Here is a 72,089-nt window from a genome sequence, read left to right on the forward strand (position 1 = left end):
TTTAAATACATCTATGGAGTCATACAAGAAGGTCAAGATCAGTGTAGAGAATTGATCCCCGCAACTAAATTAACTAAAGTAACTAAATTGAACCTTAAGGTGATAAGTGGATTCATAGAAATACATGCTCAGTAGTGGACTCAGTGAGAGTATATCACTCTGTGTATTGCAATAAGGAGTTGATTCTGAAGTCGGGGGTTATATACCAACTCTATCATTTACTAGCCATGATCTGGGAACTACTATTTAACCTCTGGGTCACTCACTTTCCTCTTCTTCAAGTGGATTACTAGTAGCATTTACTTATGAAGTAGTATGAGGATAAAATTTGATGGGTGAGATACGTATACACATAGTGCCTAACAGTTGCTGTTGTTTTGCTTCCGTAATTCTTGCTTTAAAGAAGGCGACTATAATGACATAGCCATGACTATTGTTTGGGTATAGGCATTTCCAGTCCTGGGGCATATTAGTTTGTTTTTTAATTTTTTATTTTATTTTATTTTATTTTTCCCACTGGCTACCGCTATAGAATTGCCTAAGCCTGGAAAACGCAGCTCCTGTGAAAGGCAGGTGGAGAATTGTCCTTGACAGTTTCCTAAACTTCATCTGTTATTGATGATCCTGAAAACTGTGACCCTGATCGCCTGGCGAGGACCAGTGTATCTGCCATTTGATCCGCAAACATTGATTTTTTTCCTTAGCTATTAAAGGTTCCAGGCCTTGACCAACATTTTTTTCTTTTTCTGTTCTGGATTCGCTTCATATATATATACATCTACCTCTCTCTCTCTCTCTCTCTCTCTCTCTCTCTATATATATATATATATATATATATATATATATACCTCTATCTCTATCTCTATCTATATATCTATATCTATATCCATATCCATATCTATATCCATATAGGTATCTATCTAATCTATCTATGTCTATATATCTACCTATATCTATATCTATCTATGTCTATCTATATATGTCTATATGTCTATCTCTCTATATGTCTGTCTATATCTATCTATCTATGTCTATATATCTACCTATCTATATCTATATCTATATCTATATCTATATCTATATCTATATCTATCTATATCTCAGCTATATCTATATCTATCTATAACCTATCTATACCCATATCTATATCTAGTATTTAACTTCTCTCTGGTATTCTGTAATTTCAGGAAGGGTGCATTGATTTTTTTAAATAGCTGTACTTTTGTTTTAAATTACATCCTTCCCTTCACTACCACATGCAGGTATGGTATTGTTTGCTGGAGTCGTTGCCTGTCTTCTTTTAAATTTTTCTCTCTCTTCTTTCACAGCCATGGATTCGTCTAACATTCTGCTCTAGGTTTTGTCTACTGAGTTGTATGGAATCTATGGTCTTTGAACCATGTGAACCTTTTCAATCCTTACATTTGAGAAAAAAATTAATGAGGCTCAAGAGACATTTATACACATGAAATTAATTATCACAGCAATATCTTAAAAGTCTGAACTTGTTAGGAAGTAGCATCAGCATCCTGAAACAAAACACAATTTAAATATGAAGCTGATAAACTGGATGCGGAAGGAAAAGAGACAACGTTTTCGGCCTTATAAAGAAGAGAATTGGAACTTAACCCATTTACTAAGCCAGCCTAGGGTCCTATTCTTTCTTGGAAAAAGATGAAACAGAAAAGAAATAGTAAAAACTGTCCACTAACAAAATGAGACAACATGGAATCTTGTCCAGCCCATCCTGGGTGCTGGATGGAGATTTCTCTTTCTGATACTGAATATGTTCAAGCATTTCTAATCTCTGTTCCTGTTGGGCATCTCTCTCATCCCCTTCTTCAGGGCTGCATTGTTAGCAGCTTCAGTTCTGTCTCAGTTGCTTCCAGTCATGCATATATACAATTTAGAGTTTAGGTTTTTATTATCTGCTAACATAGCTCTAAAAATATCATTCGCCTTGTCTTTCTGAACATGTTCCACGGACGAAAGGTGGGGAGCAGTAAAACTAAGCTGCTGACATGTACCTACCAAACTAAGACACCAAACAAGCATCTTCAGTGATAAGGCACCCAGTATACCCAGAAATCAAATTCTTCCCTAATCTTACTTGCATTTTCTTCCGGACATCTTAGCACTCTCTCCTTTTTCAGACTGTGTGTGTGTGTGTGTGTGTGTGTGTGTGTGTGTTTTGGCCTGGCTTTGTTGTCCCCCAACCACATTTTGAGGGTCTTTTAGCTCCATATTTGGAAGACAGGCCAGCACCTTGGATTAGCTTACAACATCACAACCTATGCCAGAAGCCCAGGGTCCCACTTGTCAAAGAAAAGATTTGAGGGACTAAATCTTTAAAAAGTGATCAAAATGTTGTTGCTTGGAATATCAAAGATCAACTCATGCCAGATGTACCTCATTTCACTTATTAATAATGGTAGTGGAATATCATTTACTGATGCTCCCTGACCTCTTAAATCTGGGAAAACAAATGACAAGAGTTGTGCAGTGTGGTGAGCTACATTGGAAATAAACAGGAAAAAAAGTTTGGGAACCCCTGCCACAGAATAAAAGAATCTGCAGGTCAGCGAGAAGTTTGCATATTAGTTATACAAGAGATTGTTATAATTAATTGGTATATTCAAAGTGTTTTGAATAAGTGACTTAGGATCATGCTTTAAAACTTTTAACTTTGACTTCACCATTTTTATTCCTATGAACAAACAATTCTTAAAGGAAAAAAAAATACATTGTTTATAAGAAATTGGAGGTTAGGGTGAGGTAGTTTCACAAAAACAAATTTTTTTAAAAAGTCTCTGAGAATAAAACCTAGGAAATAATTTGCACTGCGAATAAAGCAAGTTATAATATAGATATGTAAATTATGCCACTCAGTATACATTTGCTAACACTAAGACACTGGCAAGTTCACTGCCTCATAGAATTTCATGCTAATGAGCGAGAATGAAAAATGTTCAAATAAACAAGATAATATACAGAAAGTACAAGTAATAATATCTACTCTGCCCATCATATTCCTCAAAATTTATTTTATAAACTGAGGACATTTTACATTTTCACATTAATAGAGCTATCAGTTATTTTCCTTCCTGTTTTTAATTTTGGTCTTTTCAGTGGCTAAATGAGTTGACCTTATTTGACAACACTTCGAATGAAAGAAACTTTATTTCTAGCTTATATCCAAAGTAGTTATTTTTCATTCTGATAGATAGTTGTTGGTTTATTTTCCTTCTCTTCTCTCCTCTCCTCTCCTCTTCTCTTCTCTTCTCTTCTCTTCTCTTCTCTTCTCTTCTTCTCTCCTCTCCTCTCCTCTCCTCTCCTCTCCTCTCCTCTTCTCTTTTTCTTTTTTTAAGATTAGTTTTAGGTGTTCAAACCCTGTTTCTTGAATCTGTTTGCTAGGTACAACCATCTTATCTCTTGTATACCTAATTCAAGATAAGCAAAGACCCAATTGCCCGAGGTTTTCTCTGGAAAAACCCTGAATTGACCCTTGGAAACTACATCTAATTTTATAAGTTCCAGCTTTTCTGAGAGAAGGAGACAGAGTTGTATGCAGCTAACTCAGAATATTTTCAAACTGATCACATGCAAATGTAGAAATGGGATTCAGAGTGATTTATTCTTTGACAAGGAACTTGGCAATCCAAGAAGGAAGTCAGGAATACAGGGTTACGTATTTCTTTCACCTTCTAGAGGCATGGAAGGCCCAATTTTACATGATTTCCAGTTCCATATAAAAGAACAAGTGTAAATCTAAAGTTTGATGTCTTTAACAAGGTAGTAATTGTAAAAAGACTTGTAAATAACATAAAGGATACCCATATATGAAGACCTCTTGCTCTCTTGTAGACTCCAGAATGATTCCTAAGAGACATGGAGCTGGAAATCTATTACAATGGGCAGTTTCTCCCTTCAATTTCAGCTCACTTGATACACACACACACACACACACACACACACCAGGCATGAACACCTGCTGAAAAAAAATGTTATACAGAGGCATGAAAGAAAAACAAAGTAATGAAAGAATAGATTTGCATGCTGAGAGAAGAAAAGCAGACCTTTTTAATTTTTAAAATTACTTTTTAAAAATGTTTATTTATTTTTGAGAGAGAGAGAGAGAGAGAGAGAGAGAGACATAGTGCAAGAGGGAGAGGGGCAGAGAGAGAGGGAGACAGAATCCGAAGCAGGCTCCAGGCTTTGAGCTGTCACAGAGCCCAACGCTGGGCTTGAACCCAGGAACCATGAGATCATGACCTGAGCTGAAGTCATACATAACCCACTGAGCAACCCAGGTGCCCCCCCCCCCAATTTTTTAATGTTTGTTTAGTTTTGAGAGAGAGACAGACCACACGCAGGGGACGGGCAGAAAAAAGAGGGAAGCACAGAATTCAAAGCAAGCCCCAGGTTCTCAGCTGACAGAAGAGAGCCGGATGCAGGGGCTGAACTCACCAACTGTGAGATCATGACTCCAGGCAAAGTCAGATGCTCAACCAACTGAGCCACCCAGACACCCTTATTTTTTTTATATGTTTTTTAGTGTTTATTTATTTTTGAGAGACAAAGAGACAGAGTGTGAGTGGGGGAAGGACAGAGAGGGAGATACAGAACCCAAAGCTGGCTATATATAGGCTCCTAGCTATCAGCACAGAGCCTAGGAGGGGCTCAAACTCAGGAATCTTGAGATCATGCTTTGAGCCGAAGTCACTTAACCGACTGAGCCACCCAGGTGCCCCTGAAAAGCAGATCTCTTTTAAATTTTTTATTATTATACTTAATATTTTAAATGAACTTTTAGTGTTTTCTTGTAAAATCAGTAAATATTTGTTACAGAAATTTAAATAATGCAGAAAACCTCACAGAAGAAGCTAAAGTCAGGCTTTAATCAAAACATGAAGTGTTAAGAGATTTGTCTCCTGTGTGTGAATGTGCCCATGTATAAACACATGGATATGAATGTATCCTAGAAATTGCCAAATTTGCCAATACATTAGAGGCATTTTTCATGTTCATAATTAAATATCCCCTGCATTTACATTCATGTCTACCAATTTATCTTACAGATGATCCTATTTTTAGCAGTTTTATATTGCCAAAGTTTAAATCTTTCTAATAGCTGCCCTATCTAAATAATTATGTAGTAATTATGTTTGTATATTTATGTACACCATAAAAGAGAAAATTCCTAAATGTAGAATAAGTGGAAATAATAATCTTTTTAAAATTGTGCTTAAGGTAAACCGCCAAATTTATTTCAAGGAACCTAGAAATATTACCCAATTTTGCACTAACAGCGGCAGCATAGGGAACGGATGATTTCTCCTTGCACTTGCTATTCTTGGAATTTATGACCGTTTTCATTTCTACAAATTGGATTGATAAAATATCTCTTGAAATCTGTACATCTCTTTATAAATTGTCTCTGAATATCTGCGCCCAAATGTATTGGCTTCTTCGTCTTTTGCTTTTTGATTTCTAATTCTCTTTCCTATTAGGTGAATTAAGCAAGATATGCAAATATGAAGGAAATGCTCCATTTGTTCTCGCTTTCACATTCTGTCTCTAAATATGCTGTTTTTTTTTAATGTGTACATTGAAATATTAACATGGCCAAATGTTGCAAAATTTTCTGTTAAGCACTGTGCCAAAAGTTTCCCTTGTTATATGAGATAAATGTATACCTATATTTTTTGGTTAATTTTCCAATAATGGTATCATTCTTTTTTCAAAAAGTTTTTAAGTTTTTATTTTAGTCACCAGGTGCTCATCATGACAAGAACACTCCTTACTCCTTGTCACTTGTTATCCCCACCCCCACCCACCCCCCTCTGGTAACCATCAGTTTGTTCTCTATAGCTAAGAATCTGTTTCTTGGTTTCTCGCTCTCTTTTTTTCTCCTTCCTCATTTGTTTTGTTTCTTAAATTCCACATATGAGTGAAATCATAGAGTATTTGTTTTTTTCTCTGACTGACTTATTTCACTTGGCATTATACTCTCTAGCTCCATCCATGTTGTTGTAAATGGCAAGATTTCATTACTTTTATGGCTGAGTAATACTCCATTGTATACACATAACACATCTTCTTTACCCATTCATCAGCTGGTGGACAGTTGGAGTGCCTCCATTTCTTGGCTATTGTAAACAACGCAGCCATAAACAGGGGTGCATGTATCTCTTTGAATTAGTGTTTTGATATTTTTGTGGTAAAAACCCCGTAGTGTGATTGTTGGTTCATAGGGTATTCTGTTTTTAACTTTTTTGAGGAAACTCCATACTGTTTTCCATAGTGACTGTACCAGTTTGCATTTCCATCAACAGTGCAAGAGTCTCTACATTCTCACCAATATTTGTTGTTTCCTGTGTTTCTGATTTTAGCCATTCTGATAGGTGTGACGTGATAGCTCATTGTAGTTTAGATTTGCATTTCCCTGATGATAAGTGATGATGAACACCTTTTTATGTCTTTTGGCCATCTTTCTGTCTTCTTTGGACAAATCTCTGTGCATCTTCTGCCTGGTTTTTCACTAGATTATTTGTTCTTTGGGTATTGGGTTTGATACATGCTTTATATACTTTGGATAGTAATCCTTTATTGGATATATCATTTTCCAATATCTCCTCCCATTCTGTATGTTGCCTTTTACTTTTGTTGATTGTTTCCTTTGCTGTGCAGAGTGTTTTTATTTTGAGGAAGTCCCAGTAGTTTATTTTTTGCTGTTTCCCTTGCCTCAGGGGACCTTTCTAGAAAAAAGTTGCTCTGATCAATGTCAGAGAATACAGTATTGTTCTTTTACATTTAAAATATTTGTGGGTACCTTGGTAGCTCAATTGGTTGAGTATCTGACTCTTTATTCCAGCTCAGGTCATGATCTCATGGTAGTGGAATCGGGCCCCATGTCAGGCTCTGCACTGAACATAGAGCCTGTTTGGGATTCTGTCTTGCCCGCTCTCTCTGCCCCTACTCCTCTCTCTCTCATTCTCTCAAAATAAATAAATAAATGTTTAAAAATATACTTATATATTCTTCAAAACGTAATATAGTTTAATATGCTTTTATATTTAGATCATACAAATCCCTCCTCACTGCTGTTTGCTTTTATAATTTTCTTGACGATATCATTTGGCCTAGTTACAGAAAGACATTGGGATTTTTAATTAGAATATATTGAATTTAGATATTAATCTGTGGAGAACTCATATATTGTAGAAGCATCCTAGAACAATTTATCAAAATGATTTACAAATCAGAAAATACGTATCAAATACCATCAAAGACCCTTTGACATCTGTACAGACGATCTGTTTTTTGCTTTTACTTTGGCCTACCCTTATAATGAATACCATTACTTTAGACAATGTAATATTTGGAAAAAGTAATATATAAAGTACTTCTTAATAGCATCAATCATCTTAAGAAAAGATGTAGATGTCTTGTTTCACTACTAACAAAGTCTAGGTTTTAGCTTTTTTTTTTTCAATATTTGCCTGAACGTGAGGCCTCTCCAATCAATCTTTAACCCCCACAATTAAACAATATATTATTATATTCGTATTATAAATAATACTAAGGGCCATTCTTTTGGAATCCACATGACAATTTTATGTGCTCATTATTAACCGCATTGTAGGGCAAATCAAGTTTATATTATTTCCCACTTACTTAATTGGACTTTAACCACATTGACTTTATCAGTCTTACCATCTTCCTTCTTCAACTAGAATTGGAATTGTTGGAATACTAATGGTTTTTGCTCTTCCCTTCACATTTCTGTTTTCAGTGATCTTATGTAATCTCAAGGTTTCATATACTTATGTCTTTGTAGTTTATTTCCCAAACCCTGAACTTCACCCTGAATCTCAGGATGAGGCACACAATGCTATTTTAAGAAACTGTCGGTTATGCCTAGCACATGTTTGGTTTAGGGATTTTGAAAACTTTATATTCTTAACGTTGATCTCTGAGTCTTCCCATATTATATTTTAGCATGCTTGTTATTGGGAATGTATTAACTTAATGAAAAAATGTATTTGTTTTGTGCTCTGTAGACATTTAGGTACTTATATAAGGTACTTACCTGTTATATATACTAGTATATATTTAATAAATAAGTAACTTTCCAGGAATTATGGGTCAGTAAAATTTACTTAAGAGAAGGATAAGTTAAGAAAATAACATTTAATTATGGAATAAAGTATTATCAAAACCATTTTTTCCAAATAACTTTCTAATGTCAAATTTAAAAATCTTCTTTAATATTTAATTAAAATGTATTAAGTTGCCCATCTTGTTTTACCCACTTGAATCCATGATTGATTTGAAAGAGATGTGGCTGGAGAAAAGGTTACAAAGGGCGTTTTGAGCAATGCTAAGGCGATGAACCATTATTTTGAAAGACTTAAGAAGTCGTGAAAATTATTTAGTATCAGGATGATACAATAGATTTGCATTTTACAAAGTCTCTCCCCTCCCACAGTAAATTGGAAAGTGGACTAATATAAAAAATAAAGATCTTTTCAGGCGAGAGTTAGAATTGGTCTATACATTGGCATTGGGCAGGTAAGGAGAATGATAATTTCAGAAATAATAATATATACCATTTAATAGGGGTAACTTTGAGTGTTTTACCTGCATTGTCTCATTTAGTCCACCTGAATGAGTGCTGTTACTAGTATTCCCAACTCCTAGATGAGCAGAGGGAGGCAGAAACATTTAGGTCACATTTCCCAAACCACACAATTATTGGCTAGTAGATACAGTATTAGAATCTGATCAACTTATCCCTGAGGCACGGCCCTGATGGCCATGCAATGATATTTCCATATATATCTAAGCTGGCAGAGTTAAAGAATATGCAAAGAATAAGTGTAAGAGTGGAAAATGTTTAATCATTGAGAAATATTAATTGTGCATTTTTGTCATGTCAACACAGTCTAGAATTGCAAGCTTATGCTTCTTAAGAGATGGCGGAACAAATCTTCAAAATAATGGAATTTAGTAAGAGAAGATGCATTACATTTTCACTGTTTATTTATTTATTTTTGAGAGAAAGAGAGCACAGTGGGGGAGGGGAAGACACACACACACACACACACACACACACACAGAATCTGAAACAGGCTCTAGGCTCTAAGCTGTCACTGCAGAGCCTGAGGCGGGTTTGAACCCACAAACCATAAGATCATGACCTGAGCCGAAGTTGGACGCTTAACCGACTGAGCCACCCAGGTGCTCCACGTTATATTTTCAATTGTGGATCTTAGGTTATTCAGGGGAAGAGGCCATCAGGCTATTACCAACACTACTCTGAAATAGGAGAGGCTCATCCAGACTATGTAATCTAGGGAAGTGTTATCATATAAAGTGACAGCTTAATTTGTGGGCATGGATGAATTTCCATGAGAAAGAATTTAGTCTTATATTTAAAAAGAGTCATGTCAAAAAGAGTCATGTAAAGGGAATTGCAGGAAAGTAACCCATTAGGTATAACATTATGAAATGAACTGAAAGATATTGATAAATACGTTAGACAAGGAATCAAGAAGGATGTGCAAAAGAATGGTTGAGAGGAATATTCCAAGACCAGAACTAAAAAGTATACATTAAAAATGGAAAATAAGAAATATGTCCCCGCCTTAGCAAGATACGTTCAAAGGAAAACAAAAACAAAAACAAAAAAATAAAGTCATTTAATCAGTATAAGAAAGAAATAATAAGAGAAGTCAAATTGTCCCTATTTGCAGATAACATGATTCTATCACAGAAAACCCTAAAAACTCCCTAGAAAAACTGTTAGCACTAATAAATGAAAATGAAAGATGCAGAATACAAAATCAACATTCAATTATCAGTTGTATTCTGTGCACCGACAACAAACAATTTGAAAGGAAATCAAGAAAATAATTCCATTTATGATAGCACCAAAAAAAAAATAAAATACTGAGTAACAAACTTAACTATGGACATGAAAAGTACAAAACTATGTCTTGAAAATTACAAACTGTTGATGAAAAGGATTAAGGAAGACACAAATAAGTGACAAACATCCACATTTATAGATTGGAAGGCTTAATACTGTTGAAATATTCATATTGCTCAAAATGATCTACAGATTCAGTACAATATCAGTCAAAAACCCAACAGCAATTTTTGCCAGGAATAGAAAAAAGCAGTTCACAATTGGTATGGAACCACAAAAGACCACGAAGAGTCACAACAATCTTGAGGGGGAAAAAACAAAAACAAAAACAAAAACAAAAAAACAGCTGAAGGGATTAACTTCTTGGATACAACATAAAAGGCATGGAGGACAAAACCAAAAATAAACAAGTAGGACTATATTGATTTTTTACATTTTTTTTTTAAATATTTATTTTAGAGCGAAAGAGAGCAAGTGGGGGGAGGAACAGAGGGTAACAGAGGATCCAAAGTGGAATCTGTACCGACAGCACAGAGATTGATGCATGGCTCAAACTCACAAACCATGAGATCATGAACTGAGACAAAGTTGGACACTTAACCAAATGAGCCACCACCCAGGCACCCCAGGACTACATTAAACTAAAAACTTCTGCGTATCAAAAGAAACAACAGAGGGAAAGGCAACATGGGAATGGGAAAAAATATTGGTGAACTATATATCTAACAAAGGGCAATCTCCAACATATATTAGGAACCCCTACAACTCAATAGCAACACCCTAATGAAAAACTGAATAAGGACTTGAATAGACATTTCTCCAAATAAGACATACAAGTAGTCAACAGTTACATGGAAAAAAAAAAAAGAAAAGAAAAGAAAGAAAAGAAAAGAAAAAAAGCTCTTCACTAATCAAGGAAATACAAATCAAAATTACAATGATTTCATGTAATATCTGTCAGGATAGCTGTTAAACAACAAACAAACAAACAAACAAACAACCCAGCCACCAAATGTTTGCTGGAATAACTAGAATCCATGTTCTCTAGATTGGAACCCTTTAATTGCACAATTCTCTAAATTGTACACTGTTAATGGGGATGCAAAATGGTGCAGCTGCTATAGAAAACAGTATGGAGATTCTTCAAAAACTTAAAAATAGAACAACCACATAATTCAGTAATCTTTCGTAGTATTTATCCGGCAGAATTGAAATCAGGATCTCAGATGTGTTAGCACTCCCATATTTACTGCAGCACTATTCACATGGGCCCAGATGTGGAAACAACCTAAATGTCTAATGACAGACCACAGATGAATAAAGAAAGTGTGATCTATTATCTGTCCGTCTATCTATCTGTCTAGTCATCATCCATTTCTACTTATTTATATTTACACATATATACACAGAATACAATTCAACCTTTAAAAAGGAAAAGACATTTTGCATTATATGGCAACAAAACAGAATCTTGAAGACGTTATGGTAAGTGAAATAAACCAGTTACAATAAAACAAATAGAGCATAATTCCACTTACAGGAAATATCTAAAATAGTCACATTCATAGAAATCAAACAGTGGAATGGTGGTTCCCAGGGGCTGGGGGACAAGGAAATGGGAAGTTACTTATCACAGATATAAAGATTCAGTAAAGCAATCTGAATAAACTCTAGGGATCTGTATGACGTTGTACCAATAGTTGATAATAATGTATTGTACCCTTAAAAATGTAATAGGATAGATATCATGTTAAGTGTTATTACCAAAATAAAGAACGAATAGAGTAAAATGAATTAAAGTAAAATAAAGTGAAATGAAATAAATTATACTGACAAAAAAATGTGAAAGCAAGAGTCTATGTAAAAGCGGCTAACAAATATTACTCCCCAGATTTAACAGAAGAATGTTATATATAGATAAGTTTAAGGCTATGGATTACTGGGGATGACTTATTTCATGTAAGGACTAGATGTGAAAAACAAGGAAATTGTTGAGTTATTGGAAATAAGATGCAAATAGAAAGGGAGTGATATGCTTAAGAGTTATTTTAGGAACAAAAGCAGGTTGCCTGGAGATTTATTGTATTTATTATGTTCAAAAATTTGAAAGACATAGTTAAATATATTTAACAAAATCCAGAAAAAAAAGAAGAAGGAAAAAAAAAATGACACTGGAGATAGGAAACCATCTTAAATTTCCTTTCCAGTAATTGTGAAAGAAAGAAACAAGTTAGGGAAATGGGTTGGAGGGACTAGTATCACGGAGAGAGTTCTGGATTTATTTATGTCTACGTTTTGTTTGTTTTAAAAGAAAAGAAAATATTAAGAGTTGGCTTTGCTAGTTGATTTTATGAACTGGAGCCTGTGACATTTCAAGTACCTGCAACTAAAGTCATTTTATTGTCCTTTCTTGCTGATAAATTATCATTTGTAGCACATTTCTCAGATTCGTAATATGTGCTGGGTTGGTTTTTAACTGCTCCCAATCCATTTAATGTTAGAATGTCACACACACAAGCAACAACAACAAAAGCAAGCAAACAAGCAAAAAGCTACCGCACAGTATTTTGCATACAAATTTATATACCAAATTGCTTATTATTTGATTTGTTCATTTATTCTACAAATACCCATTGGGTTCCTAGTGTGCCTACACTATTCTAGCTGCCACGAATACTGTTCTAAGTAAAAAACCCAAAATTCTTCTCTCTTGCTTTTATATTCAAGTGGGAGAACAGACATGGAAGAAATAGATGGGTAGAGATAAGATAGAGAGATAAGTAATTACAGGCAACATGAAGAAAACTTAAGAGGGTCAGTAGGTACAGAGTGATGGGGGGGAGGGTGTGGTTTGTTGAGGGTTGGAGAGCAGGTGACCACAGGCGCCAGGGCTGGCTATTGTAAACAAAAGGTCACCAAGGGCAAGGATCAGAGGGGATCCCAGAGAAAGCCGGGATGAATGTGAGGTGAGTGTGCAAGAACAGTGAGTAGTTACAAGCATAGGGACTGAAGGGTGAGCCAGGGACCACTCAGGCCAGGCAAGGCTTCACTGCCAGTACTAGAGAATTTGTCTTTTATTCTGGATGTGATGGAATCCAAAAATAGTGTAAATCAGGGGAAAGACTTTATAATGATATATCTTATGGGATTCTGTGGATTCTATGGATGTAAATTAGATGCCTGATTATTTAACAGGTATAGTTTTATGTTCTTGTAAACAAATGAGAATGTTAACAAGGAGTATTTTCAGCACAAATAACGATTTAAAACCTGATTTATTTTTTTGTTAGCTTATGGAAATTGAAATAGAGTTGGTATTAATTTGGGGGGAAATATGGAGCCTCCTACTTCTTCTATTTACCACATTGCTTCCACATCAGCTCTTTGAATCATCTAAGAGATTGGTGTCGACTCTTAACGAAATTAGATCATCCACAGCACAACTAAAGCTCAGTCAGTTTTTTGAATACTGTCACTGGAAGTGGTTTAAAAAAATATGTTCAAAGAAGAAGAGTTATTTTGCTATCTTTATTTCCTATAGTCTTCAGAAGACTCTACATAACTAAAAAATAACACAAAACTTACAAGAAATTCAAAAGAATATTGGATTTAGCAAGATGAAAGTCTCCCTTAGTCTCCAAAAGCTTGAAAAGTTTTCCTTAGTTTTTACTTTTATTGTGACTATATTAGGACACAGAATCACCAAGTACCGATGTTTTATCCTAGTATAAAATTTCTTTTTTGTTGTTGTTGTTGTGACCAACAGTCTTTGCAAAGCATTTTATGACATACAGTGCAAGTGTTTCCATATCAAAATAAATGGTATTGCATCATGGATACTTTTTCTTTTGATGTATTATAAGGAACTTCTTACGATGTTCCAATGAATAGCAGATGAGTTATTTCTCATAACAAATAGGTGAGGGTATATTCTCTCCTGGAACTAAACATATTAGTTCTATTATCTATTAATCTTAATGAGTTATATTTACAATGTAGACTTTTGAAATATATTAGTCAATGTGAAATAATATGCAACAAAAATTTGTGTTTGGCGAGAAAAGTATTTGGGTTAATATAAGAGACAAGCAATGAGAATGGACTCTTGTAGTTATTTTATGCCAGAATGTGTGTGTGTGTGTGTGTGTGTGTGTGTGCGCGTGTGTGCGTGTGTGCGTGCGCGTGACTATTTTAAAAAGCTGAAGTTAGAACTGAATTATTTTCTTTAAAGAACAGCAGAAACCACATTAATAATTTATCCTTGTCTCCAATTCTGTTCCAACATACCACTCACATGAATAGCTTTGAACAGATTTGGGACTTAACAGACGCTATAGTCCACTTTAACTTCTTAGAAAGATGTAACTTTTTTTTCCCCCCACTAAAATCATCTGATGCACTTTTCATGTCATAGACAAATTCTTACTGATGGGATGTAGAAGTGCCTGTTTGCACTAACTTATTTTCCCTACTGTCTTATCAGATCACCTGCAATTCTCTTTATTCAAAAAGATTTTTATCAAAGCATTGCACCTTTAGAAGTCTCCTTTAATGAAAGGTTAATGTAAAAACTCAAGTCATTGTTTAATCTGTTATATGATATTCCATATAAAAATGAAAAGCCAAAAAAAACCCCACAAAATAAATGAAAAGCAAAAATTAAGAATTGACCCCTCAACACACATAGTGGAACTCAGAAAAACTGCACTGTTGTATGAGAAGAAGAAAGGTTGGATCATGAAGATAACAGGAGGGGGAGGAACGATGGTGGGGAGGAGTGGATGCAAGTGAGACACTGCAATTACATTCTTAGTCAATGAAGGACCAATATTATGGTTTTTATATTTCCTATTCATACGGTGCATAGTCACTCTGAGTAAGGATAGCATTTGGTGTATTTGTGGGCATATGTGTTACAGTATTGGAGCCAGAATTTGCTTGTCCTGTATCCTCGATCTTGTCCATCTGAAGAAATGTTTGGCCATACAACTATTTGTCCTTCATCTTTGAACTGTTGAAAATGAACTGGTCGGGGCGCCTGGATGGCTTGGTCGGTTAAGCGTCCGACTTGGGCTCAGGTCATGATCTCACGGTCCGTGGGTTCGAGCCCCGCGTCGGGCTCTGTGCTGACAGCTCAGAGCCTGGAGCCTGTTTCAGACTCTGTGTCTCCCTCTCTCTCTGCCCCTCCCCTGTTCATGCTCTGTCTCTCTCTGTCTCAAAAATAAATAAACGTTAAAAAAATTAAAAAAAAAAAAAAGAAAAGAAAATGAACTGGTCGAGGCCAAGTCTTCAAAATGGGATTTATGGACCCCTAAGTATAGATGAAAACTTCTCAAGGACAAAGCTCATTTTAGAACAAGGTTTTTTGATCTCAGCCCTATTGGAATATTGGGCTGCATTATTCTTTGTTCAAGGGTGCTGTCTTGCACACTGGATATTTAACAAAAGCCTGGTCTCTACCCGCTAGACTCCACCCCAAACTCTTACAAAAAAAAAAAAGGTCTCCCTCTATTTCCAAATGTCCACTGGGAGGGAGACAAATTTTCTCCTCTCTGGAACCACTGTTTTAGGAAAACCAACATCTAGGTGTACCACATCCCCCATGAACTCTTTACTAGAACAGCTATGGCCAAAAACTTGGGTTGGTAGCAAAGAATCCTTTAACAAGTCAATACAAACCCACAGTTTAGCTTCATGACTCATATACCATTTCTGAAAATTCTGAAGCTTGATGTTAGGAACTGTGTATTTTCATCTGTGTCAAGACACTCCGAATTGCAAAATGAGTAGCAGGAATAATGACAGCTTTTATTTACTGAAGTCACTTTTTTAATTTGGTCTTACTAAGAAAAAAAGAAGGGAGGAAGGAAGGGAAATAAGACATTGTTTCTCTGAGATCAAAGCAGAAAAACTGATATTGAATACGTTGAAGTTGATGGCACATTGTTTGATCAAGAAGATAAATATTAACAGGAGCCAGACATAATCTATCTAGTTATTTTTAAAGTTGTATTTTAGAAGTGATTTTTTTTAAATCGCAATGAGGCAAACAATCTTTCAAAATTCTTTCAGGAAGATCTTAAGGCAAAATTTAAGGATGATTTGAATTTTGCCTATGAGGAATCTTAGCTGTTTTGAATATGGAACAAATATACAGAAGAGTTTTAAAAAAATCATGCTGTCAGATTAGATGATACAGTTCACAAATTTAATCAGCAAATTTCATTATGTGCATCCTTCATATATCTTATTCACAAGAATTTTTTTTCTCTAAACTTATATATTCTTAGATTATATAAAATACTTACCAGTTAATATAACATTACTCTGAGTATGAAAATTATTGCCAGAATCTATTTGGTAGAACATTTAAATTTGAATGTCAAATTTAGAGATGGGTTAGAAATCACTGTTCTTGTGGCGTGCCTGGGTGGCTCAGATGGTTAAGCGTCTGACTCTTGATTTTGGCTCAGGTGGTGATCTCACAGTTTGTGAGTTTGAGCCCTGTGTTGGGCTCTGCTCTGACAGTGTGGAGCCTGCTTGGGATTCTCTCTCTCTCACTCTTTCTCAAAAATAAGTAATTTTTAAAAAGAAATTACTGGGGCGCCTGGGTGGCTCAGTCAGTTGAGCATCTGACTTCAGTTCAGGTCATGATCTCGCGGTCTGTGAGTTCGAGCCCCGCATCGGGCTCTGTGCTGACAGCTCAGAGCCTGGAGACTGCTTCAGATTCTGTGTCTCCCTCTCTCTCTGCCCCTCCCCCACTCATGCTCTGTCTCACTCTCTCTCTCTCTGTCAAAAATAAATAAAAAACATTAAAAAAAAAAGAAATTACTATTTTTTTGGGGGGGCAATTTCTCAAGTATGTGTTTTTAAATGTTGAAGGATATACCCTACTGTTTTCTTATATATGCAACCACTGTTTGAAACTGCTTTCAAAGTATTGCAAAACGTAATGAGTTATGCTTCCCAGACTTCCCAAGAACAAGACATATTTAAAATTGATTTTGAATTTCTTTGTTACATTTTAACACAATGTTTTCTTCTTAAGCAAAATCATCAATTAGTAAGCTTATTTTTCATTTTTGGATCTGCTAAGAAATGAGATGGAAAAGCAAGGACAAATAGATTTTTCTATAAAAAAATGTGGCTTCACAGTGTAGTCATTTTTTTAAAATTTTGTAATGACTATGACTATTATTTTTGTTAACTGTGATGGAAATAAGACAAACAGGGTAAGATTGATGATTTGGTATAGCTATCAGAATTCAGAAGTCTGTAAAGTTTATGTACCAGTGTTCAGTACTTTAAAACTTAATTTTTCCTTTGCATATGTGATTTGCAAAAATATATGTTTTCCTTTTTTCAAAACATGTGATAATATCCTGAAGTTGATTAAAAGAAAGAGAAAAGATTGCGTGTGTGTGTGTGTGTGTGTGCATGCATGAGCAATAATACAGATAAAACCTTGTCTTCCAGCTATCAATTTTGCATTTATCAAACATGAATCCTTGGTTTGGATATGTGCCTAAAATTAAAGAGTACTATGTTGAAAACACTATCAGTAGACATAATCTTTAAATAAAGGTTATTCATTCTCTAAAGAAAGAATATATACTCTTAAAAATAGATTCAAACATTAACAGTTGTGGGCTAGCATACCTTATGAGCACTGAAGGCAAAAAGAAATTTCATTGTTAATTTTATCATAAAAAGAATAGCCAGCATTTTGAGCTTTGGAACAGAGAGTTTTCCATCCATATTGATGTGTAAGTTACCTATACTGAGAAAATTTAGTAATATGCTAAAAATGGGAATTCCTATCATTTTATCCCTTGGAATACTTATTTTCTGCTAATTAGGCAGAAAAGTGTACAGTAATTAAATGTAGCATTAATTTTTTTTTTTAATATTTGTTTATTCTTGAGAAAGAGAGACAGAGCATGAGAAGGGGAGAGGCAGAGAGAGACAATCTGAAGCAGGCTTCAGACTCCCAGCTGTCAGCACACAGCCCAACGTGGGGCTCGAACCCACGGACCGTGAGATCATGACCTGAGGTGAAGTCAGACACCCAACCGACTGAGCCACCCCGGCGCCCCAAATATGTAGTATTTTTAAAGAGGACTATATATTTAGGGTACAAAAGAAATTAGAATTTATTATAAATCATAACCCTGAATTTGTAATAAAAAAAAGAAGGAAGAATCGTGTGTGCATGTGTATGTGTATTGTATCTTAAAAATCTCAAAAACAACTTTGTGATGATAAACTTTTACTAGAAATAAACTTTTCTCTCTTAGCTAAAATGATTACCCTTTTGAAATCAGGCTTAAGACTTATATTTCTCTTTGTTCTGTCATGAGGAAAGCTTCTCCTTTTTGGGGAGAAGGAAATAATATACTATAATTCCTGGAAGGAAATTGTATCTGATAGAACTTGACTATTAATCATAATTTGAGGATTTTCTAGCAGCAGGAGCTGAATAATTCTGACTGCTAGTCCACTGTTAATGGAAAGCAGACATTCTGGAACAATAAGCCTGTGTGAAATCCTGATGTTAGTTATACAGTATTACCATCCACATTTTCCTTTGTGACACAAAGCATTGATCCTTTTGGGGTCTGCTAATTGCCCAGCTGGATCTTTTGGTTTCTGCATAACTGAATTTAATCATAAATCAGATCTGTGTTTGCTCTCAAGGGACTTTCAGTCTGGTTAGTAACTCAGAAAGGTCAACACCAGATCTTGGTTAAGAGTTGTAAGAATTACGACAAAATAGGTTTTAAAAAAATCACAGAAAGAAGAAATTACTTTTAGCTTACATGGAAGAAAAGAATTACACAGAAAAGAAGACCCAGTGTGGAGTAGGCTGACTCTGAGCTGGATTTAGGGACAAAAGAAGTAGTTCATAATGAAAGATGCAAAAAAGATAAATTCCACACCAAGCAATAGCATGAAAAAATAAACAATAGGAAGAAATCACCACCACATACATCAAAGAAGAAATAGGATGAGACAAAAGTTTATTAAAATATATATTGGGACACTTGGGTGGCAGTCAGTTAAGCGTCCAACTCTTGATTTCTGCTCAGGTCACGATCTCACCATTGGTGGGATCGAGCCCGGCACTGGGCTCTGCACTGACAGGGCAACCTCCGTGGGATTCTCTTTCTCGCTTCTCTCTCTGCCCCTCCCCTCACTCATGTGTGTGCTTTTGTGCTCTCTCTCTCTCTCTCAAAAATAAACATGAAAAAAATAATGAAGTAGAATATCTATTCAAATGATGATACTATAAGGGTCATCGTTATAGTTAATCAAAGAAATAATAGTATTTTCTATTTAAAACTAACTTATTTTCATCTTCTTGGTTTCCATTTAGTAAAAAAAAAGGCATAGGTATTTTGATAATTTTTGGGTTAGGCCATATGAGAGCCTTATTACATATCAGATTTAATTTGTATATGAATATACAAAAACATTAATGTGGCATGTATAACTTAATACACTAACAAATAAAGTAACTTATCATTAGTACCTCACATTGTCTCCTGTCTTCCAAGTACCCATTATTTCTTAACTGTTAAATAAAAATGTGATAAATTTTTATTCTTTTAAGAAAATCAACAGGGAGCGGAATTATTATGATTTTTTGTTAATGTTTAGAAGATTATGATGAGTTTAAGGATTTCTTTCTTTTTTTTAAGTAAAATCATATAAACACTGCTAGACAATTATTCAGTCTGTTCCTTGCTGTTTTAGCATGTAATTGCCTGCTACCGTATTTCATAAAGAAAACATTTCAGTACACTCTTTATAAAGAGGGTATTTCTGTATGAATATGTGAGCTCAGGATGTAGTATTGTTTTAATACCTGATCATTGTTGAAAAGGCAATTACTCTTATAATGCATTTCTTTGACACATAATAGTAGATAGGACTTCTGTTTCATCTTGGGTGTATAAGTAACTAGTAAGATCTCTCCTTCAAAATAAACCACTGTAGGGCCTATCAGTCCTGAGAGAAGACAAATTATGTGAAAGATCTTATATTATTTGTGATGAGAGCTTTGAGAAGTGATTTTTTTTCCCTAGCTGATATTCCTGCTTACTAATTTGAGAGTTTTTTCAGATTACCTGTTAAAAACACCCATAAAAATAATTATGTTTTTATGACCTTGAGTGTTCCATTGAAATGAGACAAGCTCTTTATTATTATGCATATGTGTGTGCAAGATCATATATTTATATTTCTACACCATAAGTGAGATTTGGATATAAAAAATCAAAGAGGGAATAATAAGCCCAAGATTAAAGTATTAGAATCTAATAAAATGAATCTTCTCACATTTTGCATATGCACAGAATATTTTGAATACTTAAAGTCTAAGTACATTAAGCCAACCAGGATGGGTTTCCATATCAATTTATATTTTTGAATATTGATGTCGAATTCGGGGAGAAACAGAACTCTATTGCTGATGTACAATATCATTATTTATCTCATGTAAAAGAGATTGGTAATTACATGGCAGTATATGTTTAAGATCCTTATGACCCCTATTACATGACATTGCTTGATGGCAAATGGCATAGATCTATGGTTTCCTTTATTTTCTTCTTCAAACTTTCAAATATAAATATATAGCCACGAATGCACAGATTGTATTCTGTGTATCTAGACTGTTGGAGGACCTAAGCCATGGCTTTCACCTTCATACTAAGAATCCTTTTAGAATGTTTGTGACATAGCTAGTAGTAAATAGAAGAGTTGCTCTAATAATTCATATCCGAGAATGAACTCAAGAGCAAAATGCAATATTTGAATAAAATGTCACATATTTCTTTTTCTTTTAAATGTCCCATATTTCTAAATGCACAATCTACCAGGTAGATGCACACATGTTTAAATTGAATATATTTAAGTATATGTATATGAAATTATTGCAAGAAGAGAAAGACTGATGAATAGATACAGTGGGGAATGATCAACTCTTTAAGTAATTGACAGATCAATCAGATTTTTGTTTTAATTTTTTTTTAACGTTTATTTATTTTTGAGACAGAGAGAGACAGAGAATGAACGGGGGAGGGTCAGAGAGAGAGGAAACACAGAATCTGAAACAGGCTCCAGGCTCTGAGCTGTCAGCACAGAGCCTGACGCAGGGCTCGAACTCACGGACCGCGAGATCATGACCTGAGCCGAAGTCGGACGCTTAACCGATTGAGCCACCCAGGCGACCCCAGATTTTTTTTTAAATATGAGAATAGATGTTTTGAAATACACTATTGTCATACCAGATTTAAATATCAATTTTGGAACTCAGTATCTAATAATTAGAAAACACAAATAATTTATGTTCCAAGATAAAATCGTTTAACACATATATTTTATCCAATACTAGATAGACTCCAGTGAAATCTCAAAAATAGCAACAGATTGAAATCAAATACTTTGATCTAAAAGCAATTAAACTCAAAGGCATTCATTGGGGCACCTGGGTGGCTCAGTGGGTTAAGCTTGGACTTCAGCTCAGGTCATAACCCTGCATTGGGCTCTATGCGGACAGTCCAGAGCCTGGAGACTGCTTCGGATTCTTTGTCTCCCTCTCTCTCTGCCCTCTCCCCACTTATGCTCTGTCTCTCTCTCCAAAAAATAAGTAAACATGTAAAAAAATTCAAAGGCATTCACATCAAATCTATCCAAAATATATTGGTGGGAAAATTTAGAGATAAAATGGAGATAAACATACCATGAAAAAGGGTGAAAGATCTTAAATCAAACAGTGGTAGTGTGTTAAAGAAGAGATGAGAAAAAAAAAAAACCCTTAGATATAGATATATAAGAGTGATATTTTAAAATATACAAAAAAAGAGTAAAGTAATTTTAAAATAAAATTTCCTCAGAGAAACATAATATCATTTACAAAGAACAAGGGTCAGATACATCAGATTTTTTTTTTAACCACTGGATATAACACAATAATGGAATAATATATTTTTTTCAAGTATTAGAGAAATAGCTCATAGAATTTAGAATCTAAAAAATTTTTTTATATGTTTATTTTTGAGAGAGAGAGACAGAATGCGAGTGGGCTAGGGGCAGAGAGAGAGGGAGACACAGAATCTGAAGCAGACTCTAGGCTCTGAGCTGTCAGCACAGAGCCCGAATTAGGGCTCAAACCCATGAACTGTGAGATCATGACCTTAGCTGATGTCAGACGTTCAACAAACTGAGCCACCCAGGCACCCCAAGAATTTAGAATGTTTTAATCTAGCTATACGAATAAATCTAATAGTGTTTAAGAAGATAAAATGCCATGACCATACTGATTTTATCCTATGTATACAAAGAAGGTATCATACTAAAAAAATCTATGCATAGATGTGAAATGTATTTGATACATTTTATCATAAATTTGTGATAAAAATAATCAGAATATTAGAAATAGGAGGGATCTTATTTATGCAAAAAATATTATCTTTAAAAAACAACAAATATTATTATAAATGAGTCAATGTAAAAAGCCTCCAGTTTAAAATCAAGAATGATATAAGGAAGCATGTTTTCACAACTTGAAATCACAAATGTTTTGGTGCCCCATGCATCATAATATGCTGAGAAGGAATAAGATGCATGAGGGTGGAAAGGAAGGAGTAAAACTGACACTGTATGTATAATATGTGATGATTTACTTAGAAAAAAATAAGTAGGTGCATTATTGTACATAACTCGAGAGTTTATCTGGATAAAGCACAATAATACACAAAAAATTTAAATAGGGGTGTCTGGGTGGCTCAGTCAGTTAAGCTTCCACCTCTTGATTTCAGCTCAGGTCATGATCACCCAGTCATGAGGTCAAGTCCCACACTAAGGTCTGCCCTGGGTTTGGAGCCTGCTTAAGATATTCTCTCTCTCTCCCTTCACCCCTTGCCCCTGTTCGCTCTCTCCCTCTCTCAAAAAAATAAATAAAATACTGGGGCGCCTGGGTGGCGCAGTCGGTTAAGCGTCCGACTTCAGCCAGGTCACAATCTCGCAGTCCGTGAGTTCGAGCCCCGCGTCAGGCTCTGGGCTGATGGCTCGGAGCCTGGAGCCTGTTTCCGATTCTGTGTCTCCCTCTCTCTCTGCCCCTCCCCCGTTCATGCTCTGTCTCTCTCTGTCCCAAAAATAAATAAAAAAAAAACGTTGAAAAAAAAAATTAAAAAAAAATAAATAAATAAAATACTTAAAATTCAAATGAATTTCTTTATACCAGCCACAAACAACTAAAAATAATGGTCACTGTTTAATGTAATACCAAGTAACTAAGTAATGTCAGTTACCAAGAACAAGTCTAACAAAATGCGTGCTGCACTTTACCAAAGCTGCAGTAAAGGCTTATTAAAATGCCCAGCACCTAAATTAAAGGAGAAACTGTTTTCAGTAAACAGTGGTATGCCATCATGAGAATGTCAATCCTTCTGAAATAAACCTATGAGTTATAAAAATAAAGAAAGACTCTCCAATTTGTTTTATACACTATTTCCTTGATTCCACAGTCTGACAACGCTGAAATAAAAGAAAATTATACACTAGTATTCCCCAAAAATACTCATCATAAATTTAATTGAGTAATATATGTCAGGAATTCAAAGCTGACATATCATTTAAGGCTGGTTAAGTTAATTAACTGTATTAACATAATCAAGGAGTAAATCATACAAACAACTCAACCTAATGATCATCCATTTATGATAAAACTTATAAGCTAAGTACGAATATATTGATACTTCAATCTAATAAAGATCATCTCTGACAAATCCTACAAATAACATTGTATCTAATTACGAAAGACTAAATGCTTTCACTGTAGACTGAAAAATGAACAAATGCCACCTATCAAGACTTCTTTTCAGGCTTGTATGGATGTTCTATTTAGTGCAAGAAAACAAGAAAAAAAAAGATATAAAGATTGGAAATAAGTCAAACTGCCAATATTCTTAGGTAAGATATATTTTATTTATTTTTAACATTTTTTACTGTTTTATTTATTCTTGAGAGAGAGAGAGAGAGAGAGAGAGAGCATGAGTGAGGGAGGGGCAGAGTGAGAGAGAGACACAAAATCTGAAGCAGACTCCAGGCTCTGAGCTGTCAGCACAGAGCCTGACATGGGGCTTGAACTCACGAGCCATGAGATCATGACCCGAGCCGAAGTCGGACACTCAACTGACAAAGCCACCCAGGTGCCCCAATAAGACTTGTTTTAATCTAGAAAAATCCTATGGAATCTAAGAAAATAAACAAATTCTACTAGTTCTAAGAAACGCATATAGCAGGGTCCTAGGACATGGGGTCTATATCAAGAATCAATGGTATTTCTATATACTGGCTATAAGCAACTAGGAAATGAAATTAAAATGTCCACTTTCAGGGAGCCCTTGGGGCTCAGTTGGTTGGGTGTCTGACTTCGGCTTAGGTCATGATCTCTTGGTCCCTGAGTTCGAGTCCTGTATCTCGCTCTGTGCTGACAGCTCAGAGCCTGGAGCCTGCTTCTGAGTCTGTGTCTCCCACTCTCTCTGCCCCTCCCCTACTCATACTCTGTCTTTCTTAGCCTCAAAAACAAATAAATGTAAATTTAAAAAATGTTTTTAAATGTCCATTTTCGATAACTCCACAAAACCTGAAATACTTACGGAAAAACTTAATAGCGAAAGACATGTATTCTGTAAACTACAAAACTTTTCTGAGGTAATTAAAGAAAATCAAATAAATGAAGCAATGTTGTCCCCCAGAAAGACCAGAATAGTCAATGTTGCTAAAACAATAACTTTCCCAAGTTGATCTGTGCAGTCAACACAATCTAAATCAAAATCTCATTAGGCTTTTGGTAGAAATGATGAGATTACTCAAAATTAGTAAATGCAAAAGACTTAAAATGGTCAAAATGGTTTTGAAAAAAATAGTCCATGATTGGAAGACGTACACTACCAGATTTCACAGCTTACTCTAAAGCTGCAGACACAGTAATAGTGGAATAAGTACAAACAAACAGATCAATGCAACAGAATAGAGCATCTAGATGTAAACTAACACTTATAAGTTCAATTGATTTTTCAATAAAAGTTCCGAAGCAATTCAAAGGGAAATGCAGACTTCTCAACACACGGTGATGAAACAAGTGAATATTCAAATGGAAAAATGTCAGCCTTGATTTTATATTTTACGTTGCACACAAACTTAATTGAAAAGGAACCTGGACCTAACTGTAAAAGTTAAAACGATAAGGTTTAAAGTGTAACAAATGGCTCAAAGTTGGCCGGAAGGTAAGTGAAGAATTCTTAGAATAAAACAATTACCACAAACACATTGTAAAGTATATTTCAATTTTAGAAGCTTCTGAGCATCAAAAGGCTGCAGAAAATTAGTAGGCAAACCACAGCGGGCAAACATGTATCGTCTGATAACAGATGTATCCAGAATATATTTTAAAAGTCTCCTGCAACTCAAGATTTAAAGTTCAAACAGTCCAATAAATGAATGAATAAAAGGTTTGAACACACATACCTAAAAGGGAATTTTTAAAAAATATTTACTTATTTTGAGAGAGAGAGAGAGAGAGAGAGAGAGCGAGCATGAGTAGGGTGGGGCAGAGAGAGAGAATTCCAGCTAGGCTCCATGCTCAGCACAGGGCCCAATGAGAGGCTTGATCTCATGACTGAGAGATCAGGCCTTGAGCTCGGGACAAGTCAGACACTTAACTGACTAAGCCACTCTTGCGCCCCTAGAGGCGAACTATTTAAATGGACAGAAGTTCATGAAAACATGTTTTAAAATTATTAGTTAACGAGGAACTGCAAATTATAATTACAATGAGACAGAACTATGTTTTCACTTTAGCGACCAAAAATCTTTTTAAGTAATCCCTTCACACGACGCGAGGCCCAAACTCATGACCCTGAGATCGAAAGTCAATAGTCTACTGCCTGAGCCAGCCAGGCTCCCGTTAATGACCAAAATCTTAAGGAGATGTCAATTCCAAACATTGGCATGGATGTGGAAAAACCTGAATGCGTACACATTGCTGTTCATAATGTAAAAGAGCACAACTATTTTGGAAAATATTTGGCAGTTTACTGTAAAGTTGAACAGGTAACTCCCTTTGACCTGGCAGTTCTACCTTTTGGCACTTAAGCAAAAAATAAAATAAAATAAAATAAAATAAAATAAAATAAAATAAAATAAAATGTACATCCACCAAAATAAGACGCATTTATAAATGTTCAGAGGAGATTTATTTATAATATCTCAAATCTGGAAATAAAATTCCATCAACAAGGAAATAGATGCACTTTGTACTCTATATTCACAGAAAGGGATATTGCTCAGCTAAAAATAAACAAAAAAACAAAAACAAAACAAAACAAATCAAAACAAAACAAAAACTGGTTCTTTAACAACATGTATAAATCTCAAAGATATTTTGATATTAAAAAAACGACGCAAAGAGTGTATGTGACGCGATTTCTTTTATATGAAGTCTTAAAATAAGCAAAACTGTTCTGTGGTGAAAGAAAACTTGAACTTGGGTTGCTTCTGAGTCAGGGTAAATAGGGAGTTGTGATTGATTGTTGAGGCATATAAGGGGGCTTTTTGGTTTGAGGGCAATGGGTATATGATATTCATTGAATGGGTATATCCACTTAAAACACATTAAATCACAGTGTCAGTTTGTGAATATCAATATATAAATGTTACCTTGAAAAGAAATAAACAAATAGTAACCTGTAGTTAATAGTGACCTCTAATTAATATATTGAGGATAATGGGATCCATGTTTCCTCCTGTTAAGGAAAAGTTTCAAATTGGAAAAGTGGAAAATTAGTATATACTATGTGATGTTGGCTTGGAATCGGAAGCGTCAATATGTATTTATAATATATACAGGGGTGGGAGGAGATAGAAAAATAGAACAAGAGAAAAAGAAATATAAGCACACTATTCCTTATTCAGATGTTTTTCCCCCATTAAAAAGATAGAGGGTTTATTAGAGAAAGGATTATTTCCAGAACTGGAAAAGAACAATATGAACCCAGAAATACTATTGCAAAACACAGGAGGAACTCAAAGAATCATGAAAATATGTCAATATGACACAAGCCAGATTGACAGAACTCCTTTCAGCTACATTTGGAACTACGTGAGTCTCAAAGTAAATGATGAAGGGAGTCTGCGTGTTTCAGTAGGTTAATCAGTTGGTTACTCTTGATTTAGGCTCAGGTCAAGATCTCATGTTTTGTGAATTTAAGCTCCAGGTCGGGCTCTGCACTGTCAGTGTAGAGCCTGCTTGGGATTCTCTCTCTCCCTCTGTCTGTCCTTTCCCTGTTCTTGCTCTCTCTTTCTCTCTCAAAAATAAATAAACTTTAAAAAATAATTAAAAAATCAAAGTAAATGATGAAAGGAGTAGATTAGGAACTGTTGAATAAAATAATAATCCATGAGTCCATGCTGATATACATAAATAAATGAATAAATAACTATTCCTCACAGTATAATGACAAATAATAGCAGTAATGGTAAATCTTTGACCAGGAACAGGAGAGTTATCTAGTTTCAAAATATCTCCCAACAGGATACTTACTAGCTTCAAGGGAAGAAAATAGTAATAGAGACACTGAGAACAGTGTGGAAGCCACCTGCACCATAACACCAAACCTAGCATCACCAAAATTGGGAAAAAAATAAGATACCCTGAAAAAAGAGACAGTCACCCCGGTGAATCTAATCATGAAGAGGCATCAGAAAGATCTAAGTTGGGAGACATTCTACAAAATAACTGGCCTGTCTTTGTCAAAAAGGTTAAAGTCAAAAACATAAAGAGAGACTACCACTAAAGAGATGTGACAAGTCAATGCAATATGTGATCTGTATTTGATCCTGGAAAAGGCAAACAAATAGCTATGAAGGACATTATTGTGAGAATGAATTAATTCTGAATATTGTCTGTGGATGAGATAATTTCCCAATTGTTTAAACCTAAATGTTATTTGGTAAGAATGTGTTCTTTTCTTTAAGAAATACACATTCAAGTATTTAGGGTTAAGGAGGTGTGATGCTTCCCACTTGTTATGATTCAGAAAAATAATACTACTCATGTACATATGAAATTAAAATACAGAAATAATGGTAAAGTGAATGGTCCTAAATAGAACAATTATTGAATCTGAAAAAAGGCAGATAAAGGATATTTAAGGCATCCTGGTACAATTCTAGCACTTTCCTGTAGGCTTGAAACTATTTCAAAATATAACCTACTACAAAAACAAAGGGAAAAGAGAAAAGAAAAAAGGAAGGAAACAAAGAAAGAGAGAGAGGAGAGAAAAACAGAGGAAGGGAGGAAAGAAGGAAGGAAGGAAGAGGAAGGGAGGAAGAAAGGAGAAAGGAATGAACTGGTATAATATCTGAGCCCCTTCCCCACAGCCCACCCCCATGAGTCATTAGTGCTCTCCTCAACTCCTATCTACTGAAACACACACACACACACACACACACACACACACACACACTTAACCAGGTAGTCAAAGTGTAGTCTCTTGCCTAGATAAAGTATCCTCAGATTGGGAAACCCAAGACCTCATTTTTCACGGGTACCATGATATAAACTTGTGAATAAGAGTTTACATGATGAAAGTTGAGACTCCCTGATTATCTCTTCCATACCAGCCCACTCCTCACTTTGCTTTTAAAATATTGGGGCGCCTGGGTGGCGCAGTCGGTTAAGCGTCCGACTTCAGCCAGGTCACGATCTCGCGGTCCGTGAGTTCGAGCCCCGCGTCAGGCTCTGGGCTGATGGCTCGGAGCCTGGAGCCTGTTTCCGATTCTGTGTCTCCCTCTCTCTCTGCCCCTCCCCCGTTCATGCTCTGTCTCTCTCTGTCCCAAAAATAAATAAAAAACGTTGAAAAAAAAAATTAAAATATCAGCATTCAAGTGAAGATGCAAGTCTAACCCTTCACCAGAAGCGAAATGGCAAAATAAGGAATTGGTAAGCATATTAGTCTCTACCATAACCTCAACATTTTGATTGCATTTGAGCATAGTAAGAATGGATAAGGTTTCTCCCCCCGCCCCCCGCTTTCCTTTTCATTTAACAGCCATGCATTCTTGCAATTTCTCAGGCCAAAACCTTGAGTGACATCCTTGATTCATGGTTTCATTCCCTACCACACATGTAATTCATCAAAACATCTTATGAGTTTCAGGCTTTTTCAGTTGTCCTCTTGGACTAAATTGCTTTTTCCTGTTATTTTTTTACTACATGCAATATTTTGCAAAAATCTCTCTCACTTTTTAATGTAATGTTTCACTGTCATTTCTATTAGAGTTGCAGCCCATTTCACTTTCTAAACATGGATGTACTTTATTCTATTTTGCTTTTTATATTAGTAACTGTTTTTTTTTTACCTTATATGATGTAATGTATCTATTTCTTATGTGAATTTGAGCTCCAAAGAGACTGGGACTTTCAATTGCTCTGGTAACTAATGTTTTCTGAGTACACAGAATAATTCTGTTGACATAGTACATTCCTAGTAAGTATTTGTGAAATAAATGTTTCTTTTATTTTTTAAATTTTATTTTATTTTATTATTATTTTTTTATTTTAGAGAGAGAGTGCATGTGCAAGCTGGGGAGAAGGGTAGAGGGAGAGAAAATCTTAATCAGGCTCCACACTCAGCATGGAGCCTTATGCTGGGCTTGATCCCACGACTCTAGGATCATGACTTGAGCCAAAATCAAGAGTCAGATGCTCAGCCAACTAAGCCACCCAGCCAACCCTGGAATAAGTGTTTCATTTTGTACCACAGAATTGCCATTTAAGTGACACCTATTTGTGTATTCCATTTGAGTCTAAAACATTAGATTCACTGAAAAATAGGGTTTTTAAGAAATGTTCATAGAATAACTATTTCATTTTTAAACCGAAGCTGCTAATTTATTTAGCATTTTTGTATTTGCTAAAGTTTCTGCCAAATACTTCATATTCAATGATTCCTCCAAACAACTTTATGTTCTCATAACAATTTTACATATCAAACAAATCTAGACTCACAGAGGTTAAGCAAATTGCCCAAGGATATAAAGTCAGTAAGCAAAAAAGCTTTTAACTTTTTATAGGGGTAAAATTTACATACAGACAACTAGAAAATTATAAGTATGAAGCTAAATTAATTGTTGCAGAATGAACACAGTCATAGAAGCATACCCTGGGAACAAGAGAAAGAATCCAACAAGAAACTCCTGTGAACCCCTTGTGTCTTATGCAATCGCTACACCTTTTCTCCTCTCTAAAGACAAACACTAGCTTGTAAAACCATAGGATACTTTTCTTTATTTTTGAAGTTCACACCGATCTATTTGTATTGTATTTATTGTTTTGTGCCTTGATTATTATACTTAGCTTTATGCTTTCATCACTGAGTAGTATTCTACTGTGTAGATTGTTCATTCATTCACCTATTGAAAGACATCTTGGATTTTTCCAGATTTTGGAAATTATGAATAAGTACTATAAATGTTTGCATGTAGGTTTTAGTGTCAACATACATTTTCAAACAACTGTGCAAATACCTAGGAACTCAAATGTTGAATCAAATTACTTAGCATTTTAAGAAACTACTAAACTGTATTGAAAAGTGACTGTAGTTTTTTTTTTTTTTTTTTATTCCTACCTGAAGTGAATGTGATTTCTGATTGTTTTATATCACCTCTAGCAATTACTGTTGTCAGTTTTGGATCATGCTTATTCTGACTAGTGTGGATTAATACTTCAAAGTTGTCTCGATTTGCATTTTTGTAAAGACAAATGATGCTGATTATCTTTCCGTATACTTATCTATCATCTGTATATCTTCTTTGGTGAGGTGTCCAGATCATGTGACTGTTTTTTTTTTTTTTTTTTTTTTTTTTTTTTATTTATTTTTGGGACAGAGAGAGACAGAGCATGAACGGGGGAGGGGTAGACAGAGAGGGAGACACAGAATCGGAAACAGGCTCCAGGCTCCGAGCCATCAGCCCAGAGCCTGACGCGGGGCTCGAACTCACGGACCACGAGATCGTGACCTGGCTGAAGTCGGACGCTTAACCGACTGCGCCATCCAGGCGCCCCGTGACTGTTTTTTTAATTGGCCTGGTGACTTCTGTTTTGGAGAAGATTAATTAATCCTATTCATTATGACTCAACTCCTTTGATAGACATTAAATTCTTTTAAAAAAAATTTTTTTTTACATTTATTTATTTTTGAGAGACAGAGAGACAGAGCACAAGTGGGGAGAGGCAGAGAGAGAAGGAGACGGAATCCGAAGCAGGTTCTAGGCTCTGAGCTATCAGCACAGAGCCCGACGCGGGGCTGGAACTCATGAACCGCAAGATCATGACCTGAGCCTAAGTTGGATGCTCAACCAACTGAGCCACCCAGGCGCCCCCATAGACATTAAATTCTTTTGATAGATTACCATTGGACTTTGTGTGAGTTTTGTTAGCTTGTATCATTGAAGGAATTGCTACATTTCATCAAATGTTGATATTTTGTGGATATAGATTTATTCAGAGTATTTTATTAATATTTTAACGTCTAAGGATCAATTTAATGTCTGTTGACTATTCTTTCATTTCTAATACAGAAAACCTTGGTTTGCAAGCATAATTCATTCCAGAAACCTGCTTGTAATCCAAAGCACTTGTGTATTAAAACAAACTTCCTTCTAAGAAGTAATGGAAACTCAGATGATTCACTCCATAACCCAAAAATATTCATATAAAAATGGTTACAATAATGTAACAAAGGAAATACAAAATATAAAGAAAACTAAACACATTAACCTGCACCTACCTGTGAGGGAAACAAGAGAGAAGTGTTATTGTGTAGGATGACTTTCACTATCACTCACGGAATCTCTGCTATCTATTGGCTCAATGGAATCTTTCTCTGCATGGGTGCCATTGTATACTCTCACAAGAATGTTGACTACAGAATGGTATTAATAAACTCTCATTATATAGTGTACTTAATGGAGATGGCAATAAGGCAGCAGAGGAAAGGGTCTATATCAGCAGGCAGCCTGACCTAGAATGAAGCAAAGCCTTCCTAAGTTTAGTCTTGTATGGAAAAGCAAAGGACTGTCCATAGGTGCTTGGAAGTGACAAAAAATACACTAGTGCCTATTGTGGACATCTTCCAATGTTCTGAAAAATCACTGATTTCTGCCAAACACCACAGTCTGAGACCAAACATCAGAACATGGGAGAAGACCAACAGTCCCAGAGAGAGAGAGAGAGAGAGAGAAGAACCATTGGCTCATCTGTGATCATGTGATGTTTGGCATCACATACTACTTGTATTGAAAGACATTGCTCATTTATCAAGTTAAAATTTACTAGAAATATTTGCTTGTCTTGTGGCATACTCACAAAACAAGTTACTCATAATCCAAGGTTTTACTGTATTTGAAACTTGGGTATCATTTTTTTAAAAAAATTCTGGATTAGCTTGGCTACTAGAGGTTTATAAATTTTATTGAGGTTTTTAATGAGCTAGCTTTAGATTTCATCAAATTCCACTACTGTTTTTCAATTTCGTTGATATCTGCTCTGATTTTTATTATTTCTTTTCTGCTACCCCTTTAACATTTTGTAATGTTACTTATTACTCCTGATAATCTTCCTTATTCTGAGGTCTGCTTTGCAATTAATAGCTATACCAGCTTTCTATTAAATGCATTGTGCATTCTTTTGCATTCCACTCCATTTAACCCATCTGAATCTTTGTAATTGCAGTGGGTGTCTTGTAAACAATGTATAGTTTGGGTCTTTTCTTTTTTATCTACTCTAACACTGTCTACCTTTAAATTGGTGGAGGCCATTCACCTTTGAAATGATTATTGATACGGTTGGATTAATATCTACTATGTTTATATTTTTTAATATTCATTGCATTCTATTCTTTGTATTTTTTGTCTTGTTTTTTCTTGATGATTTTATGTGATTCCAATTTATTTCTTTTCATAGCAATTATATTTTGAAAAATAAAATTAGCGGTTTCTCTGGAGTTTGCAATATACATTTACAACTATTTTAACTCAAAATAGTGACTTGGAATTTTGCATGGAATTTTGCTTGGTTTATATGGAATCTTCAACAAAGAACAATACATTTATGGAGAAATGACATGACAGTTTGAGGTTTCCAAGGGCAGCAAATGATGGGGAAGTAACGATAAGGCAGGAAACTAATAGAACAAGATGTGTTTGTAGATTCTCTTGGTGCCACCTCTAGGCTGTTAACAGTGTGTCTCCAGTAAAAGGAGAATTGATATCCTGCCTTCAGTCAGAAAAGGGGAGGGTAGAGAGAGTTTTTCTTGTGTTTGTTGCTTCTTAATCATCTTAAGCTCAAAATAACTTTTATGTCAAAATGGCATATTTTGAGGAGACATATTGTGGTTTACTTCAATTCCTGCTCTGATGCTCTTTCTTTATGCAACTCTGAATTTCTGACCTGGATCACCTTCCTTTTCCCTGATGAATTTCTTTTAACATTTCTTGCAGAAGAGATTTTTTTTGAATGATTAATTTCTTTAGTTGACCTTCATCTAAAACAATCTTCACTTTTCTTTTACGTCTAAAAGATAATTTTGTTGGGTATGGAATTCTAGTTTGGTGATTTTCTCTCATCACCCTAAATACTTCACTCCACTCTGTTCTCATGGTTTATTTATTTATTATTTTTTTTTACATTTTATTTATTTTTGATAGAGAGAGACAGAGCACAAGAGGGGGAAAGGCAGAGAGAGATGGAGACACAGAATCCAAAGCAGGCTCCAGGCTCTGAGCTGTCAGCACAGAGCCCGACATGGGGCTCAAATTCACAAACTGTGAGATCATGACCTGAGCCGAAGTTGGATGCTTAACCGACTGAGCCACCCAGGCGCCCCTGTTCTCATGGCTTTTGATAAAGAGTCCAATATAATTATTATCTTTACTCCCGTATAGGTAAGATGTCCTGACATCCCAGCTTGCTTTGTGATTTTCTCTGTGTCTTTTGTCATCTGCAGTTTGAATAGGATATGCTTAGTTTGTTTTGTTTTGCTTGGAATGTGAGTAGGTATATTTATTTACCTTGGCATTCTATGAGCTTTCTTGATCCTTGGTATGGGATCTGTCAATAATTTCAGAATTTTTCATTTATTATCGCTTCAAATATTTCCTCTGCTCTGTTCTCAACTTATCCTCTGCCTGGAATTCCACAGGTGCATGCTAAAACTTTTGAAACTGTTCCATAGTTTTTGGATTTTTTTTTCTTTTTCTTTTTCCTTTTGCCTTTTGGTTTAGAATATTCCAATAACCTATCTTAAAGCTCACTAATTCTTCCCCCAGCCATGTTGAGTCCAACAATCAAAGGCAGTCTTCATCTCTTTTCAGGTTTTTGTTTTAATTTCTAACATTTCCTTTTGAGTTTTCTTAGCTTCCTTCTTTCTGTATGCATTGGCCTTCTGTCGTTGCATACAGCTTACTTTTACCATTTGACCTCTTAACATATCACTCCTAGTTGTTTTAAATTTTCTGTCTGATTATTACAATTTTTATATCTCAATCTGTTTTTGATGATTGCTATTTTTCTTCAGACTCTTCCCCCACCCCCCACTCTGCCTTTTGTTGTGCCTTACAACTTTGTGATATAAGTTAGACATTGTATTAGGTAATAGGAAATGAGGTAAATAAACCTTTAGTGTGAGGATTTATGGTACTTTGACTGTGAATTGGAATATTTAATCTTTATTGTAACTATAGGTGGGAGCGGCTTCAAATTCCTCTAGAATATTTGTCCTTGTCTCCTTTCTTTTTTTGACTGTGGGTCTCCCTAAGAACTTCTTAGGGAGATGCTGTGTTTTGTAACTCTTTCAGCTAAAACACAGCATCATGGAACCCTGCTCACATAGTGGGAAGGCATGGGAGATGATGCAGTCTATAAGTAGCTTTATTAAATCCCAGACATTCATTAGTGGGCCTGTGTCTCAGGGTTGTTTCTTTCATAAGTGTTTCACTGATGAAGTAGCTTTTTTCTCCCTGCCCCTTATTGCCATACCTGATTCCACCATTCTTAATTTATGTCCTTGATGTTCACACCCCTAATTATTATGTCCCCATATAAAACAGAAGAGTGCTGGAGTAAGAGGGAAATTATTTCCTCCATTGGGGCAAGGCTCTTGCAAAATATTTTCCTCTGTAGAGTGGGTCTTTGTTATGAAAAATGTTCTGGGTGCATTTTACAATGATCATTCTGTCTCCTCTTGCCTTGGTCAAGAGAGATTCAGAACTTTCTCATTATGGTCTGCCTCTGCCCTGAGAAAAATCTCTGAGTCACTTTTCTGGGCACTGGGCAAGGTGGTAACCTCTGTTCTAATGAGCTTACCTTTCTTGGTGTGGAATATCTGCCCTCTGAGACTCTTGGGGTGAGAGCTAAAGTGTTCTTAGCCCACCATGACTGTGGTAGAGCCTTCCATCTGATGTGTGGGGCTGGGTGGAGGAACAGAGCCTCTCACCTCTTTGCTGTACTCAGGAAGTCAGCCTACTCAATTCAGAGTTTGAGACAATGAGAAATGCTCATGGCCTCCTTCTCCTTGATTGTGAGCTGAAAGGAGATGAAGTTCAGTTTTCGCATCTCTACTGTCCTAGATTGGAGCTTACTTCAAGTTGAACTGGAGGCAGAAGGAGAAGTAGATCATTGGTCACATGCCAAAAGCTCATGGTATTCTCACCACGCTAGAGTAGATTTTCTTGACTAAATTATTATTCTTTTACTGTATGCTCTTGGCATAGATCCCAGTCTTTATTATTTTTTTTAATGTTTATTTATTTTTGAGAGAGAGACAGAGACAGGGTGCAAGCAGGGGAGGGGGAGAGAGAGAGAGAGAGAGACAGAATCTGAAGCAGGCTCCAGGCTCTGAGCTGTCAGCACAGAGCCCCATGCGGGGCTCAAACCCACGAGCCATGAGACCATGACCCCAGCCAAAGTCAGCCGCTCAACCCACTGAGCCACCCAGACGCCCCTAGATCCCAGTCTTTAAATCATTTTTTTTTTAATTCTCACTAGTTTTGCTTGTTTTGTATAGAGTGGTTCCAGGGAACTCCTCATGCTTCCATCCTAAAGAAGCAGAACACCTGCACTGATTTTTATACGATTCACATTGAATAGAGTAAATATACTTACTATAGGCAGGAGAGTGGTGATGACATATGCCATGGGAAGATGAGCTCTGTCCTTGAAAACACATGCAATGGAATGTGATACACAGCCTTGACGTGTACTGCCTGAGCAGCCTGGGGCAAATTACCATATGAGGCCCAACATTGCAAAGCTAGCACAGAGACTTTTACAAGATTGTGTCTATCAGTTCCATTTGCTTGCATTAGTGGCATCTAAATACGTGTAATTTTTATTTAAACATTTCAGAGCTTTTAATCGAAATATCTAAAATTAAAAACAAAACACTGCTCTCTCCCTTCTTGCCGCCTAACAAATTCAGTGGCATATAGATTCTTCAAAATGAAAATCTGCTTGTTAATTAAATAGCAGTAGCACACAGAGTAGCTCATTTCCTGGGATATGCATTCAAAGGGCGGGTTGAGAGGAAAGAAAAGATGAAGCAGAATGGAAGATGATTGCATACCTCCAAAACAGCATTTACCCCAAACTGTTGAATCTACGAGAATCATCTAGGGAGCTTGTTAAATAGCAGATTCTTTTATCCAATCACCAGAGATTTTGACTCAGTGATGCTAGGATGGGTCCCAGTGATTTGAATTTTCAATAATCATCTCAAGTGATTTTGATGCAGGGGCTAAAATAAACATATTTTGAGAAGTCTAGAAGCATTTGGGTCATTAGGGTTCTAGTCCTAGTAACCGAAATGCCAGACAACGGTACTGAGGAGTGCGAGGGATTTCATATGAGAGCTGAAAATTGAACAGGTGCATCTGGTCATGATGGTTGAGTAACACCCTACTCAAAACATTTATAGTGCCTAAAACTCATGTTGAATGCCTCTGCTTTTGCGTGATTCTACCACACTCTGCATTTAGAAATTATAATATAAGGGTTTGATTTGCTTGGGAAGAGTAGAAAAGTGGTGGAGGAAAAGGTGTATAGAATGGTTCTGCTTTCAGTTTTAATATCCCATGCATAAAACCAACGGTAAAATGAAGCAAATTAAAGTTCAGGGTTAGGTAGTTTTTAAAAACTTCAAATATACCCCGTATGGGGTGCAGATGCATAATTTAAGCTTATTAAAGTAGTTTTGCTCTTAAAATGTGTCATTTTGAAGAACATTTTTAATCAATAGTTTATTAAAACAATATTCCACTTGATCTGCTTTATTTCTGGAATTTTAAATTTTAATGTGACACATATTAATCTGCATTATAGTACCAATTATAATAAAACACTCCACATGAGGCATTTTCTTATTTCATTGTGTTCCATTTCACAAGACAATTTCTTATATGCTTTATATTTAAAGCTCCATAAGCACAAAATGAATGCTACTCTAAAATTTATAAAAGGTATGACATCTTTTGCCGTTGATGTCTCTAGTTTTACAGTAGTATCTGTGATGACAGAAATAAGAAATTACATGACATTTTGATGGTTAGTGCACTGCATATGTCTGTAGATTTGAATTTCCCCAATGAGAAACATCCAGAGAATTGGAATGGAAAAAAATATGTTGAACTACATATTTTCCAAGTTGTAGTTTCTCTCCTATTCTGAGAGAGAGAAAGAAATACATGTGCACGCACACAGGTGTCTATGAATACACAAACACAACACGCGTTCAGGGTTCGTGGATGTCTTTGCAAGTCATAGGTTTTGTTTTGTTTTCAAAGGGTAACTCATTCCAATTTAAGCAACTCAAAAAACTCGACCTTTTTTTTTATGGGGTGACATATCATGACAATCTAGTAGACATGGAAACTGAGTTGTGGATTAAATAAAGCAAATTATGGAGAAGACCTGTACTATATTGGAAAGCTATTTATCCATTATTATCTAAGAAGAAAATAGGAATGTGGCCTTTCAGGAATAGAAGGCGTACAAATCCTCCTTGGTCTTGCTAAGAATTCCTAACTCTTGCTGTTTTTGCTGTCGGTACTACTAATACTTTTAATAACAGACAAAAAAGTTTTTCAAATGCTTATTTATTTTTGAAGAAGAGAGAAACAGAGTGTGAGCCAGGATGGCAGAGAGAGAGGGAGACACAAAAATCAGAGGCAAGTTCCAGGCTTTGAGCTGTCAGTACAGAGCCCAATGTGGGGCTCGAACTCATGGGCCATGAGATCATGGCCTGAGCCGAAGTCAGACGCTCAACCGACTGAGCCACCCCAGTGCCCCAAGACACAAAAAATTTTGATGTCACATTTCTACTTGCAAAATATTCCTGTATATATATATTTTTTCTTTTGAATTAACTCTTCCCATAGATCTCTCTCTCTCTCTCTCTGTCTCTCTGTCACACACACACACACACACACACACACACACACGTGCACACACATCATATCCTCAGTTGTAGAACTTGTAGTTATTCTCTGGATCTCAGCTTAGAGCACTTCACTTTAGGTGGCTTTCATTTCCTGTGGAAGACTGGATGCTTTCCTTAGTGGGGATTTCAGTAGCATGATTGAACTCCATCATAAGCATGTATGCTTCTGTTGTTTGTTTTCTCTACTAAATCATGAGCAGTTTGGTAGCAGAGATTGTAGCAAGCTTCTTAGCATATCCATGGTGCTCAGTAGTTTATTTTAATTTTATGCAACAATTATATACAGTATATTTTACTTACCAATAATCCTGAAATCAAGGCATGTGTCCAAGATCACTCATCCAGTGGAGAATGGAACAGGTTCTGACAACGAAACAGGTGGTTCTAAATGATGTCCTCCTAGCCAATAAACGAAGAGGCTGGCCTCCTGTCTTTGCAGGAATTTTCACTCCATTCCTTTTTCATTGACTGAAGACTAACTGATTTTCAATCTTATGTACACAAACGCGCTGGTTTATTTTATGGAGGTTTGGCACATACAGGCACCCAGGATTGAGGGCATCATACTCTCAAGTTCGTGGTGCATTACAATTATTGATTCATACGATACCATCATTCCTTATTCATGTATTTCCTTCAGTATGTCCCTTTCATTCCCCCACCTTCTCCACAAACAATATATTGAATTAAATTGTGTTATTATTAATGTGTAATTTGGTTTGTGTTAATATATAGTATAGAAATTGTTCATATTATAGGTCTTATGTATTGTTTACTTTTTTCATTCATCAAAATGTGTTTCAGATCTATTCATTTAGTTCAATATATATCAATTTTTTTCCTTCTAATTATTGCATAAAACTCCATGGTATGATTCATCCAATTTTACAGTCCATTCCCTTCTTTTACAGTTATATTTAACCATGGTTCATGTCGCCGTGACACAAGCAAGTTGCCCCCAGTTTCTGTCTATGGTCAATGACACTGCGATTAACATTGGTAAACATTTATTTATTAAGGTTATGTTGTCACAGGAAGAACTTTTACATCATAGGTTTGCATCATAGATATTCTTGTTGAGACTGTCTACACCACCGTCAATCCCGGGAGCAGAATCACTACAACACTTGTTGCCATTTGAAAACAAAAGAATGGTAAACTGGTCCACAGAAATCAAAGACCTTAGACAGATGTTACAACAGCAGCATCACACAGGGATGGGGAAGGCTTGAATGGGTGTTGGTTCTTCTCCCTGAGAGAAGCACTCATTCCATTGATTTCCTAAGCCTGTTGCTTCACCTGCTGGGAGGTGTTCTGCATTCATTATCATACTTAGAGAACATCTGATTAAGGCAACCTTTGGAGCCCCAAGGTTCATTTTCAGTTGCATACAGTGGGCTGTTTTAAATCACCAACTCTCACAAAATTTTTATGCTAAGAGTTATGGTTTCTTTGGTAGTATAGATCTTATAAACACAGTTGGCTTCTGTGTATTTGGTTCTTGTCAGCTCAGTGTACAAAGACCCATATCTGCAGTTCTCTTCCAGACATTCTTCTTAGATTTGAAACATTTCTCTGCTTCATTACCTTCAGGCTTCTATTCTTTCCTAACCAAATCATAAGTAACTAGGGCCACTTAGGTTGGAGAGTAGCCACATTATTACTCTGCTTTTTCAGAGCTGTTTTGTCTAACTGGGGGTATCTAATGGATGCCAACGCTCATTAAAGGGTTTTACTCATGGTTGTAAAATCTCTATTCTGTATTTAATTTTTGCTTGAAGACCAATTGGAATTTGCTTTTGATGTCAAATACTTATTTCATTTTATCTTTACGGTTTGGGATAAATAAACAGTTGCCTTTCCGACTCGAAAGATTCCTAAATTCATGAACTATACTTTTCTTGCTTGCTTCAAACCATCAAATTTATTTCTGAGCTCAGTTTCTAAAAATACTTCCAACATGGTCTATGGTAAATGTCAAATACTTCCAACATTCTGTTCTGGAACATCTTCCCTCAAAGTAGAAATTCATTCATTAAGGTGACATTTTTACCAAATATTTCACCAATGTGGAACTTCCATCAACATCCTTCCAGGCTCTGACAATTTCCTTCCTGTCTTCCTCCTGCTCCTTAAACTAATACCAAATATCTTAGTATTTGCCTAAGAGCAGTATCCTGATTCTGGTACCAATTACTGTACCACTCAAAATGGCGTTGGTTATGCTGAAGTAAAACTCATCATCAACTGCAGTGGCTAACAGAGCAACAGATGTTTATTTACAGATTCTGTTATATATATTCATGGTGAATCTGCTAGAAGCTGTGCTCTGTATCTTTATGTCACATCTCAGATGGAGAGACCAGTCACCATCATTGCTAATGGTGGTAGCAGAAGGAAAAACAACCTGAGGTCTTGTGCCAGCAATTTAATGTTTGCCCCGGAAATGACACTACCCATCTGCTCACAGTGTGTTGGCAAGAATGAGTTCTATGGCCCCACCTAACTAGAGCACCCAGAGATGCAATTAATCCAGGTGTCCAAAAGGATGTCCATAATTATGATGAAATAATTGGCGAAGAGTCTATTACAATTACAGAGTAGGGTTTATCTCGGCAATGTAAACATGGTTTAGCTGCATAAAAATCCAGCAGCGTATCAGGATTCTGTATGGAACACAGAAGGCGCTCTGTTTTCCAAATGAAAACTGTTCTGATGCTGGAAATTAGAAGCTTGTACAGTCATTGGAAGGGCTAAGATCAGAGAATGCTCCACCAAAAATCATAGCCAAGACTGTTGGATCAGGTGGTTTTCACAGATTTACTGATGACCTACTGTAGGAAATCTAAAGAACTGTTGAGAAGCTCTTCTATTTAACTCAAGATGCATTAAGTAACACTCAAGAATCTCACCTGAAAGCTGTTACAAACACCATAGGAGCATGTTTCTGTCTGCAAATACTTAGAATAATCATCTCTCCTCTTGCGCCTTCCATATCTCCTATGAAATCCTTTCATTGTCAGTTTTTAACTGAGAGAAAGTTAGGTGAAGTGGATTCTGGGAGTTAATAGTTTCTAGTTTTTCCTTTGTGAGGCAGAAGAGATCTTAGAATGGCATGATGGTGATGTTTTATTGACAACAGACAATTCAGCATGTAAATAAAACTATATGATCCTATCACTAGATACAGAAAAAGCATTTATAAATATCAACATTTGTTCATAATGTAAAAGAAAAAAAACCCTTAGTCAATAAGGAGAGGAAGAAGCCTCATAAATTCAACTTATCCATTGGAAATTCATAGCAAATGTTATTCTTAACAGTGAAAAAGTAGAAGTTCTCACATTAAGTAAGAAATGAGAGGAAGATATTCACCATCATAACAATTCAATATTTCCCCTAAGGGCTTTAAACATAAATGCCTTCATGGACCAGTGATCAAATCTAAATATCTGTGCATTCCAGGCATTGTCAGTCTACTTAACATTTTCACTTGGATGGTTGATGGCTAGCTGGTATTTAACATGTGAAAAATAAATAAATAAAACTTTTAATTTACCTCTAACCCTGTTTCTCCCAGGGCTCTCGTTCTCCATTGCCGTCTAGCAAGCCATGCCAATACTTTAAGGCTTAAAATAATATTTATTTACTTATTTGTTTCCCATGGCTTTGTGTGTTTACTAGGCTCCTCTGCATATTTTCACTCAAAAACTTTCCTGCAGTTTCAGAAACGTGGTTTCTGAGGAGGAGGCATTTGAAATCTTCTTCATTCATATATTTCTGGCACCTGACTTGGAATAGTTGACCGCTATGGTCTCTTTGGCTTCTCTCTTTCCATATGTCCTCTTTAGATGGCTTCCTTACATTCAGGAGGTCTCTCTGTAGTTGGACTTCTTCCATGAAGACTATCAACTCCCAGATAAGTGTCCCAAGAGGCTCAGGTAGAAGCTGCAAGACTTCTTACCTGGGCTGGGACTTCCCGATCATTTCTTGTGTCACAATTTAACATTCAGTCAATCCACAGACACTTGCCCAAACTCAAGAGAAGGAGACTTATAATTAACTTAAAAAAATTTTTTTTAATGTTTATTTATTTCTGAGACAGAGAGAGACAGAGCATGAGCGGGGGAGGGGCAGAGAGAGAGGGAGACACAGAATCCGAAGCAGGCTCCAGGCTCTGAGCTGTCAGCACAGAGCCTGATGCGGGGCTCGGACTCACAAACCGTGAGATCATGACCTGAGCTGAAGTCGCAACCGACTGAGCTACCCCGGCGCCCCTAATTCACTTCTTGAGTAGAAATAACACAGAATTTGTGCCATATTGAATCTATTTCACCCACAGTCTTTTCCGCTTTAAGATACAGTAGCTGCATGCAAGTCCAGATGTACTTGATCATTCTATCCTTGTGCACTTTACTAGTTTTTTAATTGCAGTAGAGTTAACATACAGCGTTAGTTTTAGGTATATAATATAGTGATTCAACAACTCTATGCATTATTCAGTGCTCATTATAAGCCATACACTTTACTTTGAATCCACCAATTAATCCTAATAACTCTACCTTTGAAAGAGACCCACTCTGACCATTTTCAGCTCTTCTACTGCTAACGCCTTGTTTCAAGCAACCATATTTTGCCTAAAGTATAATGGCCTAAACATAGATGGCCATTATGTAGTCCCCCCAACAGAATCATTCTTCTGAAATTTAATTATCGTGTCTACCACCTATTAACTTCCATGGCTTTCCATCTTAGAGACAAGCCAAACTTCTTAAATCGCTATAAGATACCAATTATCTAGCTGCTTGCTAGTTTTCTAAACTGTCTTTCCATTGTTTCCCTTGTTTATAAGACTTTGCCCATAAATGCTTTGTATTTCCTAAAACACACCAATCCATTCTCAACTTAGAGCCTTTTTTGCACATGTTATTGTCTCTACCCAAGAGTCTTGTTCCGGATGTCCTTACATCTTTCAAGTGTTTACTTCTTCCTTTATTGTAATTTAGTCTTCTTTCCTTGTTGATTATAAATAGTCTAACACATACTGAACATTGCATGTGTATATGTTGAAGTCCCTCACTCTGAGAAGAATCATATTCAAATTTTTGAAAAATACAATTAATTGGCCCATATTTTTTTTTCAAAGATGTGCTTGCTGAGTGGCACTGATATGAGTAAGACCATTCCCTTTGTCAAATACAACCTTTAAATCTTGTACTTATTTTAATTATTTTACTAAACAAACTTATTTTTATTCTTGGAACAATAATTATTTTGGATCATGTGTTTAAATTTTTCAGTGGTGAGTTTTAAATTCGCTTAAAATATTCTATGGTTTTAGTGCATCACTATTGGAGATTCAAACTTTGCCAATATATCATTTTTTAATTATTTAATATATAATATTAATATATATTTAATGGATACTGATAAATGTTTCATGGATATTTGAAAAGTTGTAATTTTTTTTAGCGTTTTATTTATTTTTGAGACAGAGAGAGAGACAGAGCATGAATTGGGGAGGGGCAGAGAGAGAGGGAGACACAGAATCAGAAGCAGGCTCCAGGCTCTGAGACATCAGCCCAGAGCCCGACGCGGGGCTCGAACTCAGGGACGGAGAGATGGTGACCTGAGCTGAAGTCGGACGCTTAACCGACTGAGCCACCCAGGCGCCCCTGAAAAGTTGTAATTTTTAAATATATAACTCAATATAGGATATAAATATCACTTTAGGTATGCTATTAAAATCATGACCATCTTATTGTTACATGATTAGATAAATTTCCTAACTCCAAGTTAGGTGATCTTATTACAGTTGTAATTGGCAATTTCTAAAAGCATTGCCTTCTGTAATTATCCACAAATGAGTACTCAGTTTGTGATTTGTACTTTCTTCAATACAAGAACAATAAAAAATAGTTCATTCCACGTCGTACTATATTAATATCATATTTGTATTTCACTTGTCTCAAGATGATAATTATTTTTGCTTAACATAGAGAGTGAAAGCAAACAGACGTTTCTTTAACATGTATTGTTTTTCTTAATACAAGTAATTTAAGTTTAATGCACAATCTTTATAAAATGAAGAAATGAGCAATGAGAAAGGCATGATCCATAATCACAGCTCATGTTAATTAAAATATTAAATTTTAGTATATTTTTTCCTGGAATATGTGTGCACATGTGTCTCTGAGTGTAGATACGTAATTAAAGGAAATTAGGATATGTATTTGATAGTTTCTCTTATGTATTTTCATTTTCATGAATTTTATACCATTTTTAGTGTGTGAAAACTTGTGAGAAATGCATAATATAGTGTTGTATTACTGGGTTCTCTTATTTTATGGTAATTTACTAAACTATTCTTCTTATATTAGTCAGTGTGCCTGGTCCCATAAATAATGCTGCAATAAACTTTCTTATGCATAATTCATTGTGCACTTCTCTGATTATTTCCTTAGGACATATTCCTAAAATGGAATAATTGGGTCAAAGAATATGGGTATTTTAATGATTTGGATAAATGTTGCCAAGTTGCCCTCTAGAAAGTTTCCGTACATTTGTATTCCCACAAGCCGCACATTAGACTACCCATTTGCATTTCTTTAATTATAAGTAATGTTGAATATTTTAATAAGTGTATTAACCGTTTGTAGTTGAGATAATTTTCACGGGTGGAGTTGCTCCAAGTGGTAATTTACTCCTTGCTTATTTTTCTTATTTATTGAGTTAAGAATTAATTTTCTGGGGTGCTGGGGTGGCTCAGTCAGATAAGCTGTCTGACTCTAGGATTTGGCTTAGGTCATGATCTCATGGTTTGTAAGATCAAGTCCTACTTTGGGCTTTACACTGACAGCCTGGAGGCTGTTTGGGATTCTCTCTCTCCCTCTCTCTTTACCCCTCCACCTCTCTTTCTTTCTCTCTCTTAAAATAAATAAATAAACATTATAAAAAATTAATTTTTAAGCCACATATATAGCAAATTGTTGTCTAGTTTACTATTTGATTGTTAATATTATTTATATTTTCAAAATATACATAATTTTGTAACGTATATGTACTCAAATTTTCTCATTTTTTTCTTTTTCTTATTTTAACTTTCTATGATTCATAATTACTTCCATAGAATGAGTTTATATATCTATGTTTTCTTCTTGTTAATTTCCATTTTTATTATGTTTATTTCACCAAGCTAACATATATTTTTCTCTGTAATCTATTATTTATAAGTTCTAATATTTTATTTGCAGAATATATAGAGACATTAAGAGTTTTGATATGGCTTCTTACAAGAGTATGATATTCTCTTACATTTATGATTGAGACTGAAAGTTAGGGCGTAAAGAGGGGAAAGGCAACACATCTAAGACATGGTCTTATAAGGTCAAAGATATAACTTCCATTGTTAATTTAACAAATATTTCTTAAGTTTTGGCTCCCATTTGTGTCCAACGAAATATTTATCGGAAGTTAGACTGAGTATTGTAGCCATTTTTAAAGTGTTACCATTCTCTCAGAACATTACTGATTTTTCTAGGCATATAAAATTGAGTCTGACAAAAAAAAAAGAGTATGCTAAAAATCTCAAATATAGAAGATAAGACTTTCAATAAGTTAAGTGCAGAATGCCATGATTTTACTCCGTTGTTGGCATTCCCCATAATTTTCTAACATCTAAATGAAATCATATTGTACTTCTTTTTAAACAACTATATATCAACCAGCAGCTTCCCTTTGACCTTTACTATATACATAGAGTTATGCAGAATTTCTTTAAACATGACCAGTGCCTAGCAATGGGTTTAATCCACTGCAATAACACAAAATGCTATATGATGACTGGCAAGTCCAAATCCGCAGTGTGGGCCAGCAAGCTCAAGGCTCAAGAGAGCCAGCGATACAGTTTCATTACAAAGAATGACAGCTGGAGACCTAGGAAATCCAGTGGTTCAGATGAAGTATAAAAGCAGTCTGCTGCTGGAGAATTGTGTTTTACGTGGTAGAAGGTCAGTCTTTTTGTTCTGTTCTAACCTTCAAATGATTGGATGCAGCCCACCCAAAGTATATAGGGTAATGTATTAATGTTTAATGTGTCTAATATGTAAATTAATCTTTATCATAGGTATGTACGCATAGGAAAAAAATATGGTGTATATTTATATATGGCTTGCTATTGTCTGAGGTTTCAGGCATCCACTGATGGTCTTGCAACATATCCCCTGTGTATGATGGGAGACTATTTTAATGTCTTTTTTTCTTCAAAAGGCAATCGCATATTTACATTACGTATTTATATTACATATATATATAACACATATACATATATACATATATATACACATGTATACATATATATACATACGTACATACATACATACACACATATATATACATATACACATATATATATATATATATATATATAGTATACGCATGATCATCTGTCCATGCTAGTGAGACCAATGTTAAGCAGAACTTACCTAAACTATATCTTGCCCATCTCATAATATTTCTGATACTCCGATGTTATCACTATATCCTTACCTTTTTTTTTTTTAAAACAAATGTTTATTGATTTATTTTGAGAGAGGGAGAGAGAGAAAACAATTAGGGGAGAGGGAAAGAAGGGGAGAGAGAGAGAATCCCAAGCAGGCTCCACATTGCCAGTGCAGAGCCTCACTCAGGATATGTATCCCACAAACGGGAGATCATAATTTGAGCCGAAATCAAGAGTCTGGCACTTAACTGACTGAGCTACCCAGGGGTACCCTACCCTCTTTTAATTTTGAGTTTCAGATTCCTCTCTGATTTGAGTATTTGCCTGTTATGAGACTTGCTGTCTGTTCATCATTCCGTTTTCTAATTCTCAGAGATATGGTTCTTAAATGTGAAAATATGCCTATGCTTAATGTGATATGACTTTGAATTTCAGCTTGAATCTCCTTATGCCAGGATGCTAGAAATACATTCTTATTAGTGTCTCTGTGATAAGAAAGACAGTAAAACGACAACATATTTATTGCCTAACTCTTACCAGCGGCTTAATTCATTAGCTAGTTTATTAGTTGTTTGCTTAGGTCAGAGACATGAAATAATTACCTCTAATGGGTGAAATGTTGGTAAATATGTGAACTGATGAAGCAGAGTATGTGGTCGCAGAGGTCTCAATGCACCATTACCTTGCATGTAATTGTCTATAGGGCAGAGAAGGATACAGAGACGAAAGAGGGTAAAGTTTTCTTCATCCTTAAAATGAACAACTACGGTGAATGATTTTGAGATAATTATTGTTTAAATAGCTTCTTAATTTATTAGTATATGACAGAGTCAGTGATGAACTTCCACTAACTTCACAGAACTTTTCTCACATGTTGCTTCTATACAGACTGGTTTTGGTGGGTCTTTAATTCAAGTGAAAGTTGCCCGAGAGCCTAGAGCTTCCGATTTTGTGTTCATGTCTGTGCGTCTTCAAAACCTACACAAACTTAAGACGTGATTTAGTACCAGCTTAAAAGGAGCTGAGCAATGATGTCTTATGTTCTACTATGCAATCCCAAAGGAAAGACTGATCTTCCTTCTACACTGGTAAAGCGAACCATGTGGTAAGTATCCCAATTTGCCTCAGCAGCTAGTGTGTCACAAACTTTTCGATAGACTTTGAACATTTCCCCATGTATAGAATTGCTTTGGGTTTAACCACCATGCTAAAAAGGTGGCATAGGTTGGGGCCTCCTTTAAAATACAAGATCTGTGAGGGGCGCCTGGGTGGCTCAGTGGGTTGAGCAGCCGACTTCGGCTCAGGTCATGATCTCACGATTGGTGGGTTCGAGCCTCGCGTCGGGCTCTGTGCTGACAGCTCAGAGCCTGGAGCCTGCTTTGGATTCTGAGTCTCCGTCTCTCTCAACCCCTCCCACTCATACTCTGTCTCTCTGTCTGTCTCTCTTTCAAGAATAAATAAACTTAAAAAAATAAAAAAAAAAAACAGATACAAGATCTGCGAAATATCATCAAGGATTTCCTTCTTCATCAAGATGTATAATTTGGCAGGCAGCTCGCTAATTGGTCTTCATAGAGATTATTGTCTTCGGAGCTGACAGTCGACTGTGCTGTATCATTCTCAAATATAATGGGAATGTCACATCATATGAAAGGAACTGCCAACTCTCAGATAAGTTTATGGACCCTGAAGCTGAACTCTGTCTAAAGCAACCTGGACACAAACATCTTATATTTCATGGAAACAGTACTCAAAGGTGCATCATGTTCATTTTTAAATAATTAGCAGAGAAAAAAAAAAGTTGTATTTTCTTCTTAGATACATTACGGAAATAGATACAGAAAGACATACCGACCTCAGAAGTTGATGAAATTGTGAACTTTTCAAAGTTCACCGACTTTTGTGAATACATGTAAGCTTATTTGAATCCAGTATTTACTCTCATTCCATAGGATTTGGAAGGTTTATGAAACTCTTCTGCAAAAATTCCAGGCTTTCACGAGCAGGCCACAAAAATAGGTATTTTGTGATGATTATGGTGAAATCTATTTTTCTGTGTGAAATGCAATATCAGAGCTCTAACTTTATAAACTGCAATGAAGGCATCACCGGAGAATATTCGTTATCAGCTCTGTTGGTCTTATAGCCTCTTCAAAACTCAACCTTTTTAATGATGTATATTACTGATTTTAACAAGAATCACTTATTAAGGCAAATACACATCATCTCATAAGGGATGAACGCTGAATATATGCAAAATGCCAAACGTACTGCAAGGAGCCACAGATAAACCTACAAAAAGGCTGGTTCGCCCTCTCGCTGAGGCCAACATATTACTCCTTTTTCTGTGAAAGGAGGGATGGTGAACCTTCTGAGGAGCTATTTAAATGGGGAGGTGAGTAAAAATGTTAAATTGTCATTAAAAAAGAAATGAGACAGCCGTTGGAAGACCCAGGAAAAGAATATCCGTCTTAACATATTCCAATGCAGAAGTAACAAAATAACGTCCAAGTCAATAGGTCAAATATACACTAAACATAATTGTGTCTTCCTGAAAAAAGAAACAAAAATATACAGTCACGTAAAAGAACTTTCACCCAGTTTCACAGGGATCACGGACCCAGTTTTACAGGGATCATGGACTGTCATTTGTGATAGCCTGAATTCATGAGCTCTAGTTTATTACTCTTTCATTATGTTACTTAGTGCACAATGTGCAACAATTTACACTACACTTGAATGCTATTCTAGTGAAATATGCTGTCTTGAAAGTTATTTTTTTTCACTATTGCAGAGGGATCAGGGTAGCAAAATGCTGAAAAGAAACCAAGCAATTTGAATAAAGGATAAGGCATGATATCAAAGCATAAAAATACTCCAGGGGCGCCTGGGTGGCTCTTTTGGTTAAACAACTGACTCTTGATTTCGGCTTAGATCAATGATGTCATAGTTCGTGAGATCATGCACTGACAGCAGGGAGGAACCTGCTTGGGATTCTCTCTCTCCCCTCTCTCTGCTCCTCCTCTCTCTTTCTCTCCCTCTCTCTCTCTCAAAATAAAATAAACTTTTAAGAGAAACATAAAAATATTCTAAGCAAGAGTGTAAGATCAACAAAAATATAGACCAATGGAGCACAATAGGAAACAGAGAAACTATCCAACAACATACAAAACATGTGCTTACAATGTGTAATAGCAGGTTCCAATTCCATTCCCTTTCCCCTCGAATAACTGTTGGTTAAAACTCTCTTCACTGAATAGTTGTCCTTTTCTTGATCGTATGCATACCACCTGTCATCTGTCAGTTTTCCACACACATGTAGGTCTATTTCCCTTGGTCAGTTATTCTCTCCTCTTACCAATACTACTCTATGCTACTTTAAGAGTCAACCTGATAACTTTGTAAGTGCCTCTGTGTTTTGGTCATTTGTCAAGCTATCTTAGTCATATACTTATTAAAAAATAAAATGCATGGCACTTTGTGAAATGTCACAGAAATCCCTTTGAAGAGAGTTATTACAGGTGTTTTAATACTCACTTATGGTGTTCTATTATCAGTGGGCGTAAATGATACTGTGTAGCATTAAGTTTTCTGAATGTGGGGTATCTCTCCATTTTTTGAGGTCTTCTCTATTGCCCTTTATGACAGTTTCATTTTTCATTATGGAAAATTCTTTTACATTATTTGCTAAATGTATTGCCAAATAAAATACAGTGTTATTGCTATTGTAAATTATATGGTATAATTTATATATATGATACATATATATGATACATATATCATATAATCATATAACAAGTTGTTCATATATTTTTTGTTCATGTTCAGAAATAAAATTGGCTTTTTAAGTCATAGCCAGTAAGCTTTTTTAATATTCTCAATTACTTATAATAAAATGTCCATGTATCTCTTTTGTGTTCCCATGTAGAAAATCATTAATGACAAATAATGACAGTTTTATTTTCCTCTTTCAATTTCCTATGCATTTATTTAATTCTATTTTCTTATTGGAACATCTAAAGATTCAGTGCAAAACTGACTAGAAATGGAGACAGAAGGTATCATTCTCTGTTTTAAAGACACGCTTCTAATATTTACCTATTTAAGTATTTGTTTCTTGATATTTTTAAGTTGCATAGGCACTGTTCATCAAATTTCAAAGTTTATTTTACTTGTTCAATGAAAAGTTAATATATTGGGGCACCTGGGTGGCTCATTCAGTTAAGCATCTGACCTTGGCTCAGGTCATGAGCTCGCGGTTCATGAGTTTGAGCCCCGCCTGGAACTCTGTATTGACAACTCAGAGCCTGGAGCCTGCTTCAGATTCTGTGTCTCCCTCTCTCTCTGCTCCTTCCCTACTTGCTCTCCTGTGTCTCTCAAAAATAAATAAACATTAACAAAAATTAAAAAGAAAAGAAGCTAATTTATGATTATCTTCTCTACCTGAGGAACTGTTCTCGGTGCCTGAGATATACCAGTGAAAAGAATAAGGTAATGCCCTGTCTTCATGAAGCTTACCTTCCCAAGTTCCTAGATCACTAATAGTATTTGTTTGCTTTCTTCCTTAATTATGAGTACATATTAAATCTTACAAAAACTTTCTTCTATATCTATTGAGATGATATTTCCCCCTTTTGATCTTGTAATGGAGATAATGATGTCTAAAATGTAATATTTAAACATCTTTGTATACAGAAGACAATTCCAGTATAGTAAGTATTGAATTTTGAATTTTTAAAAATACAGTGCAGGGGCTCCTGGGTTACTCAGTCAATTAAGCATCTGATGTCAGCTCAGGTCATGATCTCATGGTTCATGAGTTTGAGCCCCGAGTTGGGCTCTGTGCTGTCATTTCAGATTCTAGAGCCTGCTTTGGATTCTGTGTCTCCTTTCTCTCTGCCCACCCACCCCCCTCTCTCAAAAATATACATTAAAAAATACATTGCAAAATTCAACTTGCTAATACAATGAAATTAAGAAAATGGCATAAGCATATTAGAATATAGGGTCACAGAGGGATCTTCCTGCATCATTACAGTGCAGACCAAATCCATTGGCAACATATGATAGTTGTGTGTGTGTGTGTGTGTGTGTGTGTGTGTGTGTGTGTAATTTCTGTCATTTAAAAATGACAAACTCTTGGACTTCTAAGACAATGTCTAACATTTCAGAAAGAGCCTGGTTCATTAAAACCAATATTTTTGGCCTAATTAAAAGTTCTTGAGCTGGGAAAACTCTAAGATCAGAAAGGTTTGATCTCAATGCCCTGACCATCAAAGTAGGATTTTGGGCCATTTGTCCAGTAAACCATTTTCCTACTCCTCTTTGATAAGATACAGTTTTAACCTTTTGTTCACAAAGAAGGGATGCTCATGGTAAGATGAATTAACTCACCAAGTGCCTTATTTTTTAATGTGTGTTATTGGATATTTTCCTGAATTTATGTAGGATGTATGCATCTATACTTATGGATCAAGTAAGCCTATAGTCATTATTTCTCACACTTTCTTTGTCTAGTATTGGTAATTGAGGTTATATATTAGCCATATAAAATGAGGCATTGAATATACATTCTTTTTCTTTTTTTTAACGTTTTTTATTATTTTTGAGACAGAGCATGAACAGGGGAGGGGCAGAGAGAGAGAGAGACACAGAATCGGAAGCTGGCTCCAGGCTCTGAGCCATCAGCCCAGAGCCCGACACGGGGCTTGAACTCACGGAGCACGAGATCGTGACCTGAGCTGAAGTCGGAGGCTTAACCGACTGAGCCACCCAGGCACCCCAGTACATTCTTCTTCTGAAAAAGATCAAATTGTCATCGGCCTTGAAAATTTAGCAGAAGTATTCTTTAAAGCAAAAGGCTTGAGGGGCGCCTGGGTGGCTCAGTCGGTTAAGCGTCCGACTTTGGCTCAGGTCACGATCTCATGGCTTATGAGTTCGAGCCCCGTGTCGTGCTCCCTGATGGCTCAGAGCCTGTAGCCTGTTTCGGATTCTGTGTCTCCCTCTCTCTGCCCCTCCCCTGTTCACACTCTTTCTCTGTCTCTCTCAAAAATAAATAAAACATTAAAACAAATGAAATAAAAAAAAAAATAAAGCAAAAGGCTTATTGTCTCCTTTGTAGAAAGATGTTAAAGTATCACTCCAATGTGTTTAATACAGAGAACAATATTATTTAAGCCTTCATTTCATCTTGTGCCAGATTAGATGATAGCAAGTTAGATTTTCTTAAAAATATTAGAGTTTTATGTAATATGTCTATTTCTAGCCATAAGTTGTTGATAGTATTCTTTTGTTATCCTCATAATGTCTGATACCCTGCTGTTACGACTTCCTTTTTGCCCATCATGCTACTGATTTGTGAATCCCCCTTTTTTTTCTTTTTCTTGGTTGGTGTTTTCAGAGGTTTGTCCATTGTTTTTACTCTTGCCAAGAAAAATCAACTTTTGCCTTGATTAATCCTCCTTGCACTTTTTAAATTTCATATTGCATCTTCTAATTTTATCTTTATTATTTTTCTTTACAGTGGTCTGGTACTTATCCATTCTGTTCCACCAAACAGAAACCTGAAGTTACCTTTGGTTCCTCCTCATGATCCCTCCATGTGCAAACTTTTAGCTCATAGACATCTGTCAAATCTATACATTGCTGCCTCTCATAGGAAAAGGAATTTCTTAAGTGCTGTTTCTCTGCACTGACTTCTTTTTTCGTTTGCTCTGTTAACGTCTCTTCAGCTCCTAAAGCTCCTAGCACCTAAATTACTTCTTCAGAGTGTTTCTTACTGTTGTAATTTCTCATTCTTTTGTGACTTATTTGATCAATACTCTCTTGCTAGACTGACATCTCCAGGCAAACAGGAACTCAGTCTGTCTTGCTTACCAATATGATCCCAGGTCTTAGGAATCAGCAATTATGTTTTTTAATGATTAAATACAAGAAACCATGGACAAATGAACTTGGCTACTGGATAAAATTAAGGACACTCAGATTTTGACTCAATAAAATACATTTTAATTCAGATAAGTAAAAAAATTACTGCATTTGGGAAGTAGTTTATCATCAGTATGTTGGCAGAAATATTGCAGAGAAGATTCAAGAACCAACACAGATTACATGGGTTTGTTTTAGGATTATTCCAATTTGAAAGTACCAGGCTTAGCAGTGGGTAAAAAAAATAATTAAATAATAAATAACTAATAATAGATTTTAGATAATCAATAAATAGTGGCATTTATTGATTTAAGAGTGGTTCAATTCATTCCATATTAAGAGCACTTATATGACCTATATTTTTGTCATCTTGTTGATAAAGTAATTATACCCAGTTTATATGTGCTGAGTGAAATGTGCAATCCTTTAGTGAAGTCTATTAATTTATTTCATTTTTTTTTTTCTGATTCAAGCACTGTAATCAGTAGGTAGATGACAAGTGACAAACTGTTGATAGGGTCTGTATGGTTTGGCTGTGAATTTTGCAAAATAAAGAAGAAAAAAATGCCAGTAGAAATATCTGAGCTGATACAACAAGGGAACTAGACACACTCTATTTCATGAAAAGAGCAGAGGATACTTTTTTTTTTAATAATTTAATTTAATTATTTAATTTAATTTAATAATTTAACTTAATTTAATTTTTACTACTGCTATTATTATTAATATAATATTTATCCTTAAGTCATTCTTAAGATGGTTGAAAAATAAAATCAAGAGAAAGCGTCAGAGTGGAGGGCATAATAGACAGTGGGAATGATGGATAACATTTAGAAAATCTCTGAATGTTTGTTTTGATTTCATGCTTTCTGCCCTAGCCTTTGGGAAGAGTCTTTAAAACTCTCATAGGTATCATGATGCAAGTGAAATAAACTCCTGTGCTTTAAAATGTTGTGAATGAAATTTTTAGTCAGGTTGCCTCTCTAAGAAAAATCAATAAACCCTTTTAATAATGTGGGGTCAGGCTATTTCCACACTAGGGTTTGAGAAAAATAATGTTACCTTAAGGGAGTACTTGTTTTTTTTTTTTTTTTTTTTTTCTATTCTGAAAGTATTTGAAATAACATACCCTGGCTCTTCATATCCTTCTCCCTATCAAATGCTGTCCCTTGAACTAGGGAAACTTGCCAGTACAGCAACACAATTTATTTATGAAAAGAGGTGAAGACTATATTTCAGGTAATCAGACTACATGCAGATATTGAACCGATTACCTCATTGAATAACCAATGACACTTTTTTTTTTTAGCAGCAGAGAGTGTGACTTCATATTGTGAACACGACATCTTATTTACCACATAGAAATTACTCCTTCAACAGGAGAAATTACCATTGCATTTTGGGCCCTAAGTCATGGATGAATCATGATATCTCTGTAATTTCATTTAGTGAAACCATTTACTATCTTGAAGTCCATGCCACGATTGGTAATTCCATGAAACTAATTCCATGGGCTACTGCTCCCATAGAAAATATAACCTAGACAGAGGGAGACACGTAAACAACTACAATGAGATTCTTTTCTGAAGAATGGGGAAGGACACTCAACAAAAGGTGAACATGATAAAACAGAGTTGGAAACTTCATTGTGGAATAGCTTTGTAAGTGATTGGCTCAAGGGGATAATTAAGAACGGAAAGTCTAAAGATAGTCTAGACAGCTTTCATAGTTTGAACCTAAATTGTATTCTTGGGCTTTTTTTAAAATGTTTATTTCTTTTTGAGAGAGAGAGAGAGAGAGAGAGAGCACAAGGTGGGGTAGAGGGGTATAGGGAGAGGGAGAGAATCTCAAGCAAGCACCACACTCAGTGTGGAGCCCAACACAGGGCTTGATCTCATGATCACAAGATCATGACCTGAGCTGAAATCAAGAGTGGGATGCTCAACCTATTGAGCCACCCAGGCATCTCTGGACTTTTGAACTTTATCACACTCCCCAGGAAAATTAGAACTAAGCAACAAAACATATACTTTTAATATTTGACTATTTCATTAGAATGTAAGCCTGAGCTGGGGCGCCTGGGTGGCTCAGTTGGTTAAGCATCCAACTTCGGCTCAGGTCATGATCTCAAGGTTCATGGGTTTGAGCCTCACCTCGGGCTCTGTGCTGACAGCTCAGAGCCTGGACCTGCTTTGGATTCTGTGTCTCCCTTTCTCTCTGTCCCTCCCCCACTCATGCTCTGTCTCTGTCTTTGTCTCTCTCTCTCAAAAAGAAATAAATATTAAAAAATATTTAAAATATTTTAATATTTAAAAAAATTAAAAAAATATTCAATGAGAAAATAGATGGAGAAATTATAGTGCCCTCACTGCCTCACACACATTTTAGACCAATAAATATTGAATCAAAGAATGAAGCTCATGTCTCAAATTTTTAAAAGAAAAATTACTGATTAAAAATGTCTAATCAATAAAAGTATATAATTGTTATGACAATTTGGGGTTTATTTATTTGCAAGTCACCCATATGTTGATTTATTATAAACATATTATAGAAATCAGCAAACAAATCTATCAATTACAGGAATATTTACATGCCTTCACACACACACACACACACACACACACACATATACACGCACATACACACACATACACACATACACACACATACACGTACACAACTCATGAATGTTGTCTATTGTGGTTGTTTTAAGAAGTCACCTCCTCTGGTATAATGGTGATAAAAATCAATTTCGGTTATTGTAAATGTAAGTAGTACTTTACATTGTTTGGAGTCGTCATTATATTTCTGGTATTCTAGAATTTTATATCTCTCACCTTAATTTAGTACTCAAACAACTGTGTATAATTTGATGATACGACGATTCCCATGTGATAGATGAGAAAAGAGATACAGATGACTTAAATTATCTCTTGTTACCAGCTATTTAGTGACTGAACTAGGATTGACACACAGAGTGGTGGATTCCAAAGTTTTACTGAGCGTTATTATATCATAGAACCTTCTAATTAAAGTAATTCTGATTATGATGACAATGGTGGCAGATATTGTGTTTACTGAGCATTCATTTTTTTTTTTTGCGTGAGGAATCATGCAAAGTGCTGTTGTTTTGCAAAATTTGCCAAATTAAAACCTCATAAAAAACTTAAAATAGTATTATTCTTATTGTCCCCAGTTCACTACTGAAGAAACTGAAAGTGTGCTTACATTTACACATCCAGTAAACTCCAAACCCAAAAGTTTGAGTTAATGCCAACATGTTTTTTTTATTTAGCAAATATATTGCTCCTGGGGGACTAAAAGTATTATTATCTTTTTAATTTTTTAACATTTTTATTCATTTCTGAGAGACAGAGACAGACAGAGCAGTAGTGGGGGAGGGGCAGAGAGAGAGGGAGACAGAATCCGAAGCAGGCTCCGGGCTCTGAGCTGTCAGCACAGAGTCTGACACAGGTCAAGTCCATGAACCGTGAGATCAGGACCTGAGCTGACGTTGTATCCTTAACCTACTGAGCCACCCAGGTGCCCCAGATTAGAAGTATTCTGAAAACTGCACAAAAATACTGTATCTTATCTGGAAATCAAGTGCTAACCTAAATAAATCCATCCTGGTGAAAGTATCGCTTGATATGAACAGCAAAATCATAACCCTTTTAAAATGGAATGTACCCAAAGCCCTATGAGGATGGGTATTCCATATACAGTTCCTCCCAGTGTCTTATACCTCTACACGCACACACACACACACACACGCGCACACACACATATACACGTAGGCTGATGAATGCATCTCTAAGCAACGTATATATGAAACACACAGTGTTGGTTTGTATTTATTCCTACTGATAACAGCAGACATGAGGGAAAAGAAAATATATTCTATATTTTAACTTAAGTTTTGATGTAGTGAGAAAAGCCCAATGAGTAAAGTAGATTAAAAAATGAAGGGACAAGACATAGAAACAAAGAATTTTGTAATTATAAAAGGTCTTAAAAGTCTTCTCCGTTCAACACCTCTGATTTTTAGTCATTCTACATCTTCCTCCATTTTTTACAAGTCAGGCTGTTCTACTTTCAAAAGGTTGTAATTGTTACAAATGTCTTTTGTACGATACATTTAAACCTTGATTCCTTATCTTCCAGTCTCTGTTAAAATTCTTCCTTTTGGGATAATACAGAATAAGATTATTCCCTCTCAAATAACTATCATCTTGTAGCTAAGATTTTCCTTTTGAACTGAACACTCCCAGTTTTTCAGCCATGAATTTGAGCCTTCACTTTTACTACTCTTTGCTGTGACTGGAGATTCAGTGACTTTTCTCTTCTGGCCTCCATATTTTAATTCTACACTGAGGTAACACCTTTGTTTACTGATGTATTTTAACAGGTGAATAACCCTTCAGGCATGGAACAACTGACCAACAAGAAATATAAGCCCCAGAGTGACATTACACAACGTATAAAAGGTCGACAGTTCCTCCATTAAGAGAAGTCTCTTTCTCTCCTCCTTAAATCTTACATCACCTCTCCTTAAATCTCCTCAAATTTAGGATAGTCTTGTGACTTAGATGGACAGCAAAGTCAACATTGTGTGAGTTTCAAACCTAGGTCTCCATAGGCTTTGTGTTTCATTTTTGCTCATGGAAGCCCTGTCCAGAGCTCAGCTGAGCTGGAGAGACCTGAATTGAGCTGTCAGGTACAGGACGAGCCAATTAAGACAATAAGCCCAAATAATAGTAAGCCTCAACTTGTAATCAATTCCTGAAATAATGACAGGAAGAGGCTAACCTGGAGAAAGTGTGGACTCCTCTCATTTCCCTGAAGGAGAGGAGTGAGGGTGGAGGGCCAGGTAGACAGCAAAGATGTTAGCAATCATCTCACTGCTCGAGCTCCAAACAAAAGGATATTGCAGTTTTTCTGGGCCTAGCGACAAAGGAGAGGGATAAAGGGGGTGAGGTAGGTCTAGAAAAGTGTAGAGGTATTAAGTCAAAGTGGAAAAGATGTCCTCAGATTGGCCACTTCCCATCCCCTGGTACCAGGAGCAGAGACCTCTGTGCCTGGCCTCTGTGAAAGAGGACTCTGAATGGACATACCTGGGCGAGGAACACAGATGAGCATAAGAGATGGTGGGGGCCTGTGTCCTTGACTGCAATTCCTTTCAAGGACTGAAATGCACTGGCTATGCGTGAAGTCTGGGGTAAGGAGGAAAGCTTCTCCCCTTGAGGCCTGGCAGGCAAAGTCTTTGGAATTGCCTGTGGTGGCACTTGAAAAATCATACATAAATTTCTGGCTGGGAGCTGGACTCTTCACCCTTGTTGGTAATTAAATAAGTCCAAGATGGCCCAGTAAGTCATGAGAGATGCTATTGAGCATTAAGGCTGCAGACGACATTCATGCCTGAGTGAGTGTAGCTGTAATCAGCTAAGTCTAACCCAGATCAGTAGAATATTCCAGCTGAGCTCAGTCTAGATTATCAGCCCATAGAATGAGTTACACAAATATGTGTAGTTTTAACCCATTCAGTTTTGGTTTGCTTTGCTTTGTTAACATACACACAAAAAGCTAACTTACACAGATATTAACCAAAACCCATTAAGTATAATTCAGTGATATATTTGAAACCACCTAATCATACTGTTGTCTAGGGCCTTTTGGTTGTATATTCCCAGAGGTATTTCAAAGTTGGTGCTACATGCTTGTCATGTATTGTTCTTTTGGATTTCAATGGTTATTACTTATTTCAACATCATTTTAGATACCCTCTGAATTTGGGTTAATTTTGCTGTTGGATTCTCGTATTTAACTTCTGTAAATTTTCCTACCCATCATCAACTTTTCCTACTTCATATTTTGGTCTCTATGTCTCAGAGAAAGAGATCAGCTAAATAGTAAAACATTATACAATATGTATTTCCAAAGTTATAGAGCACTGGTCTAAATTTTCATTAATATATAAACATTTCACATACTTACATATCAAATACTTGTAAAGATGAAAAAGTAGCCAAAAAAAATCAATTCACAGTTTTTTAGAACAATCAAGTTGTTTTTTTTTAGTATGAGAAAACTGAGGTCCAAGAAGAAAAGAGAAATGATAAATCTTTCTTATAAGTGAAAAAACTGTGACTTCAGCCTTGGTCTTCTGAACATAAGTCAACCAAAAAAGGATACTAAACTAAATTAAATACAAAAGCATTTATTTGGGGTCTCAGAATTGCAATTCAAGGAACACACATTTGGGCTGCAACCCAAAACTGTGCCTTCCGCCTCCCAGAGAACAAAAATCAAGGGTTTTTAAAGACGAGAGAATGCTTGTATATGTTCTTTACCCCAAAAAATTTGATTGGTGTTGGCAGAAAACCAATCTTGGAGGAATCTATTTGGTTACTAAGGTTATCACTAAGCATAGTCTCTACTATAGCAAGTTGCAGGTGTTTGGGCTTAATCTTTGAAATATTAGCGGTTTGGCCAAGTTCAAAAGTTCAGGGTTTCACTGAGTGAGGATATGCATAAGGCCCATCTCTTTAATGACTTCCCGTGTCCCTTTTAAAACCACCTGACATAAGTGACCCCATTTCATTTCACCTTTCACAGGTATATCAGCACATTTTTACCATTTGTAATTACGACGGTAAGACATTTCCAGTAAGTTGTTAAATGTGCTAACACTGTCGCTATGGAAAAGCTATGAGAGCAATGAGATGCAATTCAGTAGAAATGACAAGATCATACATTACTCTATTGATTACCCATTGTTCTGAATCCATTTACTAGTTGTGAAAGTTTGGAGGTGTTCATAGTATGATATCTATAGATTTTCTGGGCTTAGTCCCTGTTTTGATACTCATTGTTGGTGGAATATTGGTAAGTTCTTTATCTTCCTTCATTTTAGTTATTCTAACTTGTAAACTGGAAGTGAATTTAGTACAGATCTCCTAGGGTCATTGCAATGATTATCTGCGATGATATATTTATAGAGACAGGCTGTAAGAAGTACTCAGTCTTACTCCAGTCTTCCTGCTGTTTCGGACCAGGCTGCAAGATTCTTTCCTTTTTTTTTTTTTTTTTCAATTTATTTATTTACTTTGAGAGAGAGCATGAAGGGGGAGGGGCAGAGGGAGAGGGAGAGAAAGAATCCCAAACAGGCTTGGTGCCCTCAGCGCAGAGCCCCATGTGGGGCTCAAACTCATGAGCCCTGAGATCATAACCTGAGCTGAAATCAAGAGTCGAATGCTTAACCTACTGAGCCACGCACACACACCCAGGCTGTAAGATTCTTGAGGGCAGGATTGCCTTCTGTTTAGTTTTAAGTCCTCAGGACCCCTGTCGAACATTACATGCTCCATAAGTACCCGTGGAAGGAGTAAAGAAGAGAAAGAAAAGGGAAGAAAAGAAGGGAAGAGGGAAGAAAGGAACTGAAGAATGAAGGGTGGGGGATGAAGAAAAGAAAGAAAAATTGAGTCCAGGATGATTTCATGAGAAACATCATGTTTATTCAAGGGCCTGAAGTCAGTTAGTAAAAATATTGTAAACCATTGATGAAATAATTGAAGAGAAAGAGAAAGAACTCCATATATGGTAGATGCCTATAATTGTTCTTAAATAATCATTTGGCATAAACATAAGAACTTGGTTTGAGATTCTATTTTTTATGTTTATTAATTTATGCTATTTATTACTATTTTCTTCCTTTTTCTTTCAAATTAATTTGCTATTATTTTATTAGCTTCTTCAATGAACGTTGAGACAAGTGATTTTTATTTTTTTCTTCGCTTTAAATATATGTATCTAAAGGCAAATATTTTTTGTGTTTATGACCATAAAGCCTTTCCACAGTTATTGCATATTTTTTATTACCTTGTATCCAAAAATACTTACTAGTTTCAGTTATGACTGAGCCTCCAATGTAATTGTAACCTATTTGACTCATGGGTTATTTAGAAATGTATTACTTAGTTTCCAAATATTTATGAAAGAATTTTCCAACTATCCACTATTATTGACTTTGTTAGGTAAATGTTTTGGTGTCAGAGATTCTGGGCTAATGATTTCAGGTTTTAAAAACTGTTTGAGACATTCTTTATGACTCAGTATGAGTCGATTTTTAAGATGTTCTAAGTGTATTTTAAAATAAAATATCTTGGCAGTTATTGAGTAGAGTCATTGAATTTTCCTGCCAATTTAATGAGGAAAATATTATTCTAATAATCTGATCATTCTCATTTTGCAGGAGAGAACATTGAGACAGATAGGTTAAATATTTTGCCTCAAATCAGATAGCTTCTAAGCAGTGAAGCTCTCAGGGAATTAAGTCCAGAGTATGTCCGCTTAAACCTAAGCTAAGTTGTTTTCTTTGTTATATAATAGCCATACAAGTATTGCTTTAAAGGTTAAAGTACAAATAAAAGAAAACTTTTAGGTTAGGTTAGATGAAGACTCAGTGGTAAAATTATATGTAACCATGGGAAGAAGAATTAGATTTTCCCCCTGTGTGACACCAAGAGGTATGTTAGGAGTAATAAAAGGAAGTTGCAAAGAAGTAAAAAGAAATCACATTAAAAAACCATTCCAACATACAGAGCTATCCAGAGAAAAGAGACTTCTTTAAGAATCCTGCAACTCCCCTAACCGAAGACTTTCAACATTGCCGAGGAACCACTAAGTGTAGTAAAGAGAACACTGAAAGCAATGGTGCTTGTGAGTCACATGCATTTTAGTCGCTATCACCAACATCTCCAGCCAGTCCTATCGATGCTGGCACAGTAGCTAATGTTTCATATTCTTACCGATCCCTTATATTGCCCTTGAAATCTTGTTTTTTCTGAGGAAACCATATTTGAGGGGGTAGCATAATAGTAGATCATCAAATGGTAAGTACAAGAAATATTGTATTTGTGTCTTCGGTTTTTTAGTCAATATCAAAACCCATAAAAACGATTAAACCTTAGGGGGAAAAAAAAAGAGTCCCTGAAGAAAGATGAAAAACAATGTATATCTAAGAAGAGACCAAGCTGAGGAAAAGCATGAGGAAAGTATTAAATGCTCACAAATAGAACAAAAACTCATAAAGAAACACTAGAAGAATTCCATGTTCGGCCTACCCATTCCTTCCCTGTAGTCACAGGTAATTCAGGTGGTAACCAGACTTAGAAATAAGGGTTCAGTATCTGAAAAGGTTGGTAAATATATGACAAGGGCAAATTCGAGGTGAATTATTATATACCCCAAGAGCTGATAACAAAGAGAATATAAAGGGCTTACAAGAAAATCAAACTAATTTGCCTTGCAAAAATGAGAAAATCATCTATAAGAGGTCACAAGTAGCTATTAATTCTATATATCACTCTTTTTCCTTCACAGCATCCGGGCTCCAAAGGGAAAAGGAAAAATTTGTGTGTTTGTGTTTTGGGGGGGCAAGATGGTTGTGGTCACTGAGACTCAGAAGGTGTTACAAACCACCCAGATTTGAGGAATCATGGAGGAATAGAGTTAATCCACATACCCTACACTATGCACCCTGCACAGTGTCTTCAGCTCTGGCCAAATTTCACCATCTCGATTGATCAGGAGATACCTGGGATTATCGATACTGTTCTCAGTATTAGAGTCAGCCACACAACCTACTCATTGTCTTAAATGGGAACAAGTGATTATCACCCAACTGTTCCAAAGTATATCAAAAACATGGCTGGATGTGGATAGCTCAGATGGTTCTCTGCCTAGCTAGCTGTGTAGACTTGACCTAGCCATTTTACAGAGCCCAGATTGAAAAACAAATCAAAACAAAAAACTCATTTTGGGGACTGAAAATTTGAAGACCACTGGTCACGTCAGAATGAAGTTACCCTGTGCTAACACTGGAGGCCTGAAAGAGAGGTCACAGGCACAATCTTGCATGCCTTAGTGGTCTTTTCCTCTTTAAATGTACTGTTTTAAACTTTGCTCCCCAGACAGCAGGAGAGGAGAGCAATAACATGAAAAATTACATTGGTCAACAATTGCACTTTTAGTCTTTTCATTTATTACGTTAATATTTTCAGTTCTGGGGGCAAAGAGGTTACTTGAAGGCTTTTGTTGTGATGGGTTAAAAAAAAGCTGATTGGTGATTTTTCAGTTAATGTTTATGTAATTCAAGAGTGTGCCAATATAACTACAAAGTATTGCAACCCCACACTACATTATTCAGATATATTTTCTTGATATACTGAAATAACAGTCTCCCTATATCTGAGAACTCTTCTGGTAAATAGTACTTTATATTATCGAACCCTGTGACAAACTTAAGAATCTCTGGAAGGTTAATCAGCAAGGAAAAAACTTAAGATCCAGTGGCTTATAATGAGATTCAGCGGAAGAATTTAAGGGACTTTAGCTTGGGAATATACTAAGTGATTTCAAATCACTGAAGTTCCCTTGTACAGAGGAATGACTTATGTTTTGACTCAGATTGGAAAAGCCATGATCAGTAGGCAGATACTCCAGGGAACCAGATTTTGGTTCAAAATAAGGAGGAACTAAATATTAGAACTCATTGAAAATACAAGTCACCAGAGGCTGAAGTTTAATTGCAACTTATTAGAGGCAATTATGCTGCTGTGGGTTTGGGGTTGAACCAGTTTTCCACCATTATCCTGTTTAACTCCAAGTTTTTCTGAGGGATGTTTCATAATGGAACTGGAATTAAAGTAGCTAAATCTACTCAAATACACCTGGGGGGTGGGGATGTATATAAACAGCATTTTACTTTCCCTGAAGTCAATACAAAAGAAAAACAAAACTCTGTGAGAGCTGCGTTAAAAAATAGCACTATATAAAGTCGCAAGACTTGTATTTTGCTTTCATAAAACAAGAAAGTAAAATACGATTCTTTCTAAGCCTCTTAGCTGCAGAAGTTGATAAAACACTTTTTGACGATTAAGTTAACAATGTTAGCATTTGCTCAGTTTATACAAGAGGAACATAAATTTGCATGAGGGTGAAAAATCACGGATTTTTTTTTGGGGGGGTGGAATGCTCAACTTATAGCAATGGTTTGAAATGTAAAGGTTCAATTTGAATGTGGAGGGTCCTGTATTCCCATGTAGAGATTGGGACATATTTCTGCAGATAAAGAGATCTTGTGAAGATTACTGAATATCATGGCTAATTATCCATCAGATACTTAGCTAATAGCCCAGGATTGCTGCCCTCCTATCACCATGTCAGGTGAAAATAATTGTTCAGTGAGCGATCAGAACGATTAGAGAACCAAAGGCAATTTGTTTCAGCTGCAACTTAATCATAATCCTACAGATTGTATTTGAGAAAATTAAATCACTTCCATTTCTTTAAAAAATGCACATAGTAATAGTCTCTGTCCACAACAAATTATAAATACCAAATGAAATAATTCAAGTAAACACACATTGCTTATTATCTTCATTATTATTAATGCAACTGCTCTAAATTATTATTTATAAAATAATTTAGTATTCACTACAACAAAATTTCCTCCTGATATCATTGAAATGTCTATCACATCTATCTACCAATTTCAAATGACTTCAGTGATAAAAACATGGATAAAATGTGGTTCCTGGAATGTAAAACAGCAATCCTTAAACTTACACATTATAGGTATCTCTCTCTCTCTCTCTTTCTCTTTCTCTCCTTCTCTCTCTCTGTCTGTTTGAACTTACCAGAAACTGAACTATTGTAGCCCCTTGATAAATATTTATTGAATGAACATTAAATAGACAAATTCAGGGTTTTTTTTTTTTTTTTTTTTTGCAGCAGTGCTTGAAATAAACAAAATATAGTCTTATCAGGCAAATTATTTGAGGGAAAAAAACAAACTAAATTATATATTTTAAGTCAAATAACCCATTTTATTTTCCACATAGCCCTATTCTAAACTTTTAGGCCATAACAATTCTCAATGAATTTTATCGTATACTCAGTGCTCTATGACAACGAAGGGATTTTCTGTTCTTTCGGTGTTGTTTTATCTTGTCATTGTCTTTATGGTGGGATACTCTTTTGCCAACTTTTGCTTAAATAATAATGCCAAAATCTCACTGGCTTATAACAACACACATTCAGTTCTCATCCCTAGACTTGTGTATCAGCGGCACAAGCTCTGCTCCAGGCTGCAGGTTTGATTCGGGTCTGTTCATACATCCTCATTTACCCAGCCAGGTGGAAAAGGCAGCTGATCCATGGAGCACGCCCGTCTTGTTGCAGGTGAGAGTGGCCAAGAGTCTAGCAACACTGAGCAAGAGCCCACACTAGATATATGCCATGTCCACTCACATTTCACTTGCTCAAAACAAGTCACAAGGCCAAGTACAGTATCTACAAGGTGATACACATATTCCTCCCATGGAGGCTGGGGGAAGGTGAATAGTTGCTTCCCATTCATTAAGAGCCATCTATTAGAGTCACACGTCATAGGCTCTCCATGCTATTCCCATAATGCAATAGTTCACAAACTTGGAAAAGATGTTTTTACAGGATTGAAGTAGAAAAAAAATATTCCTGGTATTAAGCTATTACGATATGGGACTTATTTGAATCGTATTTTATATTATGTGTCATGTAATATCTGGTAAGCAGTGGGAGGGAAAAATAATCCCTTAGAATTAGTATGTGAATATTATGTGAAATTTAAGTGCTACTTTTCACCTGGAACTCCAAAACTCATTTGACATGAAAGTTGTGACAGAGCCTTTAATTTTCAAATTTAATTTTTAAAATTTATACTACACGGTAGTGAAAAATTTTGATCATCAGTTTTGATACTTTGCAGTACTTAATAACTCAGCATCAAAACATTTGGGGCAAGTGGGGTTGCACAAAGCTAAGAATATTAACTAAGAAGTTAGCTGCCAGCTGGGTCATAACATGTCCCTCCAAACATGGTGATGAATTCCAGGTGGCATTTGGGCAGCAGAAATAGTTAGATTCCAAGAAACAACAAGTAGGAATACAACTACCAAAATATTAATAACCTCTTCAATATTTTGAAAGTGTATGGGCTCAGCACGCTTCTGCTGCATGACTCTGCTACTATTTTTAAGCTTTAAATATCTGGAAACTTATTATTATAAATTTTAGAATTATTAGACTTTCAATCTGTAACTTTTATTGATAGTATGTCCTATATGTACAGATCTGTTATGGTATGCCAGTCCTATATATTTATAATGTATAACTCTACTATATACAACTTTAAAATGCTCTCTGCTCATAATCAAGTGATTGAAAGTTTTCAACAGCTTTTGAATGACTTAAAAATAATATTAATTTGATTCCTTTCCAATGCCATGAGAATTTAAGTCAATGTCTTATTTGAAAACATATGCATTAACGATTTATTATGTATGAGTAGAGATATTAGCAAATTCATTTGCAGAGTAATTGAATGATAAAAATCAAGAGAGAGAAATTCTATGAAATAATTTAATAAATATTAAAGGAACATTTCAAAAACAAGCCTGGCACAACTCTTAAGGTTTGCTCCAGGGATAGAGCTAATGGCTTATAGAATATCGTCTCATTTAATCCTTCGTTTTAATACTTGATGTGTTGCAAGAGAAGTTGGACAGGATTGGTGATCTTAGGATCCAGATATATAAGATGAGGCTCTCAGGTATAAATATTGCTTTTGGTGGAACTGAACAAATCCTTCCTTAACCTCTGATTGACCTTTAAGAGATGAGAGTGTATTCAGGGTATTAGAGTTATGTTGTATGCATGAAAATAGGACTCATATAAAAATGCAATCATGGTGGAGTTTGACATTAAGGCTACGCCTAGACAAACAAAAATAGCTGCACAACAGTCTTGAATGTGCTGTTTCTACTATCTTAATAGTCCATTTGACTTTCTGTAATAAGAAGGATTATTTAATAATCAAATAAAGCAATGTCACAGTATGGACTGTATGTGAATCGACATAACTGACAACTGGGTTTGAATTAAATGTTTAAGTAAAGACTCCATAACTCTTGATGGCTTGAGAGCATTTTAGAGAAGAGTTTTTTTTTTTCTTTCTTTCTTTATTAGTGTCAATATTTGTTGTATGACTTTCTTCTAGGTTTTTTTTTGTTGTTGTTGTTGTTCCAATTTGATTTGTGTTGACTTTAGAAATCAATGGTGTAGGCATAACCACTTAATGATGGGCACATTTAGCATTGCGAACTTAAGAATACCTGAAAAACACAGTTGTCATAATTGTTGTAAAGGAATAATTCATGTGTCAGAAGAATAAGAAGGGGGGAAACATGCGAGAAATGCAACTAAGCACCAATATAACTGTTTAATATTAGTATATTCCTATGGCCGTTTTTGCTTCTACGTCATCCATTTCTAGATTTTAATTACTCAAAGAATACCTATGTAAATACCCTAGATAATATTATTTTTATTATGAGAATACTAGTATGTAATTTGCTTAGAAACTTCCTTGCTTTAGAAAAAAGTGTACCTGGATTACAACTTTTTTTTTTTTTTTTTTTTTTTTTTCTGCCAGTAGTTATATTTTAAATTTTTGGGCAGACACTCTGATTTTCCTTGAAATTGCCTTGGACTTCTCTATGTCTTTCACAGAAAGGTGGCGATAATGGTGCCAACTAATTTGCTCAAATATTTACCTCTTCTCTCCATTATTAGATTATACTTTGCTACCCTGTTGACATAATATTTGCTCATATAATTTGTTGGGTCATAGATTATGAGAAAAACAGCATGTGGCTCTTTCTCATGGAAGTTTTTAATGGCCACTCTGCATTCACACATTTCTTTTTTTCCACTGGGCATCATAAGTTCATGGTTCTTGGAGGGGCTGTTTTTTCAGTTCAGGTCCCGGTACAAATAAGAAACACAAAGCAAGGCTTGGCCAATTTATGGTATAAGCAAAACATAAACATGTGTTATTATAAATCAGGGAGATTTAGGGATTGTTTGTCACCACAACATAACTTAGTAAAAGAGCATTGATACACAATAGCTCTGTCTAAGATGTTTAAAACGATTTTAAATCCATCTTTATCCCAGATATGCGTCGTCAGTGATTTTTAGAAAATTATCAGATTTCATACAATTTCTAAGCTAAGATGGTGAATTAGGAGGGTCTTGAATTCATTTCTTTCTATGGGCACACAGACTCTCCAGCTACCCATGAAACAATCCCCTTTAAAAGAAACCCAGAAGGATGCCCGGGTGGCTCAGTCGGTTGGGCGACTGGCGTAAGCTGGGGTCATAATCTCGCAGTCTGTGAGTTCGGGTCCCACATCTGGCTCTGTACTGACGCTCAAGAGCCTGGAGCCTGCTTCCGATTCTGTGTCTCCCTCTCTGTCTCCTCTCTGCCCTTCCTCCACTCCTGTGCGCACATGTGCGCTCTCACTCTCAAAAGTAAATAAACATTAAAATTTTTTTTAAAAATTAAAAAAAATAAAAGAAACCCAGAAACTAGTTGACTTCTATACATTGGGAGAATGAGAAAATACTCACATAGAAATGGGTGTTGATGCAACCTCAACTATAGGGAGCCAAGAACAAAGAAGGACGCTTGGAAAACCACAGAGGTTTGAGAGACAACTTATAGATCCAGCTGAGCTGAATGATAAAGTTCATCTCCAACACAAGACCACTCCATCAAGACTGGGAGAGGAGGCTGTGCTAGCTAATACATACACACCAACAATGAGAGTCAAGGAAAATAAAGAAATAGAGGAATATATTCCAAATTAAAGGACAAGATAAAATAAAAATAAATAAATAAAACAAAAAAAACCCACAATAGTTTAGGGGCACCTGGATGGCTCAGTCAGTTAAGGGTTTGACTTCAGCTCAGGTCATGATCTCCTAGTCCGTGAGTTTGAGCTCTGCATTGGGCTCTGTGCTGACAGCTCAGGGCCTGGATCCTGCCTCAGATTTTGTGTCTCCTTCTCACTCTGCCTCTCCCCTGCTTATATGTATATGTGTATGTATATATATATGTGTGTGTGTGTGTGTGTGTGTAAGGAAGTTTAGTGATTTACTTGATAAAGTGTTCAAACTAATGGTCATAAAGGCACTCATTGAAGTCAAGAAAAAAAATTAGTGGACAAAATGAGAATTTCAACAGAAAGAAAATATAAGAATCTGCAATTCAGACCTGAAAGAACTAAAGAATACAACCATTGAACTAAAAAATCCAATAGACACAGAACAGATGAACACAAGGGAAGGAAAGCAAAAATAATACAAAAAATGGGGAGGGGACAGACATAAAAGACTCCTAAAGATGGAGAACAAACAGAGGGTTACTTGAGTGTTGTGGGAGGGGGATGGGCTAAATGGCTAAGGGGCATTAAGGAATCTACTCCTGAAATCATTGTTGCAGGATATGCTAGCTAACTTGAATGTAAATTTAAAAAAAAATCCAATAGAGGCCTTCAGTATCAATTAGATCAAACAAAAGATCAGTAATCATAAAGTCATGGAGATAAGATAGTGGAATTCATCTCATCAGAGGAGTAAAAAGAAAAAAACAAAAACAATGGTAAGAGTGAAGATAGCTCAAGATACTGATATGACACCATCAAACATATCAATATTCACATGATAGGGATCCCAGAAGGAAGGAAGAGAGAAAAGGGGGCAGAAAAGTTATTCAAAGAAACAATGGCTGAAAAGTTTCCAAACTGGGGAGAGAAACACACATCCAGATCCAGGAGGACCAGGGAGTTTCAAATAAGATGATCCACACTGAGACACATTATAATTAAACTGTCAAAAGTTAAAGATAAAGAAAGAATTTTAAAGCAGCAAGAGGAACAATTTCTTACCTGCAAGAAAACTCCCATAAGATCGTTAACAGATTTTTCAGCAGAGACTTTGCAGGCCAGAAAGAAGTGGGTATTTTCAAAGCTTTGAAGAACAACACAAAGAACTGCCAACCAAGGGTACTCTACCTGATAAAGCTGTCTTCAAAATTGAAGGAGAGATGAATGCTTTTTCAAGCAAAAGCTGAAGGAATTCATCATCACCAGATCAGCCTTACAAGAAATGCTAAATAAACTTCTTCAAGTTTCTTCAAGCTAAAATAAAAGGATGCTAATCAGTAACAAGTAAGCGTATGACAGTATAAATCTCACTGGTAAAGGTAAATACATAGGTCAATTCAGAATACTCTAATGTAATGGTGATGGATAAATCACTTATAAATCTAGTATGAAGGTTCAAAGACAGATATGAAAAAAACTATAACTACAATAATTTATTAATGGATATACAAGGCAAAAAGATGTTAATTGTGACATAAAATAAACCCACAAAATGTGGAGGGAGGAAGAGTAAAAATGTAGACGTTTAGTACGTGTCTGAAGTTACATTATAAAGTAAAACTAGACTGTTATGAGGCATTTTATGTAAGCTTCATGGTAACTACCAAGCAAAAACCTATAGTAGATACACAAAGATAAAAAGAACGGTATCTAAGCATACCACTATGGAAAATAATGAAATCACAAAGGGAAAGAGCAAGAGAGGAAAAAAGCAAATAGATTACAAAACAGCACGAAAACAATGAAGGAAATGGAAATACCTGTCAATAATAATTTTAAATATAAATGGAGTAATTCTTCAATCAATAGGGAGTGGCTCAATGGATAAAAAGTAAAAACAAAACAAAAACAAACAAACAAACAAAACACAAGAAGACCCAACTCTATGCTGCCTAGAAGAGACTCACTTTAACCTTAAGGACATACAGATAAAATGTGAAGGGGTTAAGGGGCACCTGGGTGGCTCAGTCGGTTGAGGATCTGACTTCGGCTCAGATCATGATTTCACAGTTTGTGAGTTTGAGCCCTGCGTCAGGCTCTGTGCTGACAGCTTGCTCCGAGCCTGCATCCTGCTTCGGATTCTGTGTCTCCTTCTCTCTCTCTGCCCCTCCCCAGCTTATGCTCTGTCTCTCAAAAATAAATAAATGTTAAAAAAAATTTGTTAAAAAGAGAAGGGGTTAAGAAAATCTTTAAAATAAAAAAAAGCATCCTACAAAATATAACTGCACAAAACAACAATAAAGAAAAAGTAGAATTAAAAGACTAGGACACACATGAAAAAAATTATGGCATTAACATAGAAAATGATTTAATCAATACAAAACATATAT

Source organism: Panthera uncia, chromosome B1 (genome assembly GCF_023721935.1).
Source record: "Panthera uncia isolate 11264 chromosome B1, Puncia_PCG_1.0, whole genome shotgun sequence".
NCBI classification, from domain to species: Eukaryota; Metazoa; Chordata; class Mammalia; order Carnivora; family Felidae; genus Panthera; species Panthera uncia.